The sequence below is a fragment of the Benincasa hispida genome, chromosome 6 (genome assembly GCF_009727055.1).
Source record: "Benincasa hispida cultivar B227 chromosome 6, ASM972705v1, whole genome shotgun sequence".
In the NCBI taxonomy this organism is placed as follows: domain Eukaryota; kingdom Viridiplantae; phylum Streptophyta; class Magnoliopsida; order Cucurbitales; family Cucurbitaceae; genus Benincasa; species Benincasa hispida.
The window spans coordinates 23,749,958-23,822,046 of NC_052354.1; the positions used below are offsets into that span (position 1 = coordinate 23,749,958).

At 34.2% G+C, this 72,089-nt stretch overlaps 2 protein-coding genes, 1 long non-coding RNA gene and 1 pseudogene across 5 annotated transcripts; all 4 read right to left on the reverse strand.

The window, feature by feature from the left end:
• Positions 1-9,116, reverse strand: part of LOC120079164 — a 52,842-nt pseudogene extending 43,726 nt beyond the window's left edge.
• Positions 9,117-13,175: 4,059 nt separating this feature from the next.
• On the reverse strand, positions 13,176-24,046 carry LOC120080008 (probable disease resistance protein At4g27220). Of its 2 annotated transcripts, none has more exons than XM_039034528.1 (6): positions 23,979-24,046; positions 20,908-23,880; positions 16,070-16,594; positions 14,977-15,846; positions 14,017-14,103; positions 13,176-13,593 (listed from the first exon to the last, which is right to left on the reverse strand). In XM_039034528.1, exons 2-5 carry the CDS (start codon positions 23,728-23,730, stop codon positions 14,071-14,073), a joined length of 4,251 nt encoding a protein of 1,416 aa, XP_038890456.1. In that variant the 5' UTR covers positions 23,731-23,880; positions 23,979-24,046; the 3' UTR covers positions 13,176-13,593; positions 14,017-14,070. The 2 variants fall into 2 exon arrangements, with proteins under 2 accessions (XP_038890456.1, XP_038890457.1); XM_039034529.1 differs by lacking the exon at positions 13,176-13,593 and having other exon boundaries at positions 14,977-15,074; positions 15,154-15,846.
• A 33,391-nt stretch (positions 24,047-57,437) lies between these two features.
• On the reverse strand, positions 57,438-58,044 carry LOC120079165 (uncharacterized protein At2g29880-like). The gene is made up of 2 exons (XM_039033336.1): positions 57,712-58,044; positions 57,438-57,617 (listed from the first exon to the last, which is right to left on the reverse strand). The coding sequence occupies exons 1-2, from the start codon at positions 58,042-58,044 to the stop codon at positions 57,438-57,440; spliced, it is 513 nt and encodes a 170-aa protein (XP_038889264.1).
• A 4,073-nt stretch (positions 58,045-62,117) lies between these two features.
• On the reverse strand, positions 62,118-65,796 carry LOC120080330. 2 transcript variants are annotated; one of them, XR_005482476.1, is made up of 5 exons: positions 64,253-65,796; positions 63,000-63,352; positions 62,521-62,707; positions 62,346-62,403; positions 62,118-62,255 (listed from the first exon to the last, which is right to left on the reverse strand). It is a non-coding gene; the product is annotated as an uncharacterized LOC120080330 (long non-coding RNA). The 2 variants fall into 2 exon arrangements; XR_005482475.1 differs by having other exon boundaries at positions 62,346-62,417.
• Between the last annotated feature and the right edge of the window lie 6,293 nt (positions 65,797-72,089).

The window sequence follows — 72,089 nt, forward strand, 5'->3', positions numbered from 1 at the left end:
ACCTCTCGTTCCCTTGAAGAAACTCTTATACAAGAGCACCTCTAAGCGAAAGTGGATCTTTCCAAAGACATTATGATAGAATTACCACATTTACATTCAAACATATAGATATACATCAAACCACAAAATTACCGGCATGCTTTAAAATTAAACAACATGAGAACAAGAAAACTTACCAGTTGAAGAATTTTTCTTCACCAAAATTTCGCTCTCTCCAAGGGATGGCTCTCGCTCTCGCTAGAACATCAAGCAATCATCCAACAACTCCACAAGTCGTCTACTCATGAACGATCTTCACACAAACAGAGGAAATCGGGATGACACGACCACTTGGAACCCTCGGTATTCTCGATGTGAGAATCCAAAGAGTGGGCTCTGTTGGGATTTGGTAGAGGATAGGAGGATATGAAGATTGTATACAATGATCAAGCAAGTGGGAGAAGGATTAGTCTATCCTATAGACAAAATGCTTGATCATTTAGTAGGGAATACACGATCGTGTAGGAAAAAGGCAACGATCATCTATCGATCGTTTAGTAAATGCTCGGTGCTAGACAATCATTTAGTAAAACGTAAGCGATCGTTTAGAAAGATACACACGCATGTATGTGATCGTGTAGTAAATTTGAGCTATCGTATATTCTCTGATTTTACTAAGCGATAGGCAGCATACACTTTACTTGAGTAAATTATGCGATCTAATTGCAAAATGAAAATGATTTTCATTTTATTCTTTAGTTACGTAAACTGGCTGGAACTTCCCACTAACGCACGGTTACGGAGAAAACGACGTGCACAATTATCCCATAATTGTCAAAGTAAAATAATAAATATAATCATATTACATTCATTTACCTATAGTCTAATATCACATATAAACCATAGTGTTTTCTCCTACACTAGATATAAATCATATTTATATTTATTTTCCTCCAAATTATGTATCTTATACATAAAGTCAATCATATCATATATAATTAACCAGTTCAATTATATCATATATAATCGAACTCCCTCTTGTCAATTTGAACATTTCAAACTGACCTAAAAACTGATTCTCAACTTGAATCCATTGAGCTACCAAGGGGACCTTATGGATCTATGGCTCGAAGCTCCAACTGTACGTGAATAGCCGACTCAACTCTTTAGCCAAAATATCTACCATCCGTTAATTGTCAGACATTCCACTAAAGATCGACAGCTGAACTCTCTTTACCACAGATATGTTTCTGTGTCCATTGGATATAACCAATCAACAGTACGATAACCCTTCACAGATGCTCGTAAATACAGCTAGGTCAATTTACCATTTTGCCCCTATAGTTACATCCAACCCCTTAAGTACTACTGATCCCTCTAATGAATAATACAATATAGTCCTACTATGTGTGGACAACTCTCCGCGATGAGAAGATTTGTGGTGCCACATCGTTCAAGCCCCGGGATCAACCTTTAAGGGAGCAATCTATCTACTTACCCCTGCTTCGGGGAAGGAGTGAATTATATCTTGTGTAACTGAGTTTCCAGCTCCCAAATCAGATGAATCTCCAAAGTGGCAGTTTTGAGTTGGTGACCTGGCCACTCGCACCCATGGAAATTAAAAGATCGCCCTCAAAACCAGGAGTTCCCAACTCACTCAAGATTGAGGTCATGTTACCTATTGTCATCCTAGTGAAGTGAAGTCTCTGTCATGAATGATGTTATATAACGAGACTTTAACACTTCGTGCTCAGATCTTATACAAACTCTTTGTATTGGATGTCGCCGCTCGTACGTCCCCACATGAATGATTAGGTTCAAAACATCTGTAGCAAGTCATAACACTTGTAACTATTCGACAAAGTGGACCGCATTCATAGTGTTACCAGGATAAGGTTTCCTTCCTATATCCATATACTACAGACCATTTTGGTTATCACTAAAGACATGATCCACTTGTATGTTTCTATATTCATGCTTAAGTTATATAATGACAACTAGGGATTTTAGTTTATTGGTTTGTGGTAAAGCAAATAAAACATCCAATGTTCAAAGACAAGTAATGAAGAAAATATCATATATTACATCACAAGCGTTCGTACAAAACTGTATTTACAAACTACAGGACACGAGAGTTTAGGGCATCATCCCCAACATCCCTTGGGATAGCCTACAAATAGGCATAACCTTGAATATGGTTCCAGTTTCTTAGGATTAGCCTGAAGCATATATGTTGGGCAACTCTAAATTCTAAAATGACATAAACTAGCTTTACGATCATTCTATAACTCTAAATGTGTACTGGCAACACTATTGGAGGGAACACAGTTTAGGATATAAGTTGTAGTCTCCACTGCATAACCCCAAAACGAGTCAGGTAAGGAAACGTAACTCATTATATACCGAACCATTATCCAACAGGGTTCTATTTCTTTTTTCTGATACACTATTCTGTTGAGGTGTACCTAGTATTGAGAGTTGGAAAACTATTCTATGTTCTATAAAATAGTTCTAGAAAGACGAAACCAAAAACTCTCCACATCGATCAGATCAAAGTGTTTTAATCATTCCATTTAATGCGTTTTCGATTTCAGCCTTGAATTCTTTGAACTTTTCAAAAGATTCAGACTTCTATTGCACTAAATAAACACACTCATATCTAAAATAATCATCAGTGAAAGTGATGAAATATTCATAACCTTCCCTGGCTTTTACATTCATCGGACCACAAAGGTCTGAATGCACTAGCTCTAGAGGTTCTTTGGCCCTATGACATTTTTCAATAAGAGGCCTTTTAGTCATTTTGCCTTCAAGACATGACTCACACACAGGTAAAAAAAAATTCTTCTAACCCGCTTAGAAGTTCATTCTTCACCAACCTCTCAATCTTATTGAGATTAATGTGTCCTAATCTTAGGTGCCAAAGTTGGGCATTTTCCTTAGGGGAAATTTTAAGTCGCTTATTTTGAGTTATGAAAGTTTTCAATATCTTTATGTAAGGAGGGCATCTGTTGGTAACGGCTTTAGCACATACAAATTACTATCCAGTTGTGCAGAACAAATATCAATATGATTCTTAGTAATAAACACTTTATTATAAGAGAAAAAGAGTTGATATTTACATTCAAGCAGACACTTTATAGACACTAAGTTCCTCTATAAATTGGGAATAAATACATGATTCAAAATGAGAAATTTGTTCTGTAAAGTTAACCGGAGATCTCTTACTACCACAACTGAGACGATGTGCCCGGTTCCAACTCGCATCGTCATCTCACCAGCACCAAGCTGCCGTCATAAATTAATTCTCTAAAATTAAGAACAAACGTGGTTAGTGGTCCCAGAGTCAATAATCCAGAAAGAATCATCATTCTCAACTAAACAAGTTTCCAAAACAAACAAATTATATTTATCTTTTTTGGCCTTCTTCTTTTCTACCAAATATTTGGGGTAGTTCCTCTTCCAGTGACCATCCTGGTTGCAATGGAAACATTTTCCTTTGTCAACCCTCACTGGTTGCCTACCCCTAGGAGCAATAGGTTGTAGGTTAGCAGGTGCCTTCTTTAATCCATGAGTTTAACATGTACTTAAGAGTGTCATGCCTGGTAAGAATTCAGAATAATGCTAATCTGATTGGCCTTATCGATGCTACACCCGTTCATCTCAACCACGTTGAAGTGGATGATCATATTGAGAACATGTTCCTGAACAGATGACCTTTCTTTCATCCGTGAGTTGAAGATATACTTAAGAGCGTCTTGCCTGAGCTGCGCGGACGGTTGTCCGAACATTCCACTCAAGGACTCCATGATCTTATGTGCACTGGCATGGGCTCATGCTTCTTGACCAAAACTTCATTAAGACTGGCAAAGATGTATGCTCGGGCCTTCTCGTTCACCAGTGTCCATCGCTCATATACATCTCAAACATTTCGAGCAGCAGTAGGAGGTGGAATAGGAGAACACTCCTCCATAAGGATGAAACGGAGATCATCGATGATCAAAATCGTATTTATGGTGTTTTTCCAACTAGCGTAATTTTCACCAGATAACTTATCAGTGGCAAGTAAGCTTAAAGTCACGGTAGCCATAATTAAATTTCTAGAAAATGAACAAAATTAATTAAGTCTACTTGCATTAAACCAATTTTAGAAAACCAATCAAGTTTTAGCAAAATAGTCTAGTGTACCCTAAGTGACATCTATTTTGCAATGATGCTTCAGTGAGGCAGGACAAAAGTCATCGTACGGTGATCAAGTGTCCCTTCACTGGAATGAGATATTCTCAACCAATAGACAGAAACAACTCATTGTAACTGAATCTAATAGTCACCATTGTCCGATTCAGAATTCGTTAACATCCTTAACAATTCTGTGTAAGTATAACCTCTCATTTTAGGTCCGAGAGTCCCACTCTAATGAGCCAACCTTAGGGAAAAGACGATTAGGATAAGACACTAAAGCAACCCTATCCATTTCTGGAGACCAAATAAAGAGTTGTGCAAAACTGCCATCCTTTAGGGGGACACCAATAATGCCACGAGGCGATGCATAAAAACTTTATCCAACCTAATGAGAGAGACCGAGGGATATGTTGTCACATGTCCCACTCCCACTTACTATGAACACTCTCTCCATTCACCTTGGTATTGACCTACCCAAATGTGACCCGTAAGGGGACACCCATGGTGCCTCGAGACCGAGGATAAATCTCACAGTGTGCACTTTTAGGGTGAAACGTGTAGAGGTAAAAGTGAAGTACCATATACTCCATTTTCCTTCAACTGAATGTTTTACTTAGGGTTCATTAACTTAGAAATTCCGGTTACTGATTTTATCTAAGTGATTTGTTTAATTTTCTAAAAAACAATACTTGTTTTTTATGATTAGACAACTTTGATTCAAGTCTTATTAAACTCTTTAACAGACTTTCATTAAATTTGCATGCATGTAACAAATCTATCTAATTCACCTTTCTAGGTAGGTTCCCAGGTAGGGGTGCGATGTTTCCATCGACTTATGTACCCCAACCTAGCCAGAACCAGACTTAGCCAAAAGGTCCCTTATAGATACATTTGTTACATATTTAATCTTTTATTAGAAATCAATTTAATCCTATTAAACCGATTTAAAAGATTAAACTTAAATTTCTAATCTTATTAGAAATGTGATCTTAGGTCTATCTCTATCAGATTTTTAAAACACTTCCGAAAGATGATTAAAGCCTAAAGTGTGCATGCAACTCTTTATTATTGATTTTAATTCTAGTTTCATTTATTATAACATTTATAAAAAAAAATGAAACAATTAAAACCAAACAACATTGCAAGCTAGACATACATAAGTTAATTATAACCATTATAAATGAACCTAAGGTAGTGTCATACTTCATGCAATGTGCATCATTACTAATATATAACTTTTATATAAACAAGTAATGAATTAATCTATAGCATACATTCCATATGTACATACAATTTTATATTATAACACTTATAATATAAATGATGCATGGATATGCTATAATGCATGCATATATTATAACTCTTATATTATATGATGCATAAGCATGCTTAATATAATTTAAATCATGCATACTAATATATTATAACACTTATAATATAAAATGATGCATGAAACTAAATGCATAACCTATGTTGGGTTTTAAAACTATATGACATATATTATGGCATATATACTAAACATACATCACATGAATATTTAAATAAAGTTGATGGACTGAGATTGTAAATCTCAAAACTGGAAAAATAAAGGCTAAACTATTACAAAAGTTGAGTCCACTGGTTCGAAACAAGCAAACCGGGTCTTGAACCGCTCGCCTTGAAGTCTTGCAGCTTGATCGTGTAGCAAATCTCCTAATCGTCGAGCAACGAGCGTCGAGTATAAACGTTCGTGTAACAATGATCACATAACTTTGGTCTATGCGATGAGCATAAAGTCCACGCAGTCATGCAACGTGCTTTGAGTAGCGTATACCATGCGATTGTGTAGCTAAAGACTATACGATGAGCATGATAGTCTACATGATCGAGTGGCATGCGGCGAGTATTGTATATTATGTGATCGTTTAGTTACTGACTAAGCGATGAGCATACTAGTCTACATGATCGTTTAGCACACATACCTTGCATCGAGTATCAAATACCACGTGATCGCTTACCCCTCGAGCGCCTACACGATCATGCAGCCAACGCAACACGATCGAGTAGACAACTCTACACGATCGCGTAGCATTAGCTATGCGATCATTTAGTAGATTCTACATGATCGTACAGAAAACTCTACACTATCGCATAACAAAATGTAAACGGTCATTTAGCTCTAGCTACACAATGCGACCATCGTTTCGTCTTCTCCATCGAAATGCACAACGACCTTCACGTCTGAAGCTTCACGAATGACTTAAAACTAAAACAATTACAGACTCGATTGCAAGAATTAATGGCCAAAAATGCAGGGGCCCTCATAAATTAACTTTTATAATTGAAAAAGAAAGCCAAAAACAGAGATTACTACCCCGAAACATCCATCAACAAACCATCCACATACATTTTAACGATTAAACGCAATGACGAAATTAAAATGCACCAAACTGTAAATGATTTCAATAAAGAAATGGAATTTGGAATCAGTAGCTACTGTCCGAAGGAGTTGTCCAGTTTTTGACAGAAGAGGGAGCACGATTATTTTTTTATTACTAGGCTTTGGAAGAATTCATTGGAGCAACAAAGCCACGAAGCAATAGATGATGTTTATAAGGTTTCCTGAAGGATTAATGGCAAAACTTTGATATAATGTAGTCATTTGTGGCTTCTTGTAAAACCTATACCAATGGTGATTAGTCGATTTTTTTTTTTAAATATTATCAACTTTATGATCAATTTATATATAACTTATATATGATATTTTTTTTATGTTTTTTTCCTTTTTGTATTTAAATATGATTAATTGAGACTACAAAAATTATATGTGTAATGACAAGACTGAAAAAAAATAACAACAATAAAAAATATATATTCTATTGACGAACAAAAGTGTCAAAATATGAAATTTATGAACAATAAAGATGTGTCATGATAGAACATTTGTTGACCTAAAATATATGTCATGGTCTAGGTTTGCTTCACAATAAAAAATTGCATGGTATAAGTATTTTTTACAAGAAAAAAATGTCACTATATAGTCTTCGCAAACATTTAATAAATATCGTTAATACTTAAAAGACTACATAAGTATACAAAATTTCAGCTTAATAATGACAATTATAAATTGTCAGAGTAAATTTAACTGTGACAGTTTATCAATAATGTTAGTAAAGTTTCATTATTGACAATTGGTAATTGTCATTAAAAGTTTACCTACGACATTTTTTCAAAACTGTCATTATATTCATACATTTATAGGGGATATAATGACAAAAAATAAATCTCACAAATTTTTCTTGTGACAGTTTATAAATGTCATGAAATTCCATTTTTGCTGTAGTGCATCTACTAACAAAGTTTTAGTATATACGTAGTATCTATTTATTATTTTATTTCTTTAGTTCAATAGTTTTACTTAACTTATATTATTTAATGACTTTTTGTAGTCTGATGAAGGACTATTAATAGTACACGCAATGTCTAGACCACAAACATAACTAAGTTGGAGTTATTTGATTTTTTTTTTTTTTTTTATGAACATGTTATGTAACCTATAGTGTTTTGTTTCATCTTCAAATGTTTCAACTCATTATTATATCTTTTTTCTTTTTGTTGTGTAATATGAATCTTGTATAAATGCTTATTTAGATATATATACATTTTGATTATGCGGATTATAAATATTTTTTATTTGATTTTTAATGTGTATCAAGGTATATTAATAAAAATATGCACATATTCAAGAAGCTATAAAAGATGCAGTTATAGGCATTCATTAGAGCTATAAAGAACTTATAAAAGCTATGAAAAGAAAATTTAAACATTTGAAGATTTAAGATGCTTTCATATATTTATAGTTACAAATAAATGATATAATAGATAAATGAAAACTATATATTTTGGGTATAGTTTTTGTTAAAAGATCGTTTAGAGAATACTAAGCAATCGTTTAGCTAACTGTTATGCGATCGTTTAGATATCCATTATCAGATCGTTTGGTTAACTGTTATACGATCGTTTAGTTTTTGTTATACGATCATTGCGATATCATTATGCGATCATTTAGATATCTGTTATGTGATCGTTTCGTTTTTGTTAAACGGTCGTTTAGGTTTCGTTATGCGATCGTTTAGATAAATTTATGTTAGATTTGTAGAATACAATTGGTATTGTACATTTAATTCAGCAAATAAATAACTAAGCGATCGTTTAGATAAATTTGTGCTAAAATTACATATTATGCAGTATAATTGGTGTTGTACATAATATAATTGGTGCTAAAATTACATATTGTACAGTATAATTGATGTTATATAGAATATAATCGGTGCTAAAATTACATATTGTATAGTATAAATTTGTACAGTATAATTGGTGCTAAGATTACATATTGTATAGTATAATTGGTGTTGTACAAAAAAAATGAAGCGAAAATAACATATTGTTTAGTCTAGATGGGCCAGTACCAGGTGTTATCAATGTTTGTCTGCACGTTTTCTTGTTATGTCCTCTCTGACCACATCGTGTATACTTGTGTATTTTTCATGGCTCCTCTCCAATTGAAGGTATCCTAACGGTTGATTTCGACCTACACTTACTACCTTTTGCGGTGGTAGAATTGGTTCAAAATCTCCAATATCTCCAACCCATTCTTGACTATGTCCGATTGGGAAGATTGGTTCGACGTAAGCAGCAAGCACACAGTTAACTGTAGATCATTTTGCATATAATGTTTGAACATTAATGTTTCTTAGGGTCGCTACAAATATTGCATGGGAGCATGGGATCTCGAGGCAATTAAACTCCATACACGTACATGTCCGTGAATGAAGATCAACCAACCCCCTCAAATATCCATCGTTCACATTAATTATATGCATATCCACCGGAGAAACACGATATATTCTAGACATCAATTCTGATTCCTTAAGAATACTCATTGCGTAATCAATTACAATGTTGGTGCATGCCATTGCGTGTGTACGTCAGATATAGAACCAACCTTGTAGCCACTCGTAGATATGCTCTAATAGTTTTATGATTGGTAGTTCTCGGGCATCTTTCAACACTCCATTGAGGCATTCTACTATATTTGTCGTCATCTTGTCATACCTACAATGGACATGATAAACCCTTGCCCACCATTATAATCCAACCTCCTCAAGATAGATCGTCACACTATGATATTGATGGAGCTTAGCCCAGTACATCTGAAAGTAAGACATTCTATATGCTTTCGCCGCTAGGTAGAAATGTGGGATTATGTCCTTATTCTTGAATTTGTCCACCAAGTTGTTCCGATTTGGTATATACACAAGGCATTGAAATGCATCAGGGAATATCCTTGCAACAGTCTTTGCAATTGAGATGTGACTATCAGATATAATCACCAGATTTGGAATGTCTCCTATTGAAGCCTTCAAATGAGTCATGAACCAAGTCCATGATGTAACGTTCTCACCATCTACAATATTGAAGGCGATAGGATATATGTTGTTATTTCCATCGATACACGTTGGTATTAACAACATACCTTTGTGTTTCTCATACAAATGGATCCCATCAACAACGATTACTGGGCGGATATAGTTTAGAAAACCCTTGATACACGAACCAAGTGCTATGAAGACGTACTTAAAGTATTGTCCTTCCTCTACTTCAACCTCAAATATGATACCTGGATTTGCAAGCTTAAGTGCCTCGCCATATTCCCTAACAATAGCATATGATCCTTCTGGCGACCCTCGTGCATACACCAATCCGTACTCTCTAGCGCGATAAGCCCGTCCATAGGTAATGTTCACTCCATATTCTCGTCGGACGTCCTCAACTATATCCTTTGGGCGATAGGTTCGGCCAACTTGTTTATATTTGGACTTTATTAACTGTCTGATAACCTAACATTTTGCTTGTCGATGATTACTAGTTCTCAATTCAAGAGAACATGTCTGTTTGCTGGGATATTTCGTCACTTTCAAGGAATCACTTTCTTTCATATTTTTTTTGCACGGACCCTCCACTTGCATTCCTCCACCGAACATCGGATAGTTAGAAAGCTCTTTGTTGATATTTTACATGGTAGTCAAAGTTCTTTCTTATTGTAAGCATCGATAATTTAACTGTCAAGTCATATTTCGAAAATAAAATTTGACTGACCTTTATATCCTCATCATTCAAACAATCATGAGGTATTGTGACGAGGTTGTCATACGATGGGCCCTCTGATGGTCAGAGTATAATGGTTCGGTTGGAATAGTGGAATGTATTAGAAACGAAGGCATCACAATCGATGTAACGGGTGCAGGTGGGGTTGGAACATAGATGTTAGGTGTTGGAGAAGTTTGTAGACCTGAAGATTGTCCATATCCATGTTTAGTATTGAATTGTGAAGTACATTTGGGTTCACTGTTCTGACCAAACCGAGCTTCACTTCGGTCATTGCCTAAGTTACATGGCTCAATATGATCATCAAGTGAAGACATGGTATGAATTAGATTGGGTTAATCGGTTGGATTGCAATGCTTGTGTACTCCATGACTTTCACAAGGTGTAACTGATATAGATAACGGCATCTGGGATGCTTGGCTGCCTTCTAAAAAGAAGCTAAGATCTTCATTGTCAACTATGTCAATTAGGGGAGCCGAGACAAATAGATTGTAGCAACATTTGATGTGTATATCAAACATATCCGGATCGATATTCAGACGTTAGTGCATCATACTTACTGATTCACTAACTGTTATATCATTTTTGACTTTCAGACCTTTCATATGACGACCAACATAATTTCTTCCGAACTCATCCCAATCCCCACCAAATCGTACAAAGATGTGAAGTAGCACCATTGATCTACAAATAGATAAACAAATCATTAATAAGTGAACGATCGTGTATAAATTACTATATGATTGTGTATAAATTACTATTCGATCGTGTATAAATTACCATGCGATCGTATATGAATTACTATGCTAACGTGTATAAATTCCTACACAATCGTGTATAAACTACTACACGATCGTGTAGTAAACGATTGCATAGTAATGTCTAAACGATCGCATAGTAATGTATAAACGACGTATTGTATAAATTAGTACACGATCGTTTATAATTTACTATGCGATCGTGTATAAATTACTATGCGATCATATATAAATTACTATGTGATCGTGTAAAAATTACTATGGGATCATGTATAAATTACTACGCGATCGTGTATACCTTACTACACGATTGCATAGTAATATATAAACGATCGCATAGTGATGTTAACGAGTGTATATATTACTACACGATCGTTTCTCATTTACTATACGGTCGTATTGTATTTTATGAACGATCGTGTAGTAATTTATATACGATCACATAGTAAACGATTTCATAGTAATGTATAAACGATCACATAGTAATGTAAAAACAACCACATAGTAATGTATAAACGACCGTCCAGTAATTTAATGCGAAACGACATTTATTATGAACGAAAATTGAGAGAACAAATCGTACATTGAATGAAGGGCTAAAGAAACCGTTGAAGGAAGGAGAGACTAAATCCGACGATGAAAGCTACGAGAGGACAATGAGACAATTTTGTGGGGAGTTCAACAACAGAAAGTGAATAATGAGAGTGACGTTCCATTCCCCTCAGAATATTAGTTGGGAATAAATATTTTGGTGGAATGTTGGTGGTGTATTGAATGCACATTGAATGAAGGGCTGAAGAAATCGTATAAGAAGAAATATGGTGTGATCTAAAGGTCGAAGAAAACTATGGGTAATTTTAAAATTTTGCATGGGGAAAAAGTCAGTGGTAGAAAAGTTTTTAGGAAAAGGTCATTGGTAGAAAAGTTTTTGGGTTTTGGGTTATTTTGTGAAATTTTTCATATATTTTGGATATAAAAATATTTTTATAACTTTTTAAAAATGCTATCTTTTATTTTCCAAAAGATCAAATGTGCTATTTAATATTTATCTTTATAGCTTTTACAAAATGCTATAAAAAGTCGAGCATTTCATAACATTTTAAAAACGCTCTTTTTATAGCACGGGCTATCACAATTTTGCATAAAATGCTATAAAATACCTATTATGGCACTTTTTAAAATCTACATGGGCCTTTTTTCCTATAGTGAGCCTGAACTTAAAAAACTATGTGTGGAGTACGAATGAATAGTAGATTTGTAAATCTTAAATCTTTTGTGTGGATTGATTCAACAAGTAGATCGAGCTCCTTAAAAAAGAAGGGACATCTAAAGTGAGGTTTGTCCCACATGTCTCTTGCAAAATTACACTGGGGGAAAATATGATCAATGACATCATTGTTGTTTACAGAGATTGCACCACTTAGTATAAGGAAAATATTTTCAATAAAAATAATATTATTATATCATACCTTTTTAAAATGACATTCTTTTGTTCAACTATTTTTGGTCAAAAGTGATTCTATTAACTATAAATATGTTTTTTTACATCATATTTGGATGATTTTTAGATTTTTTATTTTTTTTATTTTTTTATCATTCATCTCTCAAGAGTTTGAAATTATGATTATCTTGTTAAATTAATCTAATTTTTTCAGAGTCTTTTATTTATTAAGATTTTTTGTTATAGAAAAACAAAAATCACTTCTGATTCTATAAAACCATTCAACAGGCTACACCATACACACTTCAAAGAATAAAAGATCTCGGAGGTTTCATATATTAATTTGTTCAAAAATTATATATATATATATCAAAAGATATTCCAATCACTCTATTAGCAAGTTTGCATCAGTTTTTACCATAAACTAAATCTCAGAATTAAACACTTGTATTTTTATTATCCCCATGTTCAATTTTTCACTAAATTGAATCATTAATATTATGGGAATAATAGCTAAAATCCTTTAAAAACAGATTTTACAAACTTCAACAAAAAAATCGTCTGATCTAACTTTTTTCTTTTCTAACATTCATTAATGTTTTTTTTTTAAATGGATACGGGTGGATCAGTAGATACATCGGAACATCTCCACTAGGTGGACACCTTCGTAGCACCCTCATCATCTCCAAAATATATATTCAATGAAGCACAAAAAGATACAAAGCGTTCAAAGAGGGCTAGAGATAGGCCCAAACTAAGAGTTAGGAATTACAAAAAGCACTCAGATTTATAGCAGTCATAGAGGATTATAATCTTTGAAGGTACCACTTCTATAAACCCAGTAACATGTTAGAAAGCACACATTTTCCCAAAGTTGTGTAGAGCTTTTGATGTTTTCCTTGACGGCGCGGTTATTTCTATCATGCCAGGTGGTCTATAAGATGCACCATCATGTTGAAGATGATAATCTTTCTTTTGGTGTCGGTCTGATCGAGTAAAAGACTTTTAAATAGTTCAACAATTGATTTGCCTCTATTGTTCCAGCCCATTAGATTTGTCATTGAATCCCAAAGTCTCTTAACCAAACTACAATGGACAAAAAGATGATTCATACTCTCACCTTGATTTGATGTCAGACACTATGATAATTTATGAAAATCTAAATTTTTTTTTAAAAAAAGTTATGCAAGTTTTTCCTCGAGACGTTCTCACATTAGAGAATTAATATCATGGAAGTCTCCTAAACTATATGCTCAATCAAAATTGAACTTGGACTTACATTAATCCAAATTGGATAAATTGAATTTGCAGTCATAGATATTTAATTGAATGCACATTAGAATAATATTTCCATCAATGATTTTTCATCTTAAAATCTATTAGGAAAGGTAAAAATTATAAGGTGCAGTTTGAAAATTTGAAAGTCTAGGACAAAATTTAGCCAAGTCTAGGCAAACAACAGATAATTCTTATCACTTAAGGCTAAGAGGGTTTGAATTTGGGACTGACCTTTAAATAATGAGAGTCATTAATCAGATCTCAGTTCCTCCACATATGAATTAACTAAGATGATCGGGTTGGGCTTTCCTCCAAATTCTGTATTGATAATAAATTCATTGAAACTCATAAATCTAACATATGAGTACTTCAAAATAATAATAATAATAATAATAATAATAATACGATATATGTTGTGTTAGGCCCAACAGAGATTGATCTGGCTCCTTCCTCACTCACTTATGTTTCTATTTATATGCAGATTTTACAACAATAAGGAAGAAGAGCTGAGATGAGCTAGGTGGTTACAATAGAAACTGGAAAAACAGATAAGTTTTTCAAAATAAGAAGGTTGATTGAATCTCGTCAAGTAATGAGATATCATTATGACTCTACTTCCTCAATATGTGAAGAAAAATGATCTAATTGGTTTCCCTCCAAATTCTACATAAATAAGCACATAAGAGACCACACCAACAACATACACATATTAGTACGGTTAGATGTGTTTTATTTGAAAACCTATAATTAAAGCAGGGGCTATGTGTATGGGGTTAGCATTTTATTACATTTGATTATTTTATTAGTCTGAGCTCTACTATGTGATTCCTAATTGAGTATAGATTTAATGGATAAAAAACCATTTCCTAGTTAACTAAGGTTTAATGGAAAGAACTTTTTGGAAGTAGGACCTGTTGCTCAGAAGATTAGAGCACGTGGCTATGAACCAAGGTATCGGAGGTTCAAATCCCTCTTCGCCCCCAACCGACCAAAAAGGGAAGGACTTTTCCCTCTACGGGTATGGAAATCAACCTAATTTTGGAGGTTGGAGGAAATTTAACAAATATACCAAATATACAACGACCGTAGCATCCTCATCAGATTCGAATCCATCACTTCATTCAATTAAAAGTGAATAAGTACATGATAAGAGCAGGAGAAATGTAATTAGTAATTGAAAGATGTACTAACCTGTTCTTCAAACAAATATTGAAGGTTGGTACTGTAATTGTCCTCCCAAATTTGTCGAATAGTTACGTTGATATCTTCTACAATGATCTCTTGTGAATCTTTCAGATATGGGATCGATTGATAAGTTGCACGATCAAATAATCCAATAGATTCGGTTAACAAAGTAGGTGTGCTTACTATTCCGAGAGAGAAACTCCTCATTTCAGGACAATTTTCAAGATATATACTTTGCAACCTTGGAAACCTAATGGGACATTTTCCAGAATGAAAACTTGTCAGTTTGGAGAAATCTTTAAGCTGTAACCTATATAATCTGTTGAATATGATTTCATCATTTTCTTCCAATTCTATTCCTCCAGCAATTACAGTTGTCATCCTTTTGCATCCTTCTATTGCCAAGACTACAAGATTCACCAAACGTCTACCAATAGAAGGATTTAGTAAATAGGTCAATTGATGACAATTTTCTACTCTAAGTTGGGCCAAGTTTGTGAATGGCATTGATGATGGCAGGATCATATTCAATATGCCACATCCGAATACTTTTAAGTACCTCAAATTTTGAAGTATTGAGGAACTCTTTTGTAAGTCTTCATTGCACAAATGTCTAAGCTTGGGCAATTCATATAAACTCAAACTGGAAAGATTAATTTTTTTATTCTGCCAATCTTCAAGACTATAATCCAATCTCTCACTTGAAAATACTTCTTCAATGAGTGCTTTTCTCACTTCAAACACTTCAAGGTTGTGTAATATTTGAACAATTTCTATTGGCAACTGAGTGTAGCGATCGTCAAGAGAACCATGCAATTTCAAATTTTCAAGTTTGAAAAATAAATGTAGACCATCCCGTAGCTGTATAATCTCTGCCTGTGGCCATTTAAAAAACAATAAAAAAAAATTCAAACATTAATTTTGATAATTGAATATGAAAATATGTTACACGTCAAGACATCAAGTATTCAAATGCATATATACTACATTTTTAATTATTTGTAGAGATAATTTTTTTACAACTCAAAACGTACTTTTACCATCCGTTTGACATATTGAAGGAAATAAAAATATAGTAAACTTGATATTTAGTATTTACCTTCGAAGTCTCCAATTGATCAAATTCCAATATCTGTGTTGACTTTTCTTTCTTCAAAATCTCATTCAGTTCACTTAAATCTATCTCTAGATTTTTTAGTTGTCGAAGAACATTGATTGGATATTCTCTTTTAAGTTTTGGACATTGACTAATAAACAATATTTCTAAATTTTTAGCTTTCAAAAGTTCACAAGGATCCTTCTCCCATATATATTGGAGGTTTGGCAATTCAATCAATTCCAAATGCCTCAAACTTGGAAGCAAATCATTGTTCTTCTGTATTGCATTTGGCTCTTGCACTTCAAATACTCCTTCCAATAAATTACAACTCTTGATCCTTAAGATTTTGAGACAAGTAAATGTACTTATTATATTGGAAGGAAAAACTTTTTCAAGATTGTTACATTCACCAATCATTAGACTTTCGAGCTTGGAAAATGAATTAGGAATGAGTATATTATGGAATATCATCTTCAAATTTTGAGCCTCTTTAATTTTCAACTGCTCCAAATTAGGGAGTGAGACCTGCAATTCATTGTTATACATTTTAGCACAATGGAAGCATATGAAAAATTAACCTAGAAGACCTAATAACAAAATAAATAAATAAATAAAAGATTAATGGCTATAAAAATAATTGTATCACATACAATCTTTTCAACTTCCTCTACGATCGTGTCTTTGTTGAACAACTGCTTTCTAATATGGTAAGTACTCGTTGAGGAACTAATATTGATAAATCGAAAATGGTGAGATACAAGCAGAAAGCTAATTGTCAAAAGTTGTTGGAAATTCCTGTAGAAGATGTTTCTGTGGGGGGTCAGAGGGTTCAAGAAAATGCAGAGTCTTCCCTTGGGAATGACGCTCCTTCCTAGGTTGCCAAGAGGAAAAGATCTACTCAGATGTCAAATCAAAAAGGGATGAAGAAACGAGGGAAAGCATCTCTTGCCTTTACGATGGAAGATTTAATTTGGCCATATATTGTCATTACTTCTCCCTAGCGTAAAAGTGAGTCCTTGAATCCAATTGATACTAAGACTGTTGTATCCGAAAATATTGATGAAAATGCTGAAACAATGCATGTTGGGTTTTTTAATGGTCCTGATGTGTGTGAGAAGTCTTCCGCTATTGTTGATACTATTGAAAATGTGTTAATAAATGTACCTAATATTCTTCGACAAAGATGTTGAGAGAGATGCTAGGGTTACTGAAACAGATGGTCCTGTTAGTTCAATTGGTTTATGTACTGATTTTTTTGGTATTCTTAATTTTGAAGAAAAGTTTTCTAACCCTAGAAATCAGAAAACTACAAATGTTGACAATTCTGAAGTGGTTGATCATCTCCTCAATATCTTATCAAATGTTGTTACATTTGGGTTTTTGAATGAGGATGTGCTCAAAAGAAGTCTAGTCCTAGAAAGCTAGCTCTTCCCTTTGGGCATGATGACTCTGGGCAAGAGAGAGATTTCTAATCTTGATGAATCTACTACCGTGAATTTTGATGATCCTGAAAAGAAAAACACTTATGTCTCTGACGGACACAGTGAGAGTGAGGATGTTTCTGCTTCCATTAGTGACACTTCTGATGACAACATCTCAATCATCCAGTTAGGTCGGAAAGGAAAGAAGAAAATAAGTGGTGTTGGTCCAAACTCCTCCAAACATAAAGTTGATGAGATGAGTTCTGACTCGTAGTGGATTGATAAGCAAAATGACCATCCTGAATCTGAAAGTTTCTCTCATAGCCCTCTAATCTCAAGAGAAGCGACTTGCTTAATAGACCAAGAAAAAGTCATCCTCCAGTTTTGTACCTATTGTGACCTTTGATGGAATCTTGTTTTATTCTGTGTATAGTGCTTAAATGTGGAAATTTAGGATTAATAGAAGAATGACAATTGAAAGAGATCTTGAAAGCTGAAGATTGTCTATAACTTATGGATTTACTTTTGAAAGTTGATATTGTTCGTTTTGTTTTAAATATTGGGCCTTACTATCTTTGGCTAGTTCATGAATTTATGTGAATCGCTCTCGTCAGCTTGATATTCAAGGCAACCTTCACTTCAGAAGGGTTCACATGAGGGAGTACTATTTTGTTTTTTCAACTTCTATCATCAACAAGTTTCTAGATATTCAAGTTATAGAATATGTCTTAGAACAGAGACCCTCCATGTTGGATGTTGTCTTTGAACTCACGAGAGTTGTCGAGCATGTATGACCTAAGAAGAGTCAATCGCCTTATTTTGATCTCAACATGAAATATGTGTTGCTCCACAATATAGGAATTAAGAACTAGTGCACATCCTCCCATTAATTTGGGCTTTCTACTACATTAGAAAGTCTTCTATTCCAAATTGGCATACAAACTTAATTCAACTATGGAGTTTTCATCATCAATCAAATTAAACGTCATATTAGCTCGCAAGCCATTAAAGTTCATTTATGTTTTTGAAGTCTTATCTGTGGTATTCTTCTGGCTTAGAGACCTAACCTCTTGACTGACTTAGATACTTCTGGACCTCTTCCCCCTACCTTGTCTTTTAGTTATCGTTCATATCAAGGGAGCATGTCCCTGCTTTGATTCACTCTACAGTGCCTTCCTCTAAAAGTGGCTTGACTAGGGAGTTTCCTTTGACACCTTGTGGGAAAAAGGTAATGCATGTACTAGCAAATGAGTCGAGGGATCTGTGAGTTTTACTTCAAAAACTTTCTGATCGCAAAGCCCAAGTAGATGACATGTTGAAATTTTTTTCATGATTCTATGGACGCTCCTACTCAGGGTGGCACCTCTAGTTCCCGGGATGAGGATGTGAATGCTTGATGATTTCCTATTCTCTCCTTTGTTATGTTCAATTGTTTTAAGCATGACAAAATGGGGAGAAAAGTTTATGTTTGGTTTGGTGGCTGCTAGTTTAGTTTGGTTGGTTGTGTTTGTCGATGGCTGATATTTTGTTGGTTTGTCGTGATGGTTTCTGTTTTTTCTTCTAGATGATGTTGTCATTTGTTCTTGAGACTATTATGAACTACTCAAGTGACTTTTTCTAGTGATTTTGTCTTCATTAGTTGTGTGTTTGTCACTTCTGAAAAAAATATTGCCAAATGGGGAGTTTGTTGGATCTTGTGTGCTTGGCAATATTTGTTTAAGTATTGTAGATGTTATCAGAGATGTCATTGTACTTGTGGTTTCAAGCAAATGAATGTTTCTCGAAAATGCAAATTCTACAAAAAAAATTTCTTATTGGGAATTTTCTTTTATAACATTATTTGCTGATCATTTCCTTTTTTCCGTGTGCGATTGTTTTGGAAGTTAGAATTTCTCTTCCTTGTTTTCGCTGAACATGTTTAAAGAACAATTAGTCTTTCGGTCTAGATTGGTCATTCTGTCTTTACAAGAGCAACATCGTAAGTGTATTGATTGTGCAAGAACGTGAGAATTGCATCACTTGGAGACATACTCTGTTTTGTTTACATTTTATGTATCACGATTTATCTGAGAATGGATTCTCAGAGCTTGGGAGAAGTCTAAGCCATTTGAGCAAAGGGGACTTTGTTCTTAGAAGGAAGGATACAATTCCAATGAGAAGGAGTCCCACAACTTGACGGGAGCTCAAGCCTTATAGAGATGGAGTCTCGGTCTTAAGGGGAACCTAGGACATTCTTCATTGATATTTTCAGTTAGGGAGAGCCTATGTTCTCATGAGAGGAATTCTCAAATCTAGGGAAAGCCTAGGTGTACGCTTGAGTGATAAAACTGTTCGAGAGTCATTGAAATTGTGTTATCATTATAGATAAGTACTACGTTATAATTGCTTATCAAGTTATTTCCTTACGACACTGCCCCTAGACGTAGGTGGTTTACATTGAACTGGGTTACCAATATCTTGTGTTCATTTATCTCTCGGTTATATCTTGTAATTGTTGTATAGAATGCTGCAATATCGGAGGTAATATAGTTATCTTGCAGTAGTCATCTCCTTTCTTATTTTCACATTCTAATTTTACAGCAGTACCATGCTCTTTTTGTTATGAATAGGCCACACATTAATGTTAATGGATTTGAATCCCACGCTTTTTGCAAAAACATGCATACATAACAAACTAAATGAAGGTACTATAAAAAATTCTTCATACTATTGTAGTAGTAAAATTTTTGCATAACTAGTAAGGTTTATGAGAAGAAGTTTCATTGGATGAAAGATCTAATTAATCTCTTGTCCTTATTTGTTTCACCACACATCCTAACAGTTATTTATAATCTTTATTTTGAATAATAAAATAAGAATACATAAAAAGTATAAATATATTAATACTTTGGAAATATCAAGTAAGTCAATGGTAAGTTATAGACAAGGTGTAAAATATCAATGTCGATAGAAATTTCGAGGTCTTAATTTTATGAAAATTTATGTAGATTTCAATAGATATTTTTGGAAAAATTATAAAAACAAAAAAATTAATTAATTAATTAAATTAGCAAATAAACATTTTATGGTTTCCAAACAAGTTAATATGTATGTTATTTATATTACATATACGAGTGGTATTTTGATTATTATTTTTTGTGTTTGGTAGGTTTTTCTACAATCTAATGGAAATATCAATTCACCCCTCATGTCGATGTCGAACTCATAAAAACGTGAAAATATTGATGAAAACAAAGACATTTCAATGGAAATTTAATACTATAATTATAGAAGAGTTATACAAGATTTTATAACATAAATAATGAAATTGATATAAAATCAAGGAAAAAGGCACACGGATTCGAAAGGAACTAAATGGGACTATATCAAACAAGAAATATGTGTTGGTGAAATGTTATTAAAATTTAGAGAACTCACCCATTGGTTGAAAAATGAGTCATGATTGCTACATCTGCTTGTCTCGTCCCTTTCAAAATTATCAACACATAATTGTCCATGTTTCTCAATTTTAGAGAAAAAACTTTGAAGTCGTGGTAAGCCCTCTAGGTTTAAAGACTTTAAATTCATAAATTCAATTTTGTTGGTTGCCTTTTCGCTTTCTATTACAACGATTGCTTTCATCATCTCACAATCACTAATCTTCATCTCCTCAAGACGCAAAAACTTATTTAATGAGAAGTCAACAAAGAGAATTTCTAATTTATTACACCTTAATAACTTTATCTTCTTCAACTTGTAGAAATGAGATTCTCTAACATTATGAACACCATGAAACATAGTCTCCAAATTCTCCAAATTCTTCAATTCTAGAACCTCCAAATTGGACAAAACTTTTTGCAAAGACAACTTGTTTCGCTCATAATTGAAAAAATGTTGAAATTCTGAATTATCATAAATGTAAAGATGCCTCAAATATGAAGATTCGTTTCCATTTAACTCAAACGGGAGAACCCTCGAGCCAATTGATCCCGCTAAATGTAATTCTTCAGATCTTTTTGACAACATTTTTATCTCATTATCCACACAACTTTCTGTTTCAATCTTCAAACCCAAGGTCCTTGACACTTCCATTTTCCAACATCCAATAGGCTTGCAACCAATGAAAATTTTAAACGTTTCCAAATTCAACAATCTTGAAAACAATTGTTTTGGCATAATTGTTCCATCTGGAATCCATAATGTTAAAACGCAAAGGTGGGAAAGGCCAGTAAGCTCAGAAAGACTAGCATTTCTTCTTCCATCATTCAATTCTTCTCTTTCCCATCCATCAAACCTTTCCAAATATAACTCTTCTAGATTTTTCAAATTTGAAAGAATATTAGGTGGAATTACCTTTAGTTGATGACAACATGATAAATTCAACACTTTTAATCGTGTCAATTTACTCATCGTTGTAGGAATTTGGATGATCATCGATTCTTTAAAACTAAGAAATTCAAGACTAGTTAACTCACCAATTGCATCTATGTTTCCCAATTCACACCAATTCAAATCCAATGCTTGAAGTTTTGCAAAAGAGTAAAGGAATGGTGTCACCTCCAAGGAAAATTTCATTTCATTTAATTTTAGAATTTTGAGCTCTGTTGTTTGTCCCAAAAAAGTATTGGAGAACTCATGTACATCCAATAATGGTCCACATAACACCAATAATTGAACCTTCGGTAACATTAACTTTTGTGGAGGGTTACACAAACCTTCAACATTTAAGTATACCACTGTGTGATCACCTGACATTTCTTTTTCTGACCATGATTCATTCAATCCTTTCGAAAAATTTAATGTACGAATATGATCATTTTTGGAGGAAATTAGTATGGCTACATCACGAATGAGATCGTGCATTTTAACATACACACCCTTATTCTTTGATACGTCTAAAAGCAAAGAAGAAGATATAAGATCATCAACCAATTTTGTTATCCTACGTCGGGCCTGTGCTACAGTGTCAACACCATGCAAGAAACCCATCCCCATAGCATATACATGTAGCTCCTCCACATCAATTTCATCATCTTCTGGGAACATGCTACAGAGTAAAAAGAGTAATTTAGACTCTTCACAATCTAATTGTTCGTAGCTTAGCTTCAGTGAAGAGTATACTTTCTCATTCATCCCTCTAATATTCACAACAATAGGATTTCTTAGTTGGTCTAAGGCATCCTTCCAAATAGATGAATGTTTGTTTCTCAATGCCTTAGCGATCGTTATTATAGCAATTGGCAAATGTGCACATTCTTTTGCTATCTCAATGGCTATACTTTTCAAATCAAATATTTCAACAATCTCACCAGCAATTTTCTTGAATAAATTCCACGTCTCATCCTCTTGTAAAACTTTTATCTCAAAATTCTTATCTATGCACATATCATTCAAGAGTATACTATTATCTCTTGAGGTAAATAGGATCTTGCATCCTCTGTGATCTGAAATACTTGGAATTCCTATGGTTTCTAAATCAATTTGCTTCCAAACATCATCAAGTACAATGAGGATCTTTTGTTTCATCTTCAACCTTTTATGTAGCATAAGGGCCCTTCCTTCTTCTGTTTCTTGTTCAAATTTGAGTCCAAGCTTATCACCAAGTTGTCCTTGAATTCTTTTCAAGTCTGGCGTTTGACTAATGGTTGATATGAGCACTTCATCAAACAACTTTTTCTCCATAGCTAATTTTGAAATCTCTTTAACTAACATTGTTTTGCCAACCCCTCCCATCCCATACACTCCAATTCTGTGGACATTGTCATCCATAAGTGCACCAGTGATTTTGTCTATAGTTGGCTTTCTTGATTCAAAGTTAACAAAATCTGAAGTCTTTTCCTTTGAACTCTCAACCTCCGAGAGAGCTACACAATAAGAAACTCTATCAAAATTTCCCTCATTTTTTATCTCAACAACCTCATCACCCAACTTTACAACTTTCCTACTTAGTTGGTGTCTTCGGACCAAATTCAAGCACAAGCCACCTTGTTGAGAAAGGTTGTTTAGTAATGTTTCAGATTTTTCAATAATGGAATCAGCCTTGGTCAACCAATTTTGGACACCAGATTCTATATTTTCAGCATTTCTTGTTGCTTCACAGACCTTGTGAAGCACGGACTCTTTAGTGTCCTTTAATATTTCAACTCGACTCTTAAGGTTTTGAATATTTCGGCGAGTGAAACAAACATAACTCAATAAGCGACCAATAGGCTTTATAGTGTACCCCACAATTACTCCAATGATCGGAGAAACAAAATCCATCGATCTTAATTAATACGGAAATCCAGAATAAAAATAATATATTAAAGCTGATAAAAAGTGTAGGAAAGAGATAGCCTGAAATTTGAAATTGTAGGGAACCCAAAAGCAGCTATGCTAAGAATCACAAACAACGAAGATCAACAAACCAAACTGCAAGAACAAGAAAAAGAAGTAGAGAAATTAGAATAGATAAAAATAGGAAAAAGAAAAAGTAAAAATGAAAAGTGTTGAGGGAGAAATGGTTGGACCTGAGTTTCTAAGACAATGCGATTCTCTGGCTATAGCAAGTTGAAACTGAAGAGAGTTGGAGAACAATTAATAATCCACAGAGAGTTGGTGAACAATAAATAATTCATATTAATAATACCAATAATTGTGATCAGAATGGATGCCCAAAATTTACAAAATAAACAAGTTGTATAACATTGACTGACTCTAAATTTTTAAATTTACAAAATTGGACCCTAAACTTAATTCAACAAATAGAATGCTAAATTATTAGTTTGGATAAAAATTAAAAATCTCCTCTTATTCAATTAATTACCAATTTGGTCCTCAATTATTCAATAGATAGAAATTAAAATGCGTTTAATAGATTCTTCAACTATTAATTTCATGTACACTCGAATATATTTCTGATCTTTTTGAAATAAAGAATTAGACATCAAATTGTATGTTGAGTAATAAAATAAAATTAACTATAGAAACTATGATAATATCTAAAATTATGTCAATCTAAACCTCACTTAATTATTATAATTTGAAAAAAAAGTAAGAAAATTTCCCTACCCATCTCATAAAACGAAGCTATGAATTTAGACTAAACATATTTGTTTAATTATGTTTAGTCTAAATTTTATCAAAGATTGAAAACAAATTATAATAATTAAACTTGACTTGTTTTCAAACATAAGGAAATGAATCAAAATATTTATAACTAATCGCAAAATATCACAATTTATGTGTGATAGACTGTAACAGGAATAGACTTATATCTGTGTCTATCTGTGGCGAAACTATCACAGATAGACACATATAGTAGTCTATCGCTATATATCACGGTTACATCAATAGAATATTATCTGTGTCTATCTGTAGCGATAGGGTATCACAGATATTAGTCTACCATTGTATATCGTACTTTGCTATTAGTTATAAATATTTTTAGCAGTTTTGTCATTTAAAATAAATTTATTTTAAACTTTATTTTTATTAATACCATTTAAAAAACATAAAAAATATATATATATATATGTTTTAGGCAAACGGGTTGCAAGTTGTGAACTTGCAATTTGCAATTTTCAATAGTGACCGACTTGAGAATGTCAACGAAAATAATCAGACAATTTTGGCGTTGAGGGAAATGGTGGTCTTCGCCCTATCATCCGCTGCCCACTTTTTTTTCTAAAATATCAGAGTCTTAATTTTCTAAAAATTTAGAAAAATATATTTAATAAGAGATTAAAAAAATTGATTAAGTATTTTGAAAACATGTGTTTGAGGTGTTTATGATTTTTGGGCCCTTTTAATGGATTTCTTGAAGATTAAATGAAGCCCATTTGAACAAATTTCCTTGTGCTACGTTGTAGACTTGAAAAAGAAAAGATGAATAAAATAAAAATAAAACTCTTTTGCCTTTAGCAATCAAACGAAAAACTTCTTCAGCTTTTAGGTTTCTTATTTTCTCTCTGACATCCTTGATGTTCTATGCAGATTGGAGGGCAAGAAATAAAAAATTGAAGAATGCATCACAAGAAAGGAATAGAGGAGAAGAAGATCAACCAATGATTATAGTGGTTCGATCTAAGACGCCTACATCTACTCTACAAAGTTATGAAAAATTCTTTATTCAAGTTTCTAAGTTGTATTATAGAGTTATCTCTCTCAAACACACCCACATTTCAGTATTTATACATAGTGAGTTTGTTTTCAACAACTGTTTGAGGTGAGCAAGTTGAAAAGGCTTAAGCTGGATTCTTGAGTTGACCACAGGTAAAATTTTAGCTCATCTGTATTACAAGTAAAATTTCTGCCCCACCCCCCTCCCTCCCGACCCTTTCCCACACTCGATAGCAGATTCTATTAGCAGCACCTCCATCAATCACGCCCAACTTCCACAACACTAGGTCTCCGTCGACTGTCAGATCGCTTGCAGCCAGTGAAGACACCATGGACTCCCTCGCTGTCTCTCGAATTCAAGCTGAAACCCACACCCAAGAAGTTGAATTAAAACCCATGCTAAACCGCCACTGTGTTGTCATATTTTCATCCGTTGCCGCCGTGTGACGTCACCACTACTATTTGTGTTTCATGAATGGTAAAATATCAGTTTTTAGGTTTTTTGTCTCTCTCTAATAATCCTTCTCTTGGCAGCATCTTTCTCTCTTGAGTGGTACAGTTGTTCGCCTGTAGCAGACACCACATTGCTCTCGCTTGTTGTTGTCATCGTCAATCAGGTGGCGTCGTCACTTGCTAGCCATCAGTACCCCACTACCATAGTTGTGCAGTTGTTACAATAGTCGTCCAACGAGTAGTCGGCCTGATTTCTAGGTAACTGTGAGTTTTTGTTAATTGATTCTGATTAATAGCTAAGTATTTAGCGTAACATCATGTGCTTACCTATAAAGTTTAGGGTCTAAATTAGAGGGTCGGAATGATGGAATATACAAACATGCGATGGAAGCAAACATAATCAATAAGCACTTTAATTACATTTAATTTGAGTTCTAGAATATGCTATTTAAAAAATTCCAAAGAGGGTTTCAAGAAGAACATACCTTTGACGATTTATCCCAAATCCAAGTTGTTTTTCACTTCAAATTAACTCCAAATCGATCGTGAACCACCAAGAGATTTTTTCTACTATTCTCAGGCTTAAATTTGAGTGGTGGAACTCAAATTTGAGTGAATTTGGTGAAGGATATTAAGGGTTTTTGTGAGAAAAAAATGAAGGAGGAGAAACTCTTTTCAACTCAAGCACCACCTAAATCTTCTCTAAAATTGAGAGTTGTATATTTCTTTAGCCTGCAAGCATTCCTCAACCATCAAATGGCCAACACCTACTTCTCAATTCAAGAAGGATTTGTGTATGCTTGTGGGAAGAACACCTCTTACTCAAGGTGTTTTGTGGGACCCATATAATCCAGTTTTTCCAATTTTTCATTTCAATAATCAATTAATTAAAAAATTAATCAAAAATTGATTTAACTAATTCATAAATAATCAAATATCAAAATTCAATTTCTTAAACTGAATTTAAAATTGGAAATTAATTTGAATTTTAAGTAATTAAACATATTTAATTAATTAATTAATTTAATATCAAATATCAAATTAATCACACATTAAATTTAAACATTAATCTAATTCTTGTAATTGATATGTAATCAATTTTTAAATATCCTAAACTCTCCAATTTTATTTAATTTCAATAATTTAAACGTTTAATTATATTAAATATAATTTTACAAACCCTAATTTGAATTTGAACTTATCCAAATTCAAACCCTAATTTCAATTGTTTTACGAGCTAGTAGAGGGACCTTATGAACCTACAGATCATATGTTCCAACGACTAAGATTAATTGGCTAAAACACTTTAGACCAAATTAATCAATATTCATCAACTATAGTTCGATAGTTGCACTCTTCTCACTGTAGATATATTCGTATCCACATGATTTAACTATAACTAGTAAGTCGACCTTTCATAGGTTGTTTGTAATAACGGCTGGGTCAATATGCTGCTTTAACCCCGATATTACATCTTGTTCCTTAAGTTCTTTAATCATGTACTATAGACCATTTTAGCTATTTAATTGAACTTGATCCATCTCTATTCTCTACATAAAGTTCAAGTATTCATATAATAGCCATGGATCTTAGTTTATTGAATTTAGACTTTTATGAATGCAATTAATAGATTCAATACCTTTATTGAAGAAATGTTGAATAACATCTTTATTGATAATATAATATATTTAATTTTACAAGTTGCGAGTTTTAAGACATAAAACCCAACAATACTCCCACTTGAACTAAAACTCCAATGGATCAATATATAAAAATATATACAATGTTGAGTTACACTGACAGAACAAAAAGTACAAATACAATAAACTAGGGCATTAGATACACATATATATTCTCCCACTTGCCCTAGTGATTAATATCTCGTAAACCTAGTCCTACTAGGTGACAGCCGAGAGGGCCCTTGTAAATGCATCAGCTAAGTTATCTTGTCATGGCAATCACGTCTCCTCTGTGTACAATCTCCCTGATGAGATGGTACTTCCGCTCAATGTACTTTCCTCGTTTGTGGGTTCGAGGTTCCTTTGAATTTTCAATTGCTTCATTGTTGTCACAATAAAGGATGACAGACAAATGCATATTAGGAACTACTTCCAGGTCATTCAAGAATTTTATAAGTCATACTACTTCTTTTGCTACTTCACTTGCAGCTACATACTCAGCTTCCATTGTGGAGTCAGCAGTATAACTTTGTTTGATGCTTCTTCACATAACAGCTCCTCCATTCAGAGTGAATACTGACCCCGATGTCAATTTCCTAGAATAAATATCGGTTTGGAAGTCATAATTAGTGTATCCAGTAAGGATGAGATCCTCAGCACTATACACAAGCATATAATCTCTCATTCTCCGAAGATACTTGAGAATGTTCTTAACGGTAGTCGAATGATCATATCCAGGATTGGACAGAAATCTGCAGACTATTCCAACGACATACCATATATTGGGACGAGTACACAACATTGCATACATTAAACTCCCTACTATTGATGCATATGGAATTTGTTTATATCCTCAACCTCTTGAGGTGTCTTAGGACTTTGTTCTTTAGACAAATGAATTCCATGTCTGAAAGGCAACATTCCTTTCTTGGAATTTTGTATTTTATATCTAGACAACATCTTGTCTATATAGTATGCTTGAGATAATGCTAATGTTCCGTTATTGCGATTCCGAACTATTTGGATCCCATGAACATATTGTGTTTCTCCAAAATCATCCATTTTGAATTGCATAGCAAGCAATCTCTTAATATCAACTAGAAATTCTACTTCATTCCCAATGAGTAGAATATCGACAACATACAACACCAGAAAGGCAACAATTTTGTTAACGATTTTTTTGTACACACAAGGTTCGTCAACATTTTATTAAAAGCCATAAGATTTGATCGCAGTATCAAAATCTCATATTTCAGGATCTAGATGTTGTAAAAGTATATCAGCATGCAGCGGAAGCAACAAGAATTAATAAGCATTCTAATTCATTAATTTGGCTATAAATAAAGCATGCTCATACAATAATAAAAGGGTTTCATGTCATACCTTTGTAGAAGCTCTTCAATCTCGTTTCTCAGCTTCAAAACTTCTCCAAATCTCATTGTGAACCACCTCAAGATCTTCCCCACTATTCTCTTGGAGCTTTAGATTAAGTTGTGGGACTCAAGATAAGCTGAAATGAAGGAAACTTGGAGAAGAACTCACTGTTGCACCCACTGGAAGAACACCTTTTTTCAACTAGAATTTTTCAGAAAAAACATAAAAATGATGCATGCCTCAATTCCACTCCAATCTTCTCAATTTATTGCAAGACATTCATGCAAAGATGAAGGTTGCATGAGGTACAGCTCATGCTTGGAGATTTGAAGCAAAACTTGAGTGGGTTTAGTGTGAGCTAGTTGAAAGTGTTAATGGAAAAAACCATAATTCCATTTTTCGTTTTTCAAACTTTTCAAATTTTACAAAATGATTTCAAAAATAAATTTGATTTCAAACTTGAAAATATTATTAATTTTACAAAATTAATTTCACAAATTAATTTTTTAGTAATTAATAATAATTAATTAATTAAACAGTTTAATTAATTCTAATTAATTTAATATCCAATAAAATTAATTTTACACAAACTCCACCTTCATGAATTAAATATTTAAATCATATTTAAATATTAATTAATTCTCCAATTCTGTTTATTCTAAAATTAAACGCATAATTATATCTCATATAATTACTAATTTTCTTAATTCTAATTTGAACGTTTCAAATTAACTTATCACACTACTCTAAAGCCAATCCATGTACAGTAGAGGGACCTCGCGGACCTACAGGTCATGGGTTCCAACGATCTGAGATTAATTTGCTAAACTCATTACACCGAATTAACCCTAATTCGTTAACTAATGGGTCACTCCACTAAAGTCCATAGTTGCACTTCCCCCACTTTAGATATATTATGTCCACTCGATATAACCATGATTAGTAAGTTAACACTTCACAGGTTGTTTGTAATAATGGCTAGGTCAAATATTTATTTTACCCTCGAGATTACCTCTTGTTTCTTAAGTCCCATTGATCCCCTAATGAACAAATTGATTTGTGATCCGATCAACAAACGGAGTCTCTTTCGGGCCAATGAGAGGGTCGGGCCCCTTGTTCAAGACTTGGAGTCCGCACTTAAGGGAATAACCTCTCTACTATCCCTAAAAAGAGGTAGAAGTGAATTCCTTCTTGCACCCCATGTCCCCAACTATCTACCCGGTCTTACCTCTTAAATAGAGGTTTATTGAGTCGCGCTGTTGAGTCAACTCTCACCTATGCAAATCTAAGGATAATCCCGAATAAACAGGAGTTAATGGTTAGCTCAGGATTAAGGTCAAATTACCTAGGTCATCGCTTTGAAATAGTCAGTCTTATACAATAAACAACGTTATAAAGTAAGAGTGACTTATTTCGTGGTTCGATCTTGTACAACCCATTGCACAAGATGCCCCCACTTCTCATGTCATAACATGTACGAATTAGATTCACATTGTCTGTAGCATTTTACAACTCTTTGTAACAACTACAAAGTGGGCTGCATCCAATCGTATTACCAGAATAAGGCACCCAATCTCATTCATATACTATAGATCATTTTGACTATTTACTCGAACCTTGTTCACTTTTATGTCTCTACATAAAGTTCAAGTACTCATGTAATAGTCATGGTTCTTTTTAGCTTATTGGATTTATTTCTAAAATGAAATAAGCAATACATATATTGAATAACAACTTATTGAATTTTCAAAATAAGATTTATTGTTTACAAACCATGAGTTTTAAGACATAAAACCCATCAAACTCCCATTTGGACTAAAACTCAAGTGGTAATTTATATATTCGAATATATAAAACTGAGTTTCTGAGTTTTACAGATAAATAAAATAAACTAGGGCATCCCTTACCCATGATTTATCATTCGGTATCCCATTCTCGATATTTCCTCCACTTGCCCTAGGTTATTAACCTAGTAGTCTTAGTCTTACTAGGTGATTCTCTAACACTTTAGTCGAGAGAATCATTGTAAATAAGTTGGTGTACAATAGACTTCTTATTAAACTATATGGGCAATGCATCTTATTCTCAGTAATGACCAGAAAGTCATAATTTCCTCCTACTACATCGAAGTACTCTCAACTCTTTCAATAAGACGCATCTTCCCTGTCTAAACAACTTTTATTAACAGTGTTAATTCAATAACTCTTTATTGATTTATGCATGTTTTATGGAAACAAATAATACAAGGTGATTTGGAACAATATTCTAATGATTTTGAGAAGACAATATAAGGCAACAAGAAATTTTGTCACTGGATTTTACGTTCTATCAAATAGACTAGAAATCTTAAACTTTATACACTTTTGATCCAATCGAAGTATTTTGGTCTCATTTTACCTAACAAGTTTTGTACACTTTAAACGTTTCTAGTGTTCTAAACTTATCATTTAGGTTAAACAATTACTTACCTTAATTAATTTCTAGCCGTTTAAAATATCTTGAATATTTACAAATGGCTATTAACTAGGTTGATTTTTTAATTGAAGTTGCTATGAGATAGAACAAACATAATTTTCGAAAATGAATATTTTATTTACAATAAAAATATATACAATTTATTCTTTATAGGATAACAAAGGCAAATTAGGTTATCATCAAACAGCAACATCTCCCATTAGTTAAGCTGAGCAAGCAGTCCTCAGGAATTAGTTTGCATGTCGTGCTTTCTCTTCTCTCTTTTCAACACGTTACTGAGGGTAGTTCCTCTTCCAGTGCCCTTCCTCGTTGCAGTGGAAACACTTTCCTCTGTCTACAACGTTATTCTTGCCTTTCTTTCAAGCGGGTTTTTTCTTCCCTTTCCCTTTTCTCTAATTAATAGAGATACTCTTACTCTGTGAAGAGGACACAACATCAAGATTTTTGGAGGACGTTCCTCTCTTTTCAGCGGTAATAACGTGTACTTCCAGTTCCAGACCATTAGCTCTCACTATTGTCTGGTAAGCATGTAGCTCATTTAGAAGAGTAGTCAAGTTATATTCAATTTTATTCATTAATGCGTTCGTGCAGAACTGTAGAAAACTCGTCAGAAGAGATTCTAGAATAAAATCGACATGACTTCTCTCATTAATGACAGTGCAATTTACTTCTGCCATATTGAAGTGGACCATTATGTCCAGGACATGTTCACCAACAGAGGCCCCCTCTTTCATGCGGCAGTTATAAACGTACTTAATGGCATCATGCATTAAGGAGAAGAACAGTTGCCGCAACATTCCTCGTAGAGATTCCATAATCTCATTAGCAGTACCTATATCCTCATATTTCTTCACCAAAACACCAGATATGATGGCAAGGATATAGGCACGGGCTTTATCATTTCTCTTGATCCATCTATTGTACGCATCCCGAACAGTTCGGTTTAGGTTAGAGCTAGGAATGGGAGGACAATCCTCTGTTAAGACGAACCGTAAATTGTCTATCGCCAGTATAGTATTCAAATTTGATTTCCAGGTTGCATAATTATCCCCGATTACTTTATCAAATGCCAACAATTGTACTAGTGCACTCATCATTCTGAAAAATATAAACAAATTATAAGTGAATTTCTTTTTTAATTCAATCAAGTTTTAGCAAAGTAATAATATATCCAAGATAATTTTTGCAACAAAACTATAGCAAGACATTCTTGACTAAACGCTATCTCTTGAATAACTCATATTCTGATAGTCATTTAGCTACGACTGATTAGAAATTACTAACTCTTTAATAATCCTGTAAGTGTAGCCCTCTGTTTTCAGACCTTAGACGTTCAATCCCAACGATGCTCCTGAAGTTTGAAAGTCAAAGTTGAAACCGACTTTAGAAATCTTATCCATTTCTGGAGTTTGAGTTATTCCAAATCCTATGCTAAAACCCTTTGAGGGGATAACCGTTGTTAAATGACTAGCGAGACCGACTTAAAAAAGACAAGCAGGCACAACATAGGAATCTCAAGGTTCAAGTCAACAGAAGAGACGGTAAGATATGTTGACACATGTCCTTCACCTACTTACTATGAACTACCTCCTCCATTCACTTTGGTCTTGATCTATGACGAACACTTCCTGAATGGAGGTCACTTCCAGGGTGACACGAAGTGCTACACGGATCTCATGGTGGGAATTATATAGGGACGTGAGAATTGAAATCAATATATCATATATTTGATTTTCCAGTGAACAATTTCCCATCATTCACCATGTTCAATTCACGCAAACACTTTCTGGATGGAGATCACTTTTAGGGTGACACAAAGTGCCGCATGAACCTTTCGATGTGAACATCTTGAGAACGTGAAAATTTTAAAATCAAAACATCACAATTGATTTTAAAGTGAACAACTTCTCCCATTCATCAAAATTTCAATTCATATAAAAAAATTTCGAATGGAGGTCACTTCTAGGGTGACACGAAGTGCCATATGAATTTTTTATTGTGAACTCTTAGGATCATGAGAGCAAGAAATAATCATATCATATATATTTATTAATCTCCCACTAAAGAGTTCTAACATATCATATACGTTATTTTATTTTCACTAAAGTGTTCTAATAGCATATCGTATATGTTATTAAACTCCCACTTAAGTGTTCTAACGATTAAACGGGGTATACGTTTCTTAGGCTTGTTTTGGCTAATTAACCGACCTAAGTCTAGGTGTTTATCCAACTATAATGTTTATAATTGGATTCAACTTACAACGTCTAGGTGATAAACCAATTTTAAAACCTCACATCGCTCACATATTGTTCATAAAACCGGTTAACAACGCTCAATAATTCAGCCATAATCCCCAGGTAGGAGGTGCTTCGTAGATCGTCAACTTAAGTACGTCCAACCTTCGACAAGATTATATACCGATTGAGTTTGTAACCGGAGTTTTACAAGTTTAACGGCCTATTTTAACTATTAAAACCAGTGGTTAACTTACGTGAACATGCAGCTGTTCTTTGATATGGATTTTAAATGTCTAACTCAATTTTATAATAGCTTACAAAATTTTAGACATGCTAACCGAACCCAAACAGCTTGAACCTCTTCCGTATCACTCGAATCGCTAACCGAACCCAAACAACTTGAACCAGACCAGAATTGCTTGAACTGGACCAACCAAAAACCATTTAAGGCCAAACCAGACAAGACCTGAAGAAAATTGTTACAAAGCAGCAAGAAACAGCTCCAAACCTCTTCCGTATCGCTTCAATCGCTAACCGAACCCAAATAGCTTAAACCAGACCAGAATTGCTTGAACTGGACCAACCAAAAACCATTTAAGGCCGAACCAGACAAGACCTGAAGAAAATTGCTTGAACCGACCGCTCTCGCTAGTTTAAATCATATTTAAATCATACAAATATTAAATTAATTTTACACAAACTACACCTTCATGAATTAAATATTTAAATCATATTTAAATATTATTTAATTCTCCAATTTCGTTTAATTCTAAAACTAAACGTGTAGTTATATCTCATATAATTACTAATTCCCTTAATTCTAATTTGAAGGTTTCAAATTAACTTATCACGCTACTCTAAAGCTAATCTACATACAAGCTAGTATGGGAACCTCACGGACCTACAGATCATGGATTCCAACGATCTGAGATTAATTGGCTAAATTCACTACAACGAATTAACCCCCATTCGTTAGCTAATGGGTCACTCCACTAAAGCCCATAGTTGCATTCCCCTCACTGTAGATATATTATGTCCACTTGATATAACTATGACTAGTAAGTTAACACTTCACAATTTGTTCGTAATAACGACTGGGTCAAATATCTGTTTTGCCCCGAGATTACCTCTTGTTCTTTAAGTCCCAGTAATCATCTAATGAAGAAATTGATTTATGATCTGATCAACAAACCGAGTCCCCCTCGGGCAAATGAGAGGGTGGGGCCCCTTGATGAACAAATTGTTAATTCCTTCTTGCACCTTATGTCCCCAACTATCTACCCGGTTTTACCCCTGAAATGGAGATTTATTGAGCCGACACTATTGAGCCAACCCTCATATACGCAAATTTAAGGATAATCCCGAATAAACAGGAGTTCACAGTTAGCTCGGGATTAAGAGCAAGTTACCTAGGTCATCGCTTTGAAATAGTCAGTCTTATACAGTAAACAATGTTATAAAGTAAGAGTTACTAGTTCCGTGGTCCGATCTTGTACAAACCCATTGCACAAGATGCCCCCACTCCTCATGTCATGACATGTACTAATTAGGATCACATTGTTTGTAGCACTTTAAAACTCTTTGTAACAACTACAAAGTAGGTTGCATCCAATAGTGTTACCAGAATAAGGCACCTAACCTCATTCATATACTATAGATCATTTTGACTATTTACATGATCCTGATCCACTTCTATGTCTCCACACAAAGTTCAAGTACTCATGTAATATTCATGGGTCCTTTTAGTTTATTGGATTTATTTCTAAAGCGAAATAAGGAATACATATATTCAATAACAACTTATTGAATTTTCATAATAATTATATTGTTTACAAACCACGAGTTTTATGACATAAAACTCAACATACTTGTTTCAACCCATAAATGGGTCGATTAAGTTTGCAAACCTTTGGCTATTAACCCTGTTCAATAAACCCTTATGGTTGAGACATATAGATACTCTCTTCAAGATAGCCATTCAGAAAGGTTGTCTTAACATCCATTTGTCATATTTCATAATCGTAAAATGTAGCTATGGATAAGAGTATTCTAATCGACTTTATAATGGCAATCAGAGAGAAGGTTTCTTCATGATCTACCCCTTCTCTTTGGGTAAACCCTTTGCCACAAGTCTATCTTTGTAGGTTTGTACCTTATCAGGTTAGTCTCGTTTTCTCTTGTACATCCATTTACAACCGATGGGTTTTACCCCTTTAGGTTGATATACAAGATCCTAAACAGAATTGAAATACATAGATTCCATTTCAAGGTCCATGGCTTTAATCCTTTGGTTTTTATCCACATCATTCGTTGCTTTGTCAACATCTGGTATAATGACTTGATTTTTAGTTAAACCCATGTACCGGTCAGGTTGTTGCACAAACTTCCCACTACGACAAGGCATTGTCAACTCTTGAGAAGGATATGAAGTACCAGTTTCGTCAACAACTCTTGTCGATGGACCTTCTTTGTCAATAACTCTTGTTGATGCATTTGTCGTTTCTCTGGACATTTCCTCTATTACTAGCTTACTACGATGTTGATGATTCTTCATGTGGTCTTCCTCCAGGAAGGTTGCATTTTTCGATGCAAATACCTTGTTTTCCTGAAGATCGTAAAAAAAACTAGGTAGCATATAAATAGAATACTTTTGAATGGTGTTCCAACTTTTTAGGATTTTGCACCAACACCTATGCTAAGCAACCCCAAATTCTGAAGTGACGTAAATTTTCTTTACGTCCTCTCCATAGCTTGTAAGGTGTTTTAGAAATACTTTTTGAGGGAACCATGTTCAAAATATACATTACAGTTCCAACTGCGTGTCCCCAGAAAGAATTTGGTAACTGAGGATAACTCATCATGGAATGAACCATGTCCAACAAGGTTTTGTTTCTCCTTTCTGTCACAGTGTTTTGATGAGGTGTACGAGAAGCTGTGAGTTGATACTGGATTTCATGTTCTATCAAATAGTTTTGGAATTCTAAGTCCATATATTCACCACCTCGATCTAATTGAAGTATTTTAATCTTTTTACCTAATTGGTTTTCACCTTTAGTCTTATATTCTTTGAACTTTTCAAATGTTTCTGACTTTTGGTGCATTAGGTAAATATGCCCATACCTAGAATAGTCATCAACGAAGTTGATGAAATATTCATACCCTCCTCTAGCTCTAACACTCATAGGACCACAAATGTCTAAATGTACTAACTTCAAGGGTTATTTGGCTCTAAGACCTTTTCCAGAAAAAGATCTTTTAGTCATTTTACTCTCAAGACAAGATTCACAAGGTGGTAATGATTTGTCTTCTAACTTATTTAGATGACCATTCTTAACCAGTTTCTCATTCCTATAGAGATTTATGTGACCCAGTCTCAAGTGCCAAAGATAGGCAGGCATTTGGAGAAACTTTCCTTTTTTTATGAGTCTCAATAGTTTTAAACATCTCTATGTTCAAAACGACTTTAACCTCAGTCGATTTTAACAAATACAAGTTATTTTCTAATTTTGCAACACAAATTTTGTTATTTCTTGTATTGATGAACACTTCATCATTTTCGAAAGAAACTTTATAATTTTGTTCTAGCAAACAAGATATAGATATTAGATTCCTTTTTATAGAAGGAATGCAATAAGAATTTTTCAGATAAATGTATTTATCTCCTATAAATAACTTCATATCTCCCACTACTTTAGCTAAAACAACCTCCCCAGTCCCTACCTTAATGATTGTTTTGCCTTTTATCAACTGTCTCCAGGAACTTGTTTCCTGTGAGAAAGTACAAACATGATTCGGCACCTAAATCAATTATTCAGGTTTTGTTGTTTTCCACTAAATATGCTTCGATAACAAGTCAATCATATTTATCTTGTTGATCGAATTTTGCATTCTCATCTATATTATTCAAAATTTTAGATGATTTGGGAGATAGAGAACAATCCTCTGTTAAAACTCTTTTGGTGTTATCAACTACTAGTAATTTGTTTGTTGATTCAATTTTACCGTTAACTAATTTGGAAGTGAGTATTCTAGAAGATTTCGACATGCTAAAAATTTTAAACAAATTTTAGAAAATGGCAACTAAATCCAAAATCAAGTTTTAGCAAAACAAGTAATAATGTACCCATAACAATTATTTATTTGCAACGGTACTAGTAAGTCAAAATACGTGCTACCGAGGGACAGTCAGATACTCCTTCACTAAAGGAAACAATGTGACCAAACACTATCTCCAGAATAACTCTTATTCCTGTAATTGTTTAGTTACCGTTTTCGATCAGAAATTACTAACACTTTAGTAATTCTGTAAGTGTAACCCTCCGTTTTCAGACGTCAGAGGTTGACCCCAACTATGCTACTGAAGTGGAGAGTCAAGGTTAAGAATGGACCTAAGAAATCCTATCCATTTCTGGAGTTTGAGTTGTTCTGAATCCTATGTTACAACCCTCCGTGGGGGTAGCCTTCATTAAACAACTAGCAAGGGCCACCTAAAACAAACCAGCAGGTGTAACATAGGAATCTCACAGTCCAAACTAAAGAAAGAGACCGTAGGACATGTTGACACAAATCCTTCACCCACTTACTATAAACTACTTCCCCCATTCACCTTATTATTGACTCACACAAATACTTTCCAAATGAAGATCACTTCTAGGGTGACACGAAGCGTCATATGAATCTCACGGTGTGAACTATGTGGACATGTGGAAGTTAAAATCTATGTATCATATATTTGATTTGTGTTTGAATGACTTCCCCTTATTCACCGAAAACTTGATTTATGCAAATAATTTCCGAATGGAGGTCACGTCCATGGTGACACGAAGTACTGCTTAAATCTTGATTGTGAATTCTTAAGGACGTGAGAGCTAAAAATAACGTATCGTATATGTTATTATTCTCCCACTGAAGTTTTCTAATAAATTTATCATATAAGTTATTAAACTTCCATTGAAGTGTTCTACAATTTTGGTAAATTTATACTTAAGGTTCATTTTGGGTAAATGAACTACCCTAAGTCTATGTGGTTTATCAAAGTATAATACTTATAAATGGATTTTAAACCTATGATATCTAGGTGATAAACCGTTTTATTACCTCACAACGCTCACGTATACTTACAAAACCGGTTAACAATGCTCAATTATTCGGTCATAATCCCCAGGTAGGAGGTGTTCCATAAACCGTCAACTTAAGTACCTTCAGCCTTAGACATGAATATATACCTGTTGCGTTTGTAACAACGTCTTACAAGATGTCGACCTATTTTAACTTATTAAAACAGGTGATTAGCTTACGTGAGCATACGACTTATCTTTGTTATGGATTTTAATGTCTAATCCAATTTTATAACAACTTATAAAAAATAGATATGCTCTTACATCCACAACATGCATCAAAGGCATTCAAATTTAATATAACAGTTATACTAAATAACAGAAACCCTAAACATGCATTTTATACATTATAACATATTATAACATATACATAATGCATGTAACACACTTCCTATGGTGGGTTTTTAAATCTAAATGGCATACAATATGCACTTATATGTTTAAATTTAAATACAACATACATCACATGCATAATTATTTTTAAAAAAAATACTAATATGGTTCAGCATTCGCATCCTAAGCATGTATAATAACTAAATTATTACATAACCGATTCAGAACTAGCTTCAAAATGGTGTAGAATAGCTTGAATCGACCAAAAACTGGACCCGAATCGCTCTAACCGAACCGAATTAGGGTTGAACCAAACCAGAATTGAAGAAAACTGGTCGAAACGACCCTTCTCGATCGTCCTTGCTCAGTCAAATGAGTCAAACTCGTGAAACCGGTTCAAGATCTTGTTGCTAAACCAAAATCTTGCTAGGTTGGACAGGATCTCACTCGAAAGCTTGAAATCTTGCAGAAACATGAATTTGGTCTCTTGCAGAAACATGAATTTGGTCAACTCTCGCTGATCGATCACCAAATCTAGCTCAAAATGGAAATCTCGTTCGAAGTTTGAACAATGAGATTTGGGCAGATGCTGAAGAACTTGTTCCTGCTGCTCGACCTTCTTCACTTCTTTCTTCAATTACAACTTAATTTCAACTCTAATGACTCCAAATAAACTACAGACTCTTAAGCACACATATAAGCTCATTAAACAAGAGCCAATTACAAATTTAACTTGGAAATCAAAAAGAAAACTCATGCCAAAGCTGAATAACATCCATATAAGTCCATAAACATGTAGTATCAGAAATTCACCCACCAAAACTCAAATTAATATTAATTGAGTGCTTAAATCACACTCTGATACCGATTGATGGAATATACAAGCATGTGACAGAATCAAACAGGATCAATAAGCACTCTAATTACATTTAATTTGATTTATAAAACATGTTATTTCATAAATTCAAAAGAGGGTTTCAAGAAGAACATACCTTTGAAGATTTCTCCCAAATCCGAGCTGATCTTCACTCTAAATCAGCTTCAAATCGACAGTGAACTTCAAATAGATCTTCTCTACTATTTTCAGACTTGAATTTGAGTTGCCAAACTCGAATTTGAGTGAATTTAGTGAAGGGGATATTAAGGGTTCTTGTGAGGAAGAAGATGAAATAGCAGAAACACTTTTCAGCTCAAGCACCACCCAAATCTTCTCTAAAATTAAGAGTTTTATATTTCTTCAGCATGCAAGAATTTCTCAACAATCAAATGGCCAAGTGGGATTTGTGTATGATTGTAGGAAGAACACCTCCTACTTAGGGTGTTTTGTGGGCAAAACCCATATAATCCAATTTTTCAATTTTTCATTTCAATAATCAATTAATTAAAAAATTGATCAAAAATTAATTTAATCAATTCATAATTAATAAAATATCATAATTCAATTTCTTAAATTAAATTTAAAATTGGAAATTAATTTTAATTTTAATTAATTAAACATAATTAATTAATTAATTAAATTAATATCAAATATCAAATTAATCACACATTAAATTTACACATGAATTTAGTTCATGTAAATTGGTATTTGATCAATATTTAAATATCATAAACTCTCCAATTTCGTTTAATTTCAATAAATTAAACGTTAAATAATTATATTAAATATAATTTATACAAACCCTAATTTGAATTTGAACTTATCCAAATTCAAACCCTAATTTCAATTTGAGCATTTCAAATTGATATCATTCCAAATTCACTCAATTTAATAATTCAAGGTGTTCATGTTTTACGAGCTAGTAAAGGGAACTATGGACCTACAGATCATGAGCTCCAATGATTAAGATTAATTTGCTATAACCCTTTAGACCAAATTAATCTGTATTTGTTTATCAAGTCACACCACTATAGCTATATAGTTGCACTCTCCTCACTTTAGATATATTTGTGTCCATGTGATTTAACCATAACTAGTAAGCCGACCCTTCAAAGGTTGTTCGTAATAATGGTTGGGTCAATTTGTTATTTTACCCTCGATATTACGTCTTGTTCCTTAAGTTCCTACTGATCCTCTAATGAAAATTTGGTTTGTGACCCAATCACTAAACTAGATAAAGGAAATCAGACATGAGGATTTCCTTGAGTAGCGGAATGATCGTTCCAAATTCGATTCGAAATTGAATTCTAACAATTACAGCCAAGAAATGGAAACTATCAGGTCATGCACAAATACTGTATCATATGTTTGAAGGCTCATTCTTCAAACTCCCTCGATCACTCCAAGCCTCCAAGACAGCAATACATGAACGCTCGAACACAACGACCGCAACACAACACGATCAATAGCAATCACCACATGAACAATGCGAACACACAACGAACAACACCCAATACCTCGAACTCAGTCGAGTTGAGTGAGGACACAACCATAATGGTTACCTTAGTATTATCAGTGTGAGAATCCAGAGGTGTGGGCTCTATATGGACTTGGTTAGAGCAAGAGACTGGAGGAACAACAATCGTGTAGACGATTCAGCAAATGGGAGATGAGAAATGTCTATCGCATAGACGAATGCTCAATCGTGTAGAAGAAGGTAGCTTATCATATAGACAATGCCCTATGATCGTTTAGCTCCGACTAGTTGAGTGAACTATCGTATAGTGATACTCCACAATCGTTTAATCTCCTTACTATCTATCATTTAGTGAAACAATTTCACTTGATAGCATTCTGTGAGTTCCTTTCCAAATTGAGTATTACACTCTTCTAAATTTAGGAAAACATTTTTCCTTTTATCTTATGGTTACCATAAAATAGAGAAAAATAGATAATTATCCAATAATTAATATTATTATAAATAAATATGATAGCCAACTTACCATATTATATTTATAACCTATAGTTTTAGTATTTCATTTCATGAAACATATAAACCATAACTCTTTTTCTATTTTATTGTACTTAATGTAAATCACATTTACATTAATCCTCCACTTGATGTATCTCATACATCACACCGGTTATATCACATATAATCAAGTTTTCTCTTGTTAATTTGAACATTTCAAATCAACCCCAAGAACTGATTCTAAACTTCAATCCATTGAGCTAGCAAGGGGACCTTACGATCCTATAGCTTAATGCTCCAATGGTACGTGAATAACTGACTGAACTCTTTAGTCACGAGATCCACCATTCGTTAACTGATGGGCACTCCACTAAAGACCGACAGCTGCACTCTTCTCACTACAGATATATTTTATGACCATATCAACCAATCAACAGTGCGATAAACTTTCACAGATCGCCCATAAGTACAACTTGGCCAATTTATCGTTTTGCCCCTGTAGTTACATCTAACTCCATAAGTACCACTGATTCCTCTAATGAACATAAGTCATAATCTTACTATGACTGAGTCCTCTCTTCCAAAGCGAGGCTGTGGCCACTATGTTCAAGATCCAGAATAAACCCTTAAGGGAGCAATCTATCTGCTTACCTCTGCTTCGGGGAAGGAGTGAATTCCATCTTGTGTAACTGAGTTCTCAACTCCCAAATCAGACAAATCCCTAAAAAGGTAGCCATATTGAGTTGGCAATCTGACCACTCTCACCCATACTAATCAAAGGACCGCCCTCAAAGGCAGCAGTTCCCAAAACACTCCGGATTGAGATCATGTCACCTATGGTCATTTAGGTGAAACGTAAGTCTCAAGTATCAACAAAGTTATATAAAGAGACTATTCATCTCGTGGTCCAGTGTATACAAACTCTTTGAATAGGACACCATTTGGCCAGGATCATGTCACCTATGATCGTTGTCTCCACATGAATGGCCAGGATCAACCATTTATAGTAGTTCACACCACTTCTAAACCTCTATAAAGTGGGTCGTATCCATAGTGTCACCAAGATCAAGTATCCCTCCTTAATCCTTATACTACAAACATTTTTAGGTTATCACTTAAGGCATGATCCACTTGTATATCTCATATATATGTTTAAGTTTTCATACAATAATCATAGAGCTTTGTTTATTGGATATGAGTAAATGAAAAATAAAATAACTCTTATTTTATTCATAACAATGTGTACAGTTTACAAACTACGAGACTCCGGGAGAATTAGGACACCAATCCTAACAATCTCCCACTTGTTCTAATGCCTCGAGACACTAATGTACAATACATGAAAAATACAAGTACAATATACCATAAACTAGGGCATACTCTATGCCCCAGTATCATCTCCCACTTGCCCTAGACAAGATGCCGCATGTCTTGTAAACCCAGACTCTCCAGATGATCCTAGAACACTTTAGTCATGAGAGTATTTATAAACGAATCAGCAACGTTGTTCTCTGACACGATCTTCATGACTATCACATCACCGCGATGCACATTCTCCCTAATCAAATGATATTTTCTTCGATATGCTTCCCTCTACGATGATTCTAAGGTTCCTTTGAATTTACCACAGCCTCGTTGTTATCATAATAAAGAGTGATTGACAAATCCATATTTGGAACAATTTCCAAATATGTAAGGAATTTCCTCAGCCAAACAACCTCCTTAGTTGCTTCACAAGTGATTACCTATTCGACTTCCATAATGGAGTCTGTGATGCATCCTTGCTTGATGCTTCGCCACAGTACAACCCCTCCAAACACTAACCTTGATATCGATTTACGAGAATCTCTATCAGTCTGAAAGTCAAAGTTTGTGTATTCTGTAAGGATCAAATCCTTATCTCCATACACGAGCATGTAGTCTCTTGTTCTCCCAAGGTACTTGAGGATCGTCTTGATTGTTGTCCAGTGATCTAATCCTTGGTTGGACTGATAAAGACTGACAATCTCTATTGCATAGCAAATGTCGGCCCTGGTACACAACATTGCATACAGTAAGCTTCCAACAGCTAAAGCATAGGGAATCCGTCTCATCTCCTCAACATCTTAAGCTATTATAGGACACTTATCCTTAGACATTACGACTTCATACCTGAAGGGTAATAAACCCCTCTTGGAATCTTGCATCCTATATATGACCAATATTTGATCGACGTACAATGCCTGAAACAAGGCTAACCTCTTGTTCTTATAATCCGAATGATCTAGATCCCTAGAATATACTGTGCCTCACCCAAATTTTTCATTTGGAACTGGATGGCTAGCCACTTCTTAACATCAGTCAAAACCTCTACCTCATTCCCAATGAGTAGGATATCATCCACATACAGTACCAAGAAAGCTACTGAGTTGTTGATGATCTTCTTGTAAACACAAGGCTCATCAACATTCCGATCAAAGGCAAACGATTTGATCGCACTGTCAAACCTAATGTTTCACGATCTAGACGCTTGTTTCAGCCCATAAATGGACCTATTAAGCTTGCAAACTCTTTGCTCTTGATCTTGAATAATGAACCTCTCTGGTTGAGCCATGTAGATGGTCTCCTCAAGATTACCATTAAGAAAGGTAGTCTTGACTTTTATTTGCCATATCTCATAATCATAAAATGTGGCTATGGACAGGAGTATCCTGATACAGTTCAGCATGACAACAGGTAAGAAAGTTTCCCCATAGTTCACTCCCTCGACCTGGGTATAACCCTCTGCCATGAGCCTAGCCTTAAAGGATTCCATCTTTCCATTTACACCTCATTTTCGCTTATAGATCCAGTTACACCCTATAGGTTTTACCCCATAAGGCTGATCCACAAGTTCTCAGACATTATTGAAGTACATAGACTCCATCTTCTGGTTCATGGCCGTAATCCACTCATCCTGGTTAACATCCTCCATAGCTTACATAAAAGACAATGGATCCTCGATTCCATCGTTAGAAATAACGTTTTGGGCTTCAGCCAAACCCATGTAGCGTTCCGGTGGGTTCATAACCCTCCCACTACATCGAGGCAATCTTAATACTTGGGATGGTTGACTAGATGAATCGACCTCAACAACTCTTGTGGATTTGTCAATTTGTTCGATAACTTTTATTGAACCCTCAGTAGTCTCACTAGAAGTCTCACGTAAAATAAGCTTACTTCGTGGTTTATGATCCTTGATGTTGTCTTCTTCCAAGAAGATGGCATTTGTAGAAACAAACACTTTATTCTCACTTGGATCATAGAAGTATCCACCCCTCGTTTCCCTAGGGTAGCCTACAAAGATGCAAACTTTTAAACGTGGTTCCAACTGCTTCGGGTTAGTCACAAGCATATGGGCTGGACATCCCCAAAGCCTGAAGTCGCGTAAACTACCTTTACAGCCTCTTCACAGCTCAAAAGGTGTTTTAGAAACACTTTTCAAGGGAACGTTGTTGAGAATGTAACATGCAGTCTTCACTACAAATCCCCAAAATGAGTCTAGAAGATGAGCATAACTCATCATAGACCCAACCATGTTCGACAAGGTTCTGTTTCTCCTTTTTGATACACCGTTTTGCTGAGGTGTACTTGGGGCCAAGAGTTGGGATGTAATTCCATGTTCTATCATATAGTTCTGGAATTGGAGATCCATATACTCTCCACCATGATCAGATCGTAGTGTTTTTATCTTTTTACCTAACAAGTTTTCAACGTCAGCCTTATACTCCTTGAACTTGTCAAGGGCTTCAGACTTACGTTGTATTAGGTAGAGATACCGGTACCTTGAATAATCATCTATGAAATAGATGAAATATTCATACCCACCTCGAGCTCTAACATTCATCGGACCACAGAGGGTCCGAATGTACAAGCTCTAAGGCTTTCTTGGCTCTATAACCTTTTCTAGTAAAAGGTCGTTTGGTCATCTTGCCTTCGAGGCATATTAACACACCAGCAAGGTGTTTTCTTCTAAACTCTTTAGAAATCCACATTTCACCAATTTCTCAATCATATTGAGGTTGATATGACCTAACTTTAGATGCCAAAGATGGGCATTTTTCTTAGGAGAAACCTTTGGTATTTTGGCTGTTGTTGTTGTACTGAACATTTCAGTATTAAGCAAGACTTTTATGACTAACGACCTTGGTACATATAAGTTACTTCCCATTGAACCAAAGCCAATCTCCATCCAATTCTTGAAAATAAACACTTTATTCTCAGAGAAGGAGATAGTATAACTTTGTTCAATGAGACAAGAAATCCATCCCATTCTTGAAAATAAACACTTTATTTTCAGAGAAGGAGAAAGAATAATCTTGTTCAATGAGACAAGAAATTGAGATTAAGTTCCTCTTGATATGAGGAACTACAAAAACATTATCCAGTAATAGATAAAGTTTCTTGTCCAAAAATAACTTCAGCCTACCTAGAACAACAATTGAAACAAACTCACCGATACCGACTCGAAGAGTCAACTCTCCCTATGGCAACGTTTGCCAGGAACTAAATCCTTGGTAAGAAGAACTAATGTGATTAGTAGCAACCGATTCAAAGATCTAGGCAGAATCATCATTCTCTACTAAATACGTCTCCAAGACCAATATATCACATTTACTGTCTGTGAACATTCTCCTCTTTTGGAGAGTAGTGGGATCAGTATCAGAATCTAAATAAGCTCCAAGTTCCATTTTAGAGAACATTCTCGTCGATGAACTTTAACAGAGTCAGCAACACTTGCTTTCACTTTCTAGAGATGAACTTGGGAACTAACACTACTGGTGGCTTTGTAATCCATCTCTTTGTGCTCGAAAAGTAAGAACTGACATTCAAACAATTCTTGTGATGAGTCTATGATCTCACGTGCAATGACCATGTTTTCAATCCTTTTGGCCAAAACATCAGGTATGCTAGCCAATATGTGAAATCGGGCCAATGAATTAGCCTTCATCCACACCTCATATGTATTACGAATACTTCGTGGTGCATCAAGGGTCGGGACTTGAGGACACTCCTCAACAATGACAAACTCAAGTTCGTTTACAAAGAAATACGTTTTACAAGACTCTTTCCACAGTACGAAATCGGTCAAACTAGAGCCATTTAACGAAAAATCAAACATGTTGCTGAAAACATAAACACATTGATATATATTAGGTTTTAAGCAAATACTCGTTGAAAAAATATGCAACATCCAATACGGTTTAGTAAAACTAACATGAACCTTGCGTGACATCTAGTTTTACAATGACGCTTCAAAGGTTTAGGATAAAAGCCGCCGAAGGGTGGTCAATTTATCCCTCATCTGAATTGAGACATTCTCAACCAGCCATTAATACCAGAACAACTCTTGCTGCTATAACGACTAGCCATAATTGATTTGATCAAGAAATCATCAACTTATTTAACAATTTTTCATAAGTGTGACTTGTCATTTTAGGCCCTAGAATTCCGCCGCAAGCATTTAATCCAAAGGGAAAAAATCCGATTGGGACAAAAACTAAAGACCCTACCCATTTATGGTGTTCACTTTGATATTGACCAACTGCACAAAACCCATCCGAAGGGGGCGCTCCTTGGGCGCCAGAGGGAGTGCAAGAATGATCTCATGATGTGAACTAATGAAGGAGACCGTGCAACGTGTTGACACACCACTTTCACCCACTTACTATAAATACTTTCTCCGTCCACCTTGATATTGACTCATGCAAACACCATCCGAAGGTTGATGCTCCCAGGGCACCATGAGATCAAGCATGAATCTCACGACGTGAACATTCAGGGAGAGACGTGAGTGAAATCATTGACATATCACATATATCCCTTCCTCCCACTGAGTATTTTATAACCTAGGGTTTAGTTTACTTAGAAAAAAACATGGCTAAGAATTTTAACTAAGTGACTTTTTAGGTTTGCCCAAAAGTAACAGTTACCGTGGAAAGTTGAACAAATTTTGATCATCATCCATTAAACTCTTTAATGGAGTCTTTGACAAACTGTCGCATGCTTGCAGAAAATCTATCTAATTCAGCTTTCTAGGTAGGTCCCAGGTAGAAATGTTCCGTTTTCGTTAGCTTAAGTACCCCAGCCTAAACAGAACCCGCCTTAGACAAAAGGTCCCTTATAGATAGATTTAATACAATTTTAATCTTTTATGCCACTCAATTTAATCGTAAACCGATTTAAAAAGATTGAACTAGGTTGCTAATCCCATTAGAACCTTGAACTTAGGTCTATCTCAATCCAATTTAAAAAATCATTTTAAAACATGAGTTTGTCTAAGTTCACATGCAACTCTTTCTTATCGATTTTAATTCTAATTTCCATTATAACGCTTATAATAGAAACAACCAAAACCATCCACAACGCGAAGCAAACACCTACAAGGCATTCATAACGCTTATAAATTAGCCTATACAAATAAGCAACAAACCAAGCACACATGCTTCCATACACCCTTATAATATAATGCTTATAATATAAAGATGATGCATGAATATGCTTACTACATGCATAAATATAACTTTTATATTTCATGATACATGTGCATGCTTTCTTGTAATTTCATCATGGCATATTGTAACACTTATAATATATCATGCATTAATAATTGTACAACCTAAGGTGGGTTTCAAATCTATGTGTCATATTATGGCATATAAACCACATACATCTCATGTATATTAAGAAAAAGTTGATGAACCGGGATAATTAGCCTCAAAATCCTCAAAATTAAAGCTAACTATTACAAATAGCAAAGAGTCTCCGATTCAAACAAGCCAACCAGGTCTTGAACTGTCCGGTCAAAATACGCGTCTCCACTAATCGTGTACCAAACTCCTTGTGATCGCCTACACGAAAAAGTGAATGCTTTACTCAATCTTTACCAATGCTTCTTGAGCTAAACGGTCGTTTAGCAACGATCGTGTACCTTTATTATGTGATGAGGCATGAGGTACGTGATCGTGCAGTGTGCAACAAGCAACACAAGCCTTAAACGATCGTCTAAACAACAACAATGTGGTGAAGCACAATCGTCTAAACAATCACTGAGTGAGCGCCAAAGTATCGTATACCGCATGATCGTATAGTAAGTAACTATGTGATGAAGCATGCTAATTACATGATCGTTTAGTGTGCGTGCCATTTATTAAACAATGAGCATCAAATGCTCCCACTCGATCATTTACCTGCAACGTCCACGCGATCAGGCAACCAATGTTACGCGATAGAGCAAATGTTTTACCTCATCGTTTAGCATTAGCTAAATGATCGTTTAGTGAATACTACACGATCACGTAGAAAAATCTACACGATCGTTTAGCAAAATCCCAACGATCATTTGCCTTAGGCTACACGATACGACCAACTCTAAGTTTTCTTCCTCACTGAAAACAACATCTCCATGCCTCAAAACTTTATCACGAGCGACTCAACCAACTCAAACAATTTGAATTATAGACTCGATTGAATGTTAATTATGCTAAAAAAACGCACACGCCCTTACAAATTAACACTTTGTAACTTTAAAAGAAGCTTTAAACAAAGGCAATTAATTCGTAAACATTCATCAACACCATCCACAAATGCATTTAACATTTAAATGCAATGCAGAAAACCCACCACGATTGTAAAAAGAAGTTCAAAACAAAAGTGAAATTTGGAATATCAGAACAACCTGGCTCTGATACCAATTGAAGGAAATCAGACATGAGAATTTCCATGAGCAGCGGAATGATCGTTCCAAATTCCATTCGAAACACTAACAATTATAGTCAAGAAACGGAAACTATCAGAGCATGCACAATATGAAATTACAGCATGCTTTAATTCAATCAAGGGATAAAGTATCATACCTTTGAAGACTCATTCTTTAAACTCTATCGATCACTCCAAGCGTCCAAGATAGCAATACACGAACGCTCGAACACAACGACCGCAACACAACAAACCATCACATGAACAACATGAACACACAACGAACAACATCCAATACCTAGAACTTAGTCGAGTTGAGTGAGGACACCACCACAATAGTTACCTTGGAATTCTCGGTGTGAGAATCTAGAAGTGTGGGCTCTGTATGGACTTGGTTAGAGGAAGAGACTTGAGGAACATCAATCGTGTAGACGATTGAGCAAGTGGGAGATGAAAAGTGTCTATTGCATAGGCGAATGCTCGATCGTGTAGAAGAAGGCAACCTATAATATAGGCAATGCCCTGCGATCGTTTAGCTGTGATAAGTTGAGTGAACTATTGTATAGTGAAACTCCACGATTGTTTAGTCTCTCAACTAGCTATCGTTTGGTGAAACAATTTCACTAGATAACATTCCGTGAGTTCCTTTCCAAATTGAGTAACTCTTCTAAATTTAGGAAAACATTTTTCTTTTTATCTCATGGTTACCATAAAACCACCAATAACCTCCCACTCAATTTTTTATTAGAGAAAAAGAGATAATTATCCAATAATTAAGATTATTATAAATAAATATGATAACCAACTTACCATATTATATTTATAACCTATAGTTTTAATATTTCATCTCACAAAACATATAAACCATAGCTCTTTTTCTATTTTATGGTACCTAATGTAAATCAAATTTAAATTAATCCTCCACTTGATATATCTCAAACATCACGCTGATTATATCACATATAATCGAATTTCCACTTGTCAATTTGAACATTTCAAACCAACCCCAAGAACCGATTCTCAACTTGAATCCATTAAGACCATGGGGACCTTATGGACCTGTAGCTCTAAGCTTCAATCGGACATGAATAACTGACTAAACTCTTTAGTCACGTGATCCACCGTCTGTTAACTTTCGGACACTCCACTAAAGACCGACAGCTGCACTCTTCTCATTACAAATATATTTTATGTTCATATCAACTAATCAACAGTGCAATAACCCTTAACAGATCGCCCATAAGTACAGTTAGGCCAATTTACATTATGCTCCTATAATTACATCTAACTCCTTAAGTACCACTGAACCCTCTAATGAACATAAGTCATAGTCCTACTGTGACTGAGTCCTCTCTTCCAAAGAGAGGTTGTGGCCACTATGTTTAAGACCCGAAATTAGCCTTTAAGGGAGAAATCTATCTACTTACCCCTGGTTCGAGGAAGGAGTGAATTCCATCTTGTGTAACTGAGTTCCTAGCTCCCAAATCAGACAAAGCCCCAAAAAGGTAGGTATGTTAAGTTGGCAATCTGGCCACTCTCACCCCATACTAATCAGAGGACCGCCCTCAAAGGCAGGAGTTCCCAAAACACTCACGATCGAGGTCATATTACCTATGGTAGTTTAGGTGACACGTAAGTCATATAAAAAGACTATTCATCTCATGGTCTGGTCTTATACAAACTCTGTATAAAGGACACCCTCGCTCACATGTCTCCACATGAATGGTCAGTATCAACCATTTGTACTAGTTCACAACACTTGTAAACCTCTACAAAGTGGGTCGTATCCGTAGTGTCACCATGATCAGGTATCTCTCCTTAATCCTTATACTATAGACCTTTTTAGGTTATCACTTAAGGCATGATCCACTTGTATATCTCATATATATGCTTAAGTTTTTGTACAATAACTATGGGCCTTTCTTTATTGGATATGAGTAAATGAAAAATAAAATAACTCTTATTTTATTCATAACAATGTGTACAGTTTACAAAATACGAGATTCTGGGAGAATTAGCACACTAATTCCAACACCAGATCCCTTTCAGCCTAGTGAGAGAGTGGGGCCCCCTGTTCAAGACCTAAATTCAGTACTTAAGAGAACAACCTTTCTCCTATTCTTAAATCGGGTAGGCATGAATCCGTCTTGCACCTTATGTCTCCAACTATCTACCCGTTCTTACTCCTAAAATGGGAAGCTTATTGAGTCGGCGCTGTTGAGCCAACCCTCATGCAAATCTAAGGATAATCCCAAATAAACAGGAGTTCATAATTAGCTCAGGATTAAGATCGAGTTACCTAGGTCATCTAAGTGAAATAGTCAGTTTTATATAGTAACAGCGTTATAAAGTAAGAGTGACTTATTTCTTGATCCGATCTTATGCAAACTCATTCCATAGGACACCCCCACTCCTCATGTCAGTACATGAATGAATCTGGATCACTTCATTGTAGTATCTTTACAACATCTTGTAATAACTACAGAGTAGGGCACATCCAATAGTGTTACCAGAATAAGGTACCCAACCTTAATCATGTACTATAGACCGTTTTGGCTATTTACTTGAACTTGATCCACTCTATGTCTCTACATAAAGTTCAAGTATTCATATAATAGTCATGGATCTTAGTTTATTGAATTTAGACTTTTATGAATGCAATTAATAGATTCAATACCTTTAATGAAGAAATGTTGAGTAACATCTTTATTGATAATAGTTTATGTTTAATTTTACAAACTGCGAGTTTTAGGACATAAAACCAAACACAGAAGTGTTTGGAGGCACTACCCAACAAGGATATTGACTTCTGGTGATGTGTTGGTGAGTATTAAGGCCTCAAACTCCATTTAATCATAATATTGTTGTCGTAATTTGTATTCTTAACCCTTAAAATTGTGTTATTGCTTGGATTAGATTTGTATTGGGAAGAGTTGAGGCAATTTGGGCTAAGGTGGGTCAGTTATCTAAATGTTTTAGGGTGATTTACAAGTTGGATTTAGACCTTAATTGAAGGGTTTAAGTTGTTGCGTGTTGTTAGAGTTGGATTTAATTTGATATTTATTATTAGGGTTTGAAGCATGGTACTCACAAGCTAAAAAGAGTTCATTCGGTAATATTTGGGTCCGGTTCCAAGTAAAGGGTTTCCTAACGATAAATTTAGAATTGTCTGTTATGCTTTGCCCATAGTTGATTTTGACTAATTTTAACTTAGTGTTGATAGATTGATTTGTTGCGATATTGATATTTATGTGATATTTGTTTGAAGTGTATTGTGCACATTGATGGCCGGTGTGACACGAATGTGCATGACATGAGCCCTGAACTATGAGATATGTACATCAATCTGTGTCATAGGTTTGTGTATCTTCATGTCATATCCATTGAGCTGCAGTGGGTTATGTGTAACGACCGACCTTTTGAGTACTCTGACAAGAGTCGTTACTTATAAATACATATTAAAACCCAAACATTTACGTTCAAAATATTTTTACCATTGAGGAAAATAAAATTCATTAAAACAATAACAATAGTTTTCCAAAATAAACTATAAAATTAATAAATAACAAATAAGTAGTAAAACCTTTGTTCGGGGATCCTAAAAATATTACAAAGAAGACATTCCAAAATAATAAAATATTCTATCTGTCATGAAAATCTAATTTCAAAACATTCAAACGACTTTAGAAAAAAAAAAAACAAATACTGAGAGGAAGCGATTTCTAATATCCTCATATGGTCCTATCACGGATCCCGTCTGTCCCCGCTAGTCTAATCTTATCATTGCCCGAAAGAAAAACACAAGAGAGGAAAAGATAAGTATAACAATACCCAGTAACTGACCTATTACATGGCCCTCTGGGTTACTTGTTAACTAGTTTATCTAGGCATCAATGTACATTTATCATATCAGTCGTAGTGACCCTGAAGGTGTCACATATCAGTCATAAACATGATCTGAAGGAACATGCATCAGTCATAGTGTGTACCCAAAGATCGACAAATCAATCATAAACATAAACCTGAAGGAATAGGAAATAGTAATAGTGTGTAATTCAAAGGTCCACAAATCGGTCATAGTTATGAACCCGAAGGAACATGAATCAGTCATAGTGTGTAACCCGAAGGTCCACAAATCAATCATTGTCATGAACTCAAAGGAACATGAATCAGTCATAGTGTGTAACCNGGAACATGAATCAGTCATAGTGTGTAACCCGAAGGTCCACAAATCAATCATTGTCATGAACTCAAAGGAACATGAATCAGTCATAGTGTGTAACCGAAGGTCCACAAATCAGTCATAATGTGCACATAACCAGTCATGTTTGTACACCTGCCTAGATAAGAAAAACTAACAGAAATACAAAATAGTCATGTTTGTTAGGCATATAACTTGAATTTTTTCTTCTAAAAACGATTTTCAATTTCTGCGGTCTAAAACGTGCAAATTCTGAAAACGATTTTAAATTTTAAATTTTAAAATGTTGAATTATATTTTTTAAAAAAAGGTAAAACATTTAGAAATACAAAATGTCATGTTATAAAACTCAATTTAAGTTTTAGATGAAATAACATATATTATGTAATATATTATGAATTATATAATATTACACATAATAATATAACGTTTTCTTTAACATAAATGATCTCATCATAAATAAATTAATAATAGTTTATTGTCAACTGAACTACAACTAGTTTTATGATTTATAAATATAGTATCAATTTTAAATAATTGTTTATAAGATATAGCAAAATTTTATAACTATCAATGATATATGCTGATAGATACTGATAGCTATCAATATAAGTTTGTCAGTATTTATCAGCGTCTATCATTGATAATTCTAAAATTTTGCTATTTTTTTTAAATATTTTAGTTCATTTTTCTTATTTGAAAAGAACTCAAAGAAAAATTAAATTTTGTTCCGTTTAAGTTATTTGTTAAGGTTTGTTAAATCAAAGTACTTTTCTATTTAATTTTTAAAGTGCTGTGGAACAATACTGCATTCTAAAAGAAAATAATTTATGAATTATTTATTGAAATTGTTATAATTATTGATGACTTTAGTGAGAACTAAAATCTACATTCGTCTGTATCCAATAAAGACAATATTTTTTGTCTTAAGAAAGATAATGGAAGTAAATGGAAGTAGGAATATCACAAAACTTAATATATAAAAACTCTCAATTTCACCCTAATGGGTCCACCCACCCATAAGAATTGGGACCCACCCACTATCTTAGGCCAAAAAATTAGCATATTTTTATAATAATTGAACTAGGACCCATCAGGCACATTTAAGCCTTTAAGTATAAGTAGTGTTCAAGTGGGTCCTAGTTCTCAATTTGATTCTTAATGGGTGGGTCAAATATCCCAAAAAAAAAAAAAAAAAAAAAAAAAAAGTAGGTTGAATTTTTATGGGTCTAAATATGTTTATAAAGTAACAATTTAATAATCCATCCAAATTTATTTTACATCTTAATAATATTGTTTATAACACAATTTGATATATATGTATATATTATAGAAACGGTGAATTTGAACATTTTCAAATATTCAGAACCAAAATAAGAATTACGAACTTTTGGAAAATTATAAGCATATGTGGTAAAATTTGATGTTTTTTAAATTTTCTTAGGATAATATGTAATGGTGATGGTGATAATTATATTAAGAGTACATGAATGACAAGTATCACTTCCTAATTTGGAACAATTGAAAATTGAAGAGGTTCATAATTTGAAGATGATATTTCACAATGTAGTCATTCCTAATTCCTTCTCCAAGCTCAAAAGCCTACAGATTGGTCAATGTGACAATCTTAAAATGATTTTTCCTTCCAATATGATGAGTAGACTTACGTGTCTTAAAATCTTAAAGATTGAGAGGTGTAATTCATTCGAAAGAGTATTTGAAGTGCAAGAGTCAAATACTTCAAAGAAGAACATTGATTTGCTCCCAAGTTTGAGGCATTTGGAATTAATTGAATTAACAAACCTCCAATACATATGGGAGATGGACTCTTCTGAACTTTTGGATGCTAAAAATATTGAAATTTTGTTCATTTGTCAATGTCCAAAACTTAAAACAAAATATCCAAATAAAGTTCTTCACCAACTGGAAAAGTTGGACATAGATTTAAGTGAATTGGAAGAGATATTGAGAAAGAAAAGTCGACGCACATGTTGGGACATGATCAATTAAAGACTTCTTCCAAAGTAAATCTTCACAGTCACTTTACTAAATATTTCGATAAATATATATTATTATCTTCAATTTGTCAAAATAAATGTTAATAATGTTTTTGAAAATCAATATAATTTGTCAAATATAATTGGATATCATTGTTTGTCCCTTTTCTAGAAAAATATATGTATTCTTTAAATTCTTTTAGTTTGGATTTTTTCCCCTCAAACAAAAAGTTATTATGTTTTTTTTCCATAGTGAATTTGAGAGCTTCCCCTCAAATAAAAAGTTATTATGTTTTTTTACCATAGTGAATTTGAGAGCATGAATTTTTTTATACATATTTAAAACAAACTCAGGGACTGTTTGGGGCACTGAGATGATATAGGATGTGGAGAGTTCTGATGTTTGTGTTTGGTGTGTAAAGTTGTTATGTCTGAGTCGATATGTCTGTGTTTAGTGTGCAGCGTTGTTATGTCTAAGTTCATATATCTGTATTTGGGTGTGCAGAGTTGTTATGTCGGTGCTATCTGGTTTAGTTTTTGTACTCTATAATAATTTGCCTGTATGAACACTTTTTCTTTTTTAATCTTATAATCCAATTATTGTATCCATCCTATTTGGAATAAGAAATTGATTGCATTTTTTTATTCTTTCCAATCTCAAGATATGGTATACAGTTCAATTTTATATTATTCATTTCAAACTTCTCATCAAAGAAAGCCAACTGGTTTTACAATATAGTATTAACTTAGACTGGATATGAAATTAATTAAATTCATTCTATTGATAAAATAAAAGAATTAGACCGGATATGAAATTCATTAAATTCATTCCCCTCAAAAGATTTTATATAATTTGTTGTACTATACATGACCATTTTACAACTTAATTAGAAATATTTTCATCCATATCCAAGGGTCACATACCATAGGCCATTCGTACATGTCACAAAAAATTCAACAAATATTAAAAATCTATGGAATAAGAGATTAGGAGAAGTTACAAAAAATAATAACAAACCAACTTGCAAACAACGACAAAAAAAATTAGTTAGTCTCACCCAACAAATGCATGCAATACCTTTTAACTAAAAAATCACTTGTTCACTGAATATCATTCACGAACAGATCTATGAGGGTCAACTGATCATCCTCCTTTAAACCTTCAACTTTATAGATCTATTCGATGACCTTCTGATGTCTCTTGAGCTCTAATTCATATTTTTCTTTTTGCCATTGTACAAGTTTCTCCATTTTACTTTCCTGCACGTCCATTGCTGTGCATACAATGTCAAGCATTTCAGATTGGAAAGGAGTCCTCTTGCATTTTGTTCCTCTCGTATCGTTACTTGATTCAGTATGCCTACTGATGGGTATATCTGGGTAAACCTCATCCATCCCATCAACGGTTGGTATGTTCATGTCAGGTATACTTTCTTATTGCTCATTAACCTGTGATTTCAATCGAATATCCTCCAAATGTTCATCTGTTGCAGATGCTTGATCGAACGGGGTTTTACTGCCTTCACTAGTGGCCCTATCTTTCCCAAATACGATTGAAAGCTCATCACAGTGGGGGAATGGTTTGTGTCTCAAACCCTTCACGTTGGGATGGGACTACAAATAGGAATGTATATTATGTTAGAACATCATATTATATTAGAAAGAGTTCACCATTATAAGATAATAATACTATAATGTGTTCTCTTACCCAAACCCATACATCGAAAACCTCTTTCTCTACCTGCACACATTTGAACTCGTCGTTCCAACCAAATCCATTGCATGCATTACTCAGCATCTCAACGATTGCACAATATTGTCGCTTTAAAAATCTAACCTTGCACTCTATTGTTGACAGCCTGATGGAACAACTAGGAATTTTTTCTGTAAATAGACATTGTAGCTGTTGTAGATAGCCAGGCTTGAATGTTTCTTTATCAGCTTGCCAACCTGTTTCTACCAATTGCAATAGTGACTCCACTAATCGTGCATCTTCAACCTTTGTCCAAATGTGTTTTGTCATTTTCTCACGTCTTGCCATTTAGCTACATACATACGTATAACTTAATAAAATAAATTGGGTATAGTTAGATAAACAAAGTTTGAGTACAAAAAACATAGAACATGTTTCATCATTTACATGAATCAATTAACACAACATAAATTAAGATAATTCACTAAAGTAGATTGTTGGAACCGAAAGATAACATAGTCTAAAAGTAGGAGGAAGTTATTCATAGTAAAGCTAATTGAACAAGAAACTTTGTGCTCACAACTTGTTCCCATTCATCGAACATTCGTGTCGCTAACTCATCCCTGAAACTGGTCCACTAGTCGGATGTTTCAATAAATTCAATATTTTCATTGCGAAGCTTGTTAGATGTAAAATCTTCGTCATCCGTTGTTCCAGACATTGTAGTCTTGCTCATCTCCCTCGTTATCAGGTTGTGCAGCAGGCAACATATCGTTATTGTTCTACATTGGATCTTAACTGAATAGTAGAACTTTCCACGTAGGATCGCCCAACGACCTTTGAGTATGCCAAATGCTCTTTCTATGCAATTTATAGCAGATGAATGTTACATTTTGAAAATTTTTCGTGGATTAGTCGGTGCATTTCCAGCACCACGCCATTCTAAAAGATGGTACCACTCCGCCTATATGGTGCCAAGAATTCCTCAGCATTGGGATATCCAACATCACATAAGTAATAATAACCTAAGTGGTATACATAAAATTAATTGACAAACTATTTGGTCTTAAATCCAGACAATGGAATTGATGGAGTAATATAACATGCAACGGAAGACATCAGAATCAATAAGCACTTAAACTACATTTAATTTGAGTTTTAAGCATGTTATTCATATGACATTCATAAGAGGGTTTAAAACACATATTACCTTTGAAGATTTCTTTCACGAATTTAGCAGAAATTCATCAAAATAGAACTTAAATCTTCAAGAAGACCACCACCGAGATCTTCTCCACTATGCTCAAGAAGGAACGTGTGGTGGAAACACTTAAATCAAGTTGAATTGAGGATGAACAAGGGAGGGATGAGTAGGATTTTCAGGTTTTCACTGTAGCAAGTAAACTCGGATTACTTAATCATCTGAATGCATAGAACTTCTATATATAGATAGAATTCATGCAAATATACAGGGTTGCATGGAGGGCAGCTCCTCTTTGAAGATCGTCACAAGATTGAATTGGATTTTGGTGATAATCCATCAAAAGAAGTTAGTGGGTTTTTCCAAAACAATGGAAAAATCCATTAACTTACAATGATTTCAAAAAATATTTTATTTTGTTATTTAAATTAGTTTTATAAAATTAATTAAAAAATAATTAACTTAAATAAAACTAATTTTAATTCATTTTTTATTAAACTTTTTAACTAAAAAATATTAATTTAATATATTAATATTAAATCGATAAAATATCTATTTCACCAATAAATCAATTTTATATTTAAATCATAATTTAAATATTAATTTATTTTCCAATTTCGTTTAATTTCGATTAATTCAAACATTTTTAATTGTATTATATATAATCAATCGAAAACCCTAAAATTTATTTTAAATATTTCAAATTCATAATCCTAATTTCATACATCAATACTCAATTTGTTATTCCAATTTAAGAGCTAGTAGAGGGACCTAATGGACCTATAGATCATGAGCTCCAAGGATTGTAATTAATTCGTTAAACTCTTTAATCAAATTAATAACCATTCGTTAACCATCAAGACACACTACTATAGCTCGATAGTTGCACTCTCCTCACTGTAGATATATTTCTGTCCATGTAAACCATAATCAGTAAGTCGATCCTTCATAGGTCGTTTGTAATTACAGTTGTGTCAAAACTACCATTTTACCCTGTAAATACATATTGTTCCTTAGGTTCCCACTGACCATCTGATGAACAACATGATTCATAATACTACTTATGAATCATGTCCCTCTCTATCATGAGAAGACGGGGTCCCGATTGTTCAAGACCAAGAATTAGCACTTAAGAGAACAACCTATCTGCTAACCCTGAAATGAGTAGGAGTGAATTCCATCTTGCAGGGCTATATCCCCAGCTATCCATCCGATCTTATTCCCAAAATGGAAAGCTTATTGAGCAGTGTTGTTGGATTATTCTTACCATGCAGATCAAAGTATAATCCTGAATAAACAAGAGTTCATAGCTAGCTCAAGATTAAGATCGAGTTATCCTAGGTTACTTAATTATGAAATAGTCAGTTTTAACAGTAAATGGTCGTTATAAAATAAAGTGACTTTCGTGGTAGACATATGCAAACTCATTGTATAGGATGTCTCCACTCACATGTCTCTACATGAATGACCTGTGTATCACATCATTTGTATTACCTATACAAAATGGTCGCATCCAATAATATTACCAGGATGAGATACACAATTTCGTTCATATACTTATAGACCATTTTGGTCATATACTATTAATTTGATACTGTTTATGGCACCTCATAAGTTAAAGTATTCATACTATAGCCATGAATATGTTTATTGGATTTTCATAATAGAATGAAAAATCAACAATTTTATTGATTAAGATACTCAAAAATATTTTATTGATAAATAAAATGTTTAACACAAAATTTATGAACTGCGAGTTCTAGAACATTCCCAATAGGAATTAGAAAAGTCTATACCCTTAGGAACCTTCAACCCGTGTGATCATGAAATTGCATCCCTAAGCTCTGTAGAATCGGCTGCAGAGCCTGAACCCTGGCAACACAAATATGAACTCGCCAGTTGTTGATCAGACGACAAGCACATTCGTGGCTATATCACCTTTCTGGATACGATAGCAAGGACAGTCGGCTGTACTTACATTGACCTTTATGTATGGGCCATCCAATGCACCAAGACAATATGGGATCATACATTGATAAAGGGATAAACATTTACTAATTTCCTAAAAATCTAGAATATAATATTTAACTAGGAGTTGAATTAAAATTGTTGTAATACCTCGAACCATTTTCACTTACTGTCAGTGCAGTCATTTGTGATAGGCTCGGATTTTTTCAGGAGTAACTCATGAAGTTGTAGTACTGCAGTCAGAAAGGACCTAAAATGCCTCGAAACAGTTTCACCAGACCGTACGAACATTCATCCAACTACTCGATTCTTAATGTCGTGTGCCAAAATGTGGAGGAAAATTGCCACCATCTCTTGGACATCAACACATTGAGTAGGGGCCAGACGATGGTCATCCTAAGCCTGTTACAGAGGATGACGAAAGTCCATCTATCCACTAGTGTGCTCTCACGACAGTAGATGTCATTCTCATAAATAAACCGAAAGAAGTTTAGCTGTCTAATTTGATGTCTAAGTAGGAAGGTTGGGTCTCTATTCTACGATGGTCATTTAGTAACAGGGCCAATGTTAGGAATAGTTGTCGTTGGGACGTGGTCATGATTAAAATGATAGTAAAGACGTCTTCATTTTCCATATTTTGGGATAGAAACCTAAAACCCTATGATACAAAAGGAAAAATAGTTTTATCAGGGATTGGGCCTTAATTGAAATACATAACTTATATTAGAATTAGTAATTAAGATTAATTTGATTATTATCCCTTTCTTCAAAACGTCTTTTAAATAATTTGTTATTATTGTTGTTTAAAAAAATCAGTCAAAATTTAAGATTAATTGTAAATAGTCAACGAAATACCAACTTTTTAATACTAAATTGAATAATACGAATGCTAATATTAATAATACGGTTAAAAATAAGTTAAAATTTAAGATTTTCCAAAACATTTTTCCATATTTTCATTCATTAAACTGTACCTTAAATTGAATAAGGTGTGGCGATTGTACTATATTAAGAATTTTTTTAACCGTATTGTTGTTCAAATACTCTCTATTTCTTCATAATTATATGCTTCATTTATAACTATTTAAATGCAAAAGATGGTAACCATAATGATTAATACAAAATTGTTATGAGTTGTAGCACTTGTAAATATTCATACGTCATCATTATCAAACGCACAAAAAAAATATAATTTATGAGTCAACTATCAAATGTCCATGTTCAATGGGCAGTGTATGAAAAACCATGAATTACAAAGAATAGGAAAAAACCACAAACTAATGGCAGTGTACTTCAACTACAAGTCAAACCTAAATATACAACATTTAAAATTAGGAAAAACATACATAATACACGAACCTCATACTAATGGTTATGTTAATAGTTTGGGCTGAAAAAAACAAAGAAAGTATTTAGTTAGAAAGTCACGGTATGTAAGACTAATAATTTAGGAATACATTTTGGACAAACATATACATACCTATTTTACTTGGGGATTGTAGTTTGAGGATCAACGAACCACCGAATTGACTCTAGCACTAAAATGGTGTTGCTGTTAGTGGCCATCAAATAAACCATGAACATATAGATAAGTAGAAGTGGATAGGAAGAAAATGTATATAATCCAAAAACAATGATAGTCAGGAATAACTCACCAGACTAACAAGGAGGATAGTAGATTGTAGAGATTCACCAAGTGTACGCAATATGGGATACAAGTGATTTGTAGGAGAATAGATGAGATGAACCACATTTAAACTCAAGTAGAATATATATAAATATAGTCGGCCTCAGACATTGGATCAACTGGATCTCTGATACCACTTGTGAGAGTTTCTGAACCTAACTTAGATGGCCAAACAGAATGCAAATAATAAGCAGAAATAAATCGAAAGCAGTAAAGAACACCAAGATATATAGTGGTTCGACTAGTTTGGTCTACATCCACTTTGAGAATCAGCTTAAATTAATTTATTAATGAGTAATAAAGAAATTTTATAAATTACAGATAAACAATGAATTCACCAAGCTGTAATTCTAAGATCCATTGATACTGAGAGATCCGCACACAATATCACCTCTGAAAACTGAAAATAACCCGCTGTAAAATAGCCCAAAACAGTGTGCTACCCACCTTTGACTGGCGAACCACTAAAACCAGATCTGCAAGTAAACCCACGCGCTAAAACGAAACTGACCGGCGCACCCACGCGCTAAACCGAAGTTGACCAGTGCACCCACGTGCTAAACCGGATCTGGCCGACCACTGCTCTTCCACGAAGCCGACACCCAACGTCCAGCCGAGTGGCTCTTCAAGGATGGCTACTCACAGGCGGCTTCAGACATCGCTTTCGGCTTTGGCCTTCCACGAAGCCGGCCGCACAGTCCAGAGGACTCACGATCTCCTCAGGCGACTGTTGCGAACTTGTTTTCTTCATGCGGTTGTCTCTCTTCTTCAGCCAAAAAAAGAGACCCACGAAAATTGCCCTATTTTGGAGAAGATAGGGATATTACAAAATTTCCACTGCTCATTAATTACAAGAATGCCATTGGGCCTTTAATTTTTCCAAAAACCCAATAAAACTCACTTAAAAACCTTGTTATTTTCTACAGTATCCACAATTTATCCATAATTTTAAATCTAGTAAGAAAATATAACGACTAATGGTTAACTTTCAATAAAATTATATCCTTTATATTAAAAAAATGGCACTTACAAATGACACTAATTAATTTTCCACAAGTAAAGTGTGGGTAACAAATTAGGTGACAACTTTCACCAAAGTCGTGTCCTAGATGATGACTACAAGAGATAGTGAGATTTGTAGACCAAGTCACATAGAAGTTAGAGATGTTTAGAGAGATTGGTCCCTTACTAGTTAATTTTTAATGTAAGCATTTACGTAAGTATCTCTGGGTCAAACATTCGATCAAATTTTTAGCTTTCATTGGGTCCTCAACATAGTATACACATAATTCTAGTTAAGGCTGAATCTACAAACTATAATGTAAAGTTCGTAAAACCGATCAATTTTATCATTTAAGAATTGAACACATTTTAGGACCAAACAAATATTCTAGTGAAAGTTAGAGCAGAACAATGCCAAAAACCTCCAAATAAAACATCAAATATGACCAAACAAACCTTTTTAGGACCAAAATGTGATTCACATTTGAGTAAGAACAACGCCAAAATTCTTGAACTAATACTAGAAAAATCAAGAAAAAAGAGAGACCAACAGTAGAAGAGAAATAGAGAAAAACATCAAGAAAATAGAGATAGAGAGAGCACCATCCATTACAAAGCAATCTAAACTACAAAGAGAGAACCATCTATTTTTGGAAGAAGAAAGCGAGTGGAATAAAAAATGTGTGAATTGAACTTACAAGGGGTTTGCGTCGGTACTGTCGTCGATACAGCAGTATGGAACCACCGGCAGCAACGTCAAACCACCAACAGTAGTGTCGAACCACCGGCGATAGCGTCGAACCATAGTCGGCAGCGTGAAGGGACCAATTGTTAGCAAACCCTAACTTTTGGGAAGAACTTTGAAGATGATGGGACGAAGATGAAGAACCAAGCGCGCGAGTGTCAACCGATTTTCTTTCCGTAAATGAGGGAAGCCAATATTCCACATGAGGATTTTTATTTCTTTATGAAAATAAGTTATACTTGAGGTTTTCAAAATGACATGAAAATAAAGTTAAACTTGATGTTTCTAAACCATCGAGTACTTGGTCAGCGTGAAAAAAATTCAAAAAATTTGGTCATTCTCCGCTTTTTTCATTACTTCTTACATTTTTACATATAACTTGACATTTTTTTTTTCCTAAAAACGTTAAGTACTTCTAATTTGCAACCGTCAAGTAATGTTGTTTTTGTAGTAGTGATTCATTGGCCCTAAACAAGTGAATTTTCTTCCTAATTAATGACTTAGCCTATGCAGCCTATGCAGCCTAAAATTGCATACCTTAAACAAATGAATTTTCTTCCTAATTATTGACTTAGCCTATGAAGCCTAAAAGCCTAGAAATGCATACCCTGATTTCATGATTAATCACTTAATCAATTCTAAATGCCTTAATTAACTGTGTTACATAGTTTCAATATTAATCAAGCATTTGCATTAAGAAAAGGTAATCTTGACTAAGATGAATTAATAGTTCGAAAAGTTTAGGTTATTAATTCAATTGTTCTTGAAATCAACTAATTATGAAATATTATGAAAAGATTAACCTAATTAACCTAATTCATACATAAGCATGCTTTATTTTTTGCTCTTTGAGATTAAACACATAGACATGTCAACAATTCCTAACATTCAAAGAATTAAAGAGAATCGGCCAAAAACCCTAAAACTAAATGCATAGAGGTTCATTCACCATTCAAGAATGAAATTACAACAAGAAATTCATCCAGAATTACAGATAATTACAACCTCATAACCAAGAATGATTAAGACTCATCCTAACCTAGACTAGAATTTCTTACCTTTATCCTTGCATTCTTTCAAGATGCATCATGGAATAACAAGCAAGGATGAAAGGACAGAAAAGAAAATGAGAGACAAAAGTATAGAGATCTGGAAAATTGAGAGGAAAATCGAGTTGAAGTGAATCTCCCATGCGAAGATTTGAAGAATCCTTTTATAATACAGGGCAGAGCGCCATTGTGCTAGGGTAGAGCATAGCTACAATCTAGTTTTTTTTTCTTGTCGTAGTGCATAGGCGAGTGCCTAGGCGCTCATCGTAGCACCTCTCTCAGATTTCATCCATGCGTGCTCGAGCCCGTATCAATTTAATCAAAATCTGTGGCGCAGTTGTGCTACAGGACAACCAACTCTGCTCTGATGCTTCATGCTCTCGGCCTTCCAGTGCCGAGCACAGCACATCCCTTGTGCTGCTGCACTTCTACTCAGGGGCAAACTCGTAATTATACTGTCGTTTTAATACTTGATTCTTATAAGCTCCGATTTAGCTCTTTTATGGGGCGTTTTTGCTCCAATTGACCATTATATCCCTCAGATGATTATTTCCTACAAAATATGACCATTAATACATAAAAACTCATGAACAAGGAAGACTAAGCAAGGAATTATAACACTTTTAAGATGGTATCAACACCTCCGAACTTAATTCTTGATCGTCTTGAGTAAGGTAAAAACATACAATCATGCATAAAAGATTTTTGTTTACTCAATTAAACGGATCGAATCTCAAGTTTTAACAATCTTCAAGTCATGAAAGCAATCACTTACGTAATCTAAATTCAAGAAATCAATAGAAACTCATTTGAAAATACTTTGCAAGTTAAATCATGAAGGAATGAAACAAAGCTTTGTAATTTTAAAATCAAAGAAATCTTGGAAAAAAGTTTTATCCACCTCTCATTTTCTTTTCTCTCTACTTTGGCTCAATTATCAGCTTAAGATAATGCTAAGACAAGATGATTTACTCGCACACACAATGTAGAGGACATTTATTTTACCTAGAGGCTTAGCTTTCAGACACCTATTGTAGGGAACCATGGGACTCTTTTCTCGCGGGATCCTAACTAAACACAACAAGGGTAGGTATTTTCATCTCTATCCATGCACACACACAACTTTTTTTTTTTTCTTTTTTACTTGCAAGTTATATTTTTCTTTTCTTAACTCACTTCTTTCTAGTAACTATTGCTTTTTTTTTTATTCACACACACTAGGCTCATTTTTATCCCCTCTTTCGAGCATTACTCTAAAACAAGAAAGGTAACTTTAAAACCAATGGAGAGCTTTTCGAAGTGACAACAAATATCCGAGAAAGATAAACCGTTCTAAGAATCTAAGATTAAAAAATACTCAACAAAGTTCTCAAATATGCATGAAATGACAAGAAAGAAAAATTTAAATGAGCTTAGAATCACGAAAGAAATTTTCTTACTAAGAAAATGTAAGCATATACTCAAAATGTGTATTATCAACTCTCATAAAAAAGAAATGAAAAACGGAGCAAACATACATTCATTGTACCAAATAACCATTCATAACAAAAATTGTTCTAGGAAAATAAATAAAAATACAAAACACAATACTCGAATTTAGATGCTCAAAAGTTATCCAGATACGCATCAAGAATATAGAATATCACCTATGGATAAAAAATTTAGCATCAACCATACCTAAAAATTGAGCCAGACCAAAACAACAGACAAGCAAAAGTAAACAAACATGTTTCACACCCATCCTTTGAACGAACCTTAACGATAAGATCCTTGAGCGGTAGGAAATCGTCCCAAAATTTCCAATTTTACAAAATCGAAGTTTTATAGAAAAGTAGAAAACTTATGTATTTACAGAGAATATACAATAACATGCTTAAAGAAGAGAAGAAGAAAAGGCCTATAAGAACTTACCCTTGAAGATCTCAAAACTTCACGTTAAAACCCCTTCTGTGTGTAAATCACGAACGACGACCAAAAAGGCCAATTGGGATACCACCAATTAGAAACTTCGGTGTTCTCCAGTGAGAATCAGTGAGGTGTAGAGTTTGGTGATCTTGGTGATGGAAGGGAGAAGATTTTGAGAGGAAGTGAGAAGTAGGGAGTATGAAACTTTCTCTTCTCTTGAAATTCATAGAGAACTATTTTGTGATATTTCTCAAGAAAACCAACTAAATGGATGAATGAAAGCACTACCCCACTCTCAGCCTGAGAGAGAAAAGGTAGGCGAGGGAGTTACAACTCCCTCCCAAAATAGTTTCTTTTTATTAAAACATTTAATAATTATTATATGATAACTAACTTTGTTGGATTTTATGCCTTAAAACTCATAGATAGTAAATATAACTTTGACCGTTCATTAATAAATTATTATTGATGTTTTTACAATAAAGAGTTATTGTTTATATTAAGTTAATCATGCCTAAATAACTCTAATCCAATAAACTATCATCCTGGGTTGTTGTATGAGTCTTGAGCTATATGTGGAGACATACGAGGATCACTATTCAAGATACAACCTAAAGGGTCTATAGTATAGGGATAAGGTTGGGTACCTTATCTTGTAACACAATGTATATGACCTATTTTATATTTGATACAATCACAATGATTCAACGTGTTCATGTAGGAGATATGTGAGTGAGGATATCTAATGCAATGAGTTTGCATGAGACCGAACAGTAAAATAGTAAACCCTAGCTGTAATGCCGTTGACTAGTTAGGTTTTTATTTCACTAGGATGGCCTAAGAAACTTAGAGAGTTATGAACTCCTGTTTATGAGGAATTGTCCTTTGATTTGTATGGGTGAAAGTGACTAGCTAGCCGACTCAATATACCTACCATTTTGGGGAAAAAACCGACTGGACAATTGGGAACGTAATTTCATAAGATGGAATTCACTCCTTTCCTACTCTAGGAAAGTAGATGAGCATTCCTTTAAGTGGCATCTCTGATTCTTGAACAAAGGGCCCTGCCTTTTCATTGACTCGAGAGGGTGTTTGTTTGTTGGACCACAAATAGGTTGTTCATGAGAGTGGCCAGATCGCTGACTCAACAAGCCTGCCATTTTGGGGATTCGTTTGATTGGGGAGCTGGAAACTCAGCTACACAAGTTGGAATTCACTCCTTCCCCGAAGTAGGAGAAAGTAGATAAATTTCTCCCTTAAGAGCTGATTTTGGGTCTTGAATAATGTGGCGCCACACCCTCTCTTGGCCCGAGAGGGGTTTAGTCATAGTGAGACTATGATCTATTGTTCATTAGATGAATCAGTGGTACTTAAGAAGTTAGATGTAACTATATGGGCAAAACGGTAATTTGGCCCAATAGTACTTACGAGAAATTTGTGAAGGGACATCGTACTATTGATTGGTCATATACAATAGACACTGAAATATATCTATAGTGTGAAGAGTGCAGCTATTGATCTTTAGTGGAGTGGTCGACAGTTAACGGATGGTAAATAATGTGATTAAAGAGTTTAATCAGTTATTCACGTACCTTTGAAGCTTCAAGCTACAGGTCCATAAGGACCCCTTGGTAGCTCAATGGATTCAAGTTGAGAATCAGATTTTGTGTTAAATTGAAATGTTCAAATTAATAAGAGGGAATTTGATTATATATGATATAATCAAATTAATTCAATTATATATGATATAATTGACATAATGTATTTGATATATTATTGTTTTATTGGAGGAACTAATATTTGAATATGATTCAAATATAATTTGATGAATTAGATTCATAGTTATTAAAGTTAACATAAATATGATTTATATTAAATGCCATAAAATAAAGAAAAAGAACTAGGGTTTATATATTGTATATGGTGCAATATTAAAATTATAGGTTATAAATATAATATGATAAGTTAGTTATCTTATTTATTTATATTTATTAATTATTTGATAATTAAATTCTTTTTCTCAAATAACCACCTTTAGTGGGTAGTTAGACAGTTTTATGGCAATTTTGGGATAAAATGAAATCTGATTTCAAAATCTCTCATGACTAATGTTATTAGCAATTGAATTACTACATGATAGCTTCAGAGACTAAATGATTGAGTATCTAATCTATGCGATAGACTCCATCTTCTATACGATACTGTTATTTTGTTTTCTCGATCATCTTCCTCCTTCACTCTAAACCTTCCCTCAAACCAAATAAAGCCAGAGCCCAACACTCTTAGATTCTCACACCGAGAATACCAAGGTAATCTAATGATAGTGTCTAGATCTGTTCGAGGATCAAGTTTCTACTCGTTGTTGTTCGAGGGAGATTGTCTTGCTCGCTACGTTCATGTTGTTCGACGCCTTCGTGTTTGATTGAGGGATTATACTTGAAGAAGAATTCTTCAAAAGTATAGTCTCTTATCCTTTCTATTCTCTTCCAAGCATGTTGTAATTTAGTTTATAATGCATAATCCATTATGTATAACTGTAAATGTATGAGTTCATTCACATTGAAGTTTGGACGATCCGCTTCTGCTCAAAGGTCCTCTATAATTAAAGTTCCTTCAATTCCTATAAATAACTTCATATCTCTCACTGCTTTAGCTGAAACAACCTCCTCGATCCCTACCTTAAAGGTCGCTTCACCTTTTGTAAGTTGTCTCTAGGAACATATTTTCTTAGAGAAAATACATATATATTATCAGCATCTGAATCTATTATCCAGGTTTTTTTTTATCATTTTCCACTAAGCATATTTTGATGACTAGTAAATCACATTTACTCTATCGTTCGAATTTTGCATTGTCATCTATATTATTTCAAAACTTTAGATGAGTTGAGAGATAGATGACAATATTAAAACTTGTTTTGAAAAATCATTTGCTAGTAATTTGCATGTTGAATTGTTATTACCGTTAACTAAAGCGGAAGCGAGCATTTTAGAAGAATTTGACACGCTGAAATTTTAAACATATTCTTATTAGTAAATTGCAACTAAATCCAAATCAAGTTTTAGCAAAAAGTAATAATATACCCATAACCATTATTTATTTGCAACGATACTATAGTGAGTCAGAATAGGTGCTATCTGAGGCAGTCAAATACTCCCTCACATAAGCAAGACATTCTTGACTAAATACTATCTCCAGAATAACTCATATTCTGATAGTCATTTAGCTACCGTTTTCGATCATGAACTTACTAACACTTATTAATTTTGTAAGTGTGACTCGCCATTTTTAGATCTTATATAATGTAGAAATACGCCCCAAATTGAAAGACAATGTTCAAGACGGAACTATAAGACCCTATTCATTTCTAAAGCTTGCGTTGTTCCGAATCCTATGTTACAACCCTCCGAAGGGATCCCGCGGTTAATGATTAGCTAGTGTCGCCTTAAAATGATAACAGACGCAACATAGGAATCTCACGGTTCAAACTAATGGAGAAGACCGTAGGATATGTGACACATTTCCTTCACCCACTTACTAAGAACTACTTCCCCATTCACCTTGTTATTGACCCATGCAAACACTTTTCGGGGAACAGTCGTGGTAAAATCGACATGAAGCCGAGCATGGATCTCACGGTGTGAACTCTTAAGGACGTGAGAGCTAAAAATGATATATCAAATATATTGTTAATCTCCCACTTAAGTGTTCTAAATGTTCGAATATTCTTTTACTCACGTTTGTTCGGGCTAATTAAACAACCTAATTCTAGGTTTTTATACAAGTATAATATTTATATTTGGATTTAACCTATTATGTCTATGTGATAAACCAATTTTAAAACCTCACATCGCTCACTTATTGCTTCATAAAACTGGTTAATAACGCTGAATTATTTGACCATAATCCCCAAGTAGGAGGTATTCCGTAGACCGTCAACTTAAATACCTCCAGCCTTAGACAGAATTATATACCGGTTGAGTTTGTAATCGTATTTTACAAGATGTTGACCTATTTTAACTATTAAAGTAGGTGGTTAACCTACATGAGCATGCAACTTATCTTTGGTATGGATTTTAATGTCTAATCAAATTTTATAACAATTTATAAAACTTTAGACATGCTTTTGTATCCATAACCTACATTAGATATATCATGTTTTAATATAATACTTATATTAAAACAATTGAAACCCGTAAACATGCATATTAAATATTATAACATACAACCAATGCATATAACATGCTTCCTATGGTGGGATTTTAAATCTACATGGCATACTATATGCACACCAAAGATTTATTTAATTATAACGTACATCACATGCATAAATAATTAAACACATACTGATATGGTTTAGTTTTGGCATTTTCAAGCAAACAAAGGTCTTATTACTACAATAATAATGAAAATTTGCTCGAAAAACACTTATAGATTGCTCGAATCGCCTTGAACTAGACCCGAATCGCTCCAACCAGACCTTCAATGCTCAAAATTGGGCTGAACCGAGAAAAAAACCATCGAGTACCATCAAGCATCGAGTATGAGAATCAAGTATGCCAACAAGCATTGATTATGCCCTTGAGCAGCGAGTATGACATCGAGTACCATCTAGCAACGAGTATTTCACAAAATATCATTGAGTATGACATCGAGTACAATCGAGTATGGCATCGTGCGTCAAGTATTTTACCAAAATTCCATCATGTATGAGCCATCGACCATTGAGTAACGCATCGTGCATCGAGTATCATCGAGTATGGCATCGTGCATCGAGTATGTACAAAAATACCATCGAGTATGCCATCGAGTACCATCGATTATGGCATCGTGCAT

Coding starts and splice junctions, on each gene's coding strand:
- LOC120080008 (XM_039034528.1), bottom strand. CDS start 23,730: ATGGATTTTGTTTCTCCGATCATTGGAGTAATTGTGGGGTACACTATA. Junction 16,595..20,907: donor ACTCATTTTTCAACCAATGG/GTGAGTTCTCTA, acceptor AATGAATTGCAG/GTCTCACTCCCTAATTTGGA. Junction 14,104..14,976: donor AATATTTGTTTGAAGAACAG/GTTAGTACATCT, acceptor TTATCAATACAG/AATTTGGAGGAAAGCCCAAC.
- LOC120079165 (XM_039033336.1), bottom strand. CDS start 58,044: ATGGCAAGACGTGAGAAAATGACAAAACACATTTGGACAAAGGTTGAA. Junction 57,618..57,711: donor TTTTCGATGTATGGGTTTGG/GTAAGAGAACAC, acceptor TCCTATTTGTAG/TCCCATCCCAACGTGAAGGG.